We start from the raw sequence: 58383 nt of genomic DNA on the forward strand, positions 1-58383 counted from the left end.
CTTGTTCATCTCCCTTAGCTCTAGACCCTTTAATGCCAGGAGATCTTTCTTTTAATATTTCTTTAGATTTGGCAATTATTGAATCTGTTCAGGCCCAAGATCAATTTCAAACTACAGGTGATGCCCATGGCTCATGCAGAGACTCAGAAAAACACCTTCTCAATACACTCTAGCGAAAGAGCAGATTTTTCCTAAAAGACAGAAAGAAGTATTACTGTTTGCTCAGCAGGAGCCAAGTTTAGTATGATCACAGATCAAAGAGAGCTGTGAACTTCTCGTCTCCATCTTGGCAGGGTGCTGTCCAGAATGTTTAATATTTGTGCCCAAAAATTCAATGGCAGATTTGTTTACAGAGGAGTTTTCCAAGAGGTGTTTGGGTTGCGCTCAGCAGCTGCCCTTATTGCTGCTGCTGGGCATACCTGGTGTGTCTGGGTGATTTATTGATTTCACCTGCTCTCTGCAGCCCTCCTGCTTGAGAGACAGGGGCTGCTCCAGCACGGCAAGGAGCCATGAAACAACAGCTGCAACAGATGGCCACAGCTCCTGCCCTGCTTTGGCACACCCGGCCAAAACTGGGACAGAGGCACACGCTTGTGCGGGGCTGGACAGGTGAGGAACACCACAAGGACGTTTGACGATGGCAAACGAAGAGAAACAAAGTGCTGTAGGGAAATAAAGTTAAATGGGGAGGTGAGGGGAAGGTGAGAAACGGCAGATGTTTTGTTTTAACATCTGTTAATCCTTGAGGGGAAAGAAGTGGTGGCAAGGATGCTAAGGAAGAAGGATTCAGAGGATTACCTTGCAGGTTTCCTGGCTTGAGTGGAGAGGGGAGGTTGGAAGACCACACTGCTGACACTGCAGATGTCTGGGGCAGAAAGGAAGCAGGGGAGATATGTGGTGTGCCAGTCATAACAAGAAAGAGGAAAAGAGGTGGTGGAACAGGGAATGAAATGCATAGAAAATTATGGTAATGCTAAAGTGTCTAGTATTACATTAGATGATGGTTTTATGAGGTATGTATACAGGTAGCATTAGAAAAAGGTCAGCAAATTCATAGACAGGATATGTGCAAAAACAGAATGCAGATTTTGCATGATAAAGACTCTAATCTCACTGTCCTTCAGTCACTGAATGTAAATTCATCTTTTCATTGCATAAAAAAGACATTATGGGTTTTTTTTCCAACAATTTGAAAATCAGAAAATTATTTGTGCATTTTGATCAATGTGTAAAAATGTACCTAGTCTTGGCTGAGAAGGCCTGCATAACAGAGACATGTCATGTCTTTGCTCAGCATGCTTTGGTTTTGGTTTCTGTGCTCCAACAATTTAATAGCTGAACATGTCTGTCAAATCTTTCAAATTAATGTATGTCCATAGAGCTGATAATTAGTCTTTGAATTGTTTTTGAAAAATCTGAGCAGCCCCAATGATGTCAGAAATAGCTATTGTTTAACTGAGGTGTCATAAAGAGCTGTCCTCCTGGTATAAGTCATGTTCTCCATTAAACTTAACCATAAAATTAATGGCAGTTTTAGTATATGCAATTTTTTCAATCCACCAGTGAAATCACTATGAGCTCTCACAAAAGGCTTCACTGAAACAGATGAAGTATTTATTCAATCATCTTCAGAGTTTCTGTGCTATGGAGGAGAAAATTAGTGACCCAACATAAAGAGAAAAGAAGCACTTGAAGTTTACTGTAGTCATGTAGAGGATCTGGGTAAGGGGCAGTGGCAGGTGGCAGGTTGGACATTAATCTGAGCACTTGCATTCAGACTAATCTAGGCTCTCCAGTGAAATTCTTCTCATTGTGCTAAATAGTCTAAGAGGTACACAGTAGCCCTAGAGTGCACTTCTTTCAGCAAAGCTCTAGCAAAGATTGAGTTACCTGTTGATTATGTCTCCAGGGGAAGGATATATTCTGTAATAACAACAGCTGCTCTTTATAAACACAACTTTCTAATATCACTGGGCTTGTTTCAAATCACACATGATGGTCTTCAGCAGGCTAACTTGAGCCACCAGGCTTGCATTAGGGCAATATCAGAAAGGGGGATTACTGCCCTACTCCACAATGTTCAGGCACAATACAAGGCTTAAACAGTTTTTTTGCAAGATTTTAGATCTATCACCAGTTCTATTTGCATTATCCTAGTTTTTATTTGCATGCTGCTTTGGGAAGTGCCTTTGAAGGTACTAGAATATCCTACAATTTTACATCTGAAGGCCTACTTTATGTAGCCTAAGAACAGCTTCTTTGCAATGTGGTAATGAATGCAGACAGGATGATTTTGAGGTGCTGAAGCACTCTATTCAAGACCCTATACCCCTAGCTCAGATGTGAGTCAGATGTGGGGAAAGAGCTAGCACAGCTAGTCTTGGGACATTTTGTTGGGAAATGGGCTCCTGACAGAAAGATTCTTTTACTGGCTGTGGAGGTGTGGAAAACTCTAAGTCCACTGAGGGCTGGGTTTTATCATCTTAGTATATTTTTCAAATCTTGTTTTTGAGCAATGATCTCTCTCATAGTTTCCCCTACAAGTGGAAACCTGAGCCCTTGGGAGCTTTGTTTGATTTTTTTTCAAAGTGCTTGGCACTTGTACCATCTCTCTCCGTCACTGGGACTTGCATTTACTTGCCAGGTTGGATAACATGGATGTGAGTGTCATATCCAAGGTCACACCATGAATTAATGTCAGAACTGGGATTATTATTACTTATTATGGGCAGGCTGGTGATTACACCTATGCTTAAGGCAATCTACAGTTTCTGTTACAAAAATCTGCTTTTGTGTTTGTGCATGCCAAAATAAAACTGCTTAGTCTAAAATTCCTGATCCATACAAGCAGCCTCATACTTGGAGGCAGGCAAAACAGACTGGGCTCCTGATTTCTTCATTTTGCTAGCGGCAGCTCCTGACTCCTGCTGCTGGGGTCACAGCACTGTACTCCTCTGAGATAAGAGTTACCTCAGCAGAAAATTCCTCTCTTCTAAAAGGAGTCCTGAAACAATTTTTTGCATGTGTACTCGTACTCACTGGTGGAGTTAGGTAAAGCGGGTTAAAGGCATTAGTTCAAACAGGCAGGTAAGTGGGCAAACAGGGCACCAAAATTCAGTGTTACTGGGGTTGCTTGTCTCATCTGCTTTGAACTCAGGCAATTACTTAGATCCTTTTGTCACTATAAACCACAAAAGATTTTATTGTTGTTAAGTGAAGCCTGCTTAGCTTTGTAAGGACTTATTTTAGTGGATTATGAGGCTGGATTTAGTTTGGGACTGAAGAAACCTTAGCATGATCCAAAAACAGCAGCTAAAGTATAGTGAACAACTATTTCAGCCAAAATGGGAAAGGGCAGAGATGGGGCCATGAAACAGCTGCTAAGAGCAGTGGCCTTTTGTGAGCTGTGATATTTGCTGGTTAGATAGGTGGAATAGTGAAGAACAAATGATTTCTGCTTTTCCAATTTTGTTTGTACTCTGAAAATATATCCAGATCTCCCTCTGGCTCAAGGGTGGTGAAATTCTCTCCTCACTCAGGGCATTTGTCAGTGCTGTCATCAGGTCTGCAGAGTGAACCCTGAGGCATGGGGCTATTAAGTAGGCACAGAAAGGCAGCCTGGGACTGGATTCATCTCCCTCAGTGTGAGTGGGACACGGGATGGAAAGGGGAGAAATGGAAAAATCTCCTTAGGCTTTCCTTGCAAAGTTTGGTTTTAGAGGTTTTGGAGAGTTCTGACAACCACCAGGCCCAAGGGGTACAAGCTGCAGAGACTGGGCATGGGACAGAACAAACACCTCAAGTGTTTGGGGTGAGAAGCAACAGAAAATTCATGGAAAGAAAAGAAAAAGAAATGCTTCAAGGTCATTAAATATAATTTGCTTCTGTCTCAATGTTCCCAACCCAAAACCTGTGGGAATTTGGACAACTGTTCTGGGATATATATATATTCACAAGCACAAACTTCTGGCTAGAGGAAAGAAAATAGGCTAGGTTAACCTACATCTCGTCCAACAGAGCCATTTTTGTGGCACACTACTCAAAGCAAGGGCATCTTGTGCTGAGTGAGGCACAGTTCACATAAATTCAGTGATCAGAAGTTAGCTGATAACAAAATTTATGTGAAGGAAAGTCTGGTGTGAGCCATCTTCTGTCGCTAGGTAGTCAGCAGGAGGAGATGGGCGCCTCCAGCCCTCATAGAAAGCACACAAATAACCGGCTTACATCAGATGCCAAAACCTGTGAGAGGTGAACGGCTGATGAGAGCATGCATGGAAAACATGCAGGTCACAGGGCTCTGAGTGTTCCAACCTGCTCTCAAGCCTTTGCAGCAATGACATCCTCTTGGAGTTTCAGCACAAGACACAGGGCAGGAGGGGAAATCAGGCAGAGATGAGGCCCTTGGAAATCACCGTGCTTTGCTGCTTCATACAAAAGCACCTACATCTCACCTGTGCTCCGTAGTCTGGGCACAATGGTGTCAGTGAGGACAGCTGCCCACCAGGAGGGAGGTGGGGTTGGGATCCTCCAGGTACTCCCCCAGGTGTGGCGGGGGCTGGGTGCAGAGTTTTATGTGCAGGTGTCTAATTTGGAAGGCACTGGTGTGACCTGTGGCTGTGAAGGGCTGGAAGAAACTGACAGGCTGATGTCTTGCTAACACAGCTGAATCCCCTGTTCATAACAGCGAGTGCTAATCCTGTCTTTTTCACTGTGAAGACCTGAGTGTGAAGCGTTCGCAAAATATTGACTACCAACACAATCCCCACAGGTGCCCTCTTCCCCTCTGGCTGTGCTGCTAAGTTTCTGGCAGTCAATATCATATGTACAGAACCCATGTCTAAATCCCCCAAATTAGATTAAAGGCTCAACAACATCATAACACATTTTTAATCGCTGTGCTGCCTACCATGAACACAAATGACAGAACAGCAAGGGCAGATTCCCATGAATATCTGTTAGTAGAGCTCTTCTTCTTTCTTTTACACTACCAGTGCAAGCTGGTTAGATTTGGGTTTGTTAAACCTATCCTGAACGTTTAAGTTCTCTTTGGATGCCCACACTCTGGCATCTTCTGTGACTTGTAGAGAATGGCAAGGTAAATCCTGATTGTGAGGGATTAGTGGTTAAACCTCTAACCTCACTGCAATGGATGGTTAATGGCACCTTGGTATGGTTTCCAGGGGAGCTGTGCTTTACTACTTGCAGCATTTAATTTCTAAAGCACAATTGGACTCAATGATCTTAAAGATCTTTTCCGGACTAAATGATTCTGTGATTGTAAAGCAGCTCTTCTTGTACATACACATCCTGTTGCCTTGGAGTAGGGAACTGGTTGAAATTCTTGATTTGCTTCCTGCCTGTGCCTCAGTCATGGAAGCAGCAGGGCTATAGCCCCATGGAAATGGCAAGGGGGACTGTGCCAAGCAATGCCAACACTGTTGTGGGATAGAGAGCCTCAGCCTCTGTCCCTTTTCATAAAGCCTAAATTCCAATACCACTGTATAGCTGAGAAACCTGGCGAAGTCTCTGCTTCTGACAATATCCACAGGAATACCTCTCCTCTTCTGCTAGCCTGCCACCTTTCTGTATCTTGGAAGTGCTGGTCCCTAGGTGTGGGGACTTTCTCCTGCCTTTCTCAAGGAAGTGGCTCAGCTGTTACCTGCTGCCAGGAGCACAGGATCAAGGCCTGACATGTTGCTGGTGATTTAGCTTTCTGGCAGCATCCTTTTTCAAGAAGTCCTTTCCCTGGTAAGAGTCCTCGAGAGTAAGAGCAACACCCAAAATGAAACTGGGACAATTGAACTAGCAGGACAATGTGGGGTAACCAGTTTTAGAGAACATTGACTCTCATCAGAGAGAAAAGCAGTAAAGTTTGCATTAGCAGATGTGTAATCCACCTTCTCTCATTTTTAGATTAAGTGTTCTGGAAGGCAACATTTGACCCAAGCTGGTGCCTGGTTGCTGGATGTGTACACCAAATCCAAAAATGTTCTTCAGTTGGGCTGACACCTAGGGATTAAAGATGTCATTAGTGCCCAGAACATCCTGGACTGGGGCAGGGGACAACCATCATTTATCCAGGTTGTTTCTACAACATCAGCCGGACCTTTGAATCATGCAAACAGAAAAATTGGCTAACATAAAAAGGTTGAGGCTTTCCAGAGCTGTCAAAACATATGTCTTAACTACCCCACTTTTGCTGCTTAAACAGCTTTTCATAACTGTTTATTGTTCTGGGAAATGTTCTGGAAAAGGTTGTTTACATGGTGGCTAAAGAAATATGAGGCAAAAGGCCACTAGATCTAGGAAGAGCAATACTTTCTCGAGCAATCTGCAGGATATTTCTCTTATCTCCCTAACCAAAGTCTCTAGGCCATGCTCCTCATCCATGGTGCTTGGAAGCTAGGCATTTCTGCAGGGATAAAAGGAGATGTGTGAAAGTCATTTTCTGCCAGAGGCTTGACTCAGGTTGTCTAATCATTTTGCTTGGCAGAGGCTGGGGACATGCTGTTGCGCGCTTTTTGATGGTAGGATGGATGCCTCAGATGCCAGCTTCTCATTGGTTTGGAGTTAAAACCATAAAACCTGACTGGGTTCCACATCAAGCCATAAATCAATTTGTCATGCCAAAAAGCCTGGCACACAGTTTGTGTTAGTATCCAGCCTCTGCAGTTTGACCTGCACTTGCTGTCCAAACTGCTTAGAAACAAGCTGGGAGGTGACACTCTCTCCTAAGGACTATTGCTCAACTAGAGCTCTAAAGAAGAGAGAGAGAAGGGGGAGATGAAGGGCATGAAGTATTCTTCAGGATCATGGAAGTAATAAAAAAATCAGCAAAGGAGTTTAATCCCTTGTCAAATACTGCTGATTCAGCCAGGGGGAGGAACAACCGGCAACCTCAGTTCAACAAACAGCACAGTACTTCTTCAGAGGAGTATGTTGCTGTGGAGAGTCATTTGCCTGCACACAGAGTCTGCCTGATGTTCACACCCCCTATCTTACAGAGAGGTTTTCCTTTTCCTCCCCTTAAAATAGTTCATCTTTGTACCAAGGACCATGCCTCTGCTGCATCTTTCTCTGCAGAAGTACATCGAAATGCAGAGATGGACCCAATATTGGCAAGGATGTAGGCAGGTTGTAACCCCATCTCTACACTGAGCCTTGTTTGGACAGGTTCTCCTCCCCAGCCAGCAAGACTATTCCTATGGGAGCTACTAGAAGAGCTTTTTTCCACCTCAAACATCTTGGTTTAATTGAATGTACAAGTGTCCCCTTCACCCAGCATCACACTTACCTTGCAGCAGGAATGATACAACAAGTCCTGAGCAGAAAGTTCACCCCTGAGCTACAGTCCCGTTGCCAACACTGACTGTGATCTCGGGCTAATCTCTAAAGCTGCTGTCTTTTGTAGTGAGGTGGCACTACAGCTTCCTGCATGAGGAGGTGCAGGGCAAAAACAAGGCAAGACACAAGACACAAACTATTCTGCAACAGGGCTGCACACCTGGTATGGACAGATGGACAGGTTAAGGAGTGTTGGAGTTTGTTACATCCACAGAGCAGTCAGCACTTCTTAAGGTGTTTCTGTCAATCCCAAAGGCCTGACGAATAATCTGATTGATAAATTGGAGTTGCTCATATCTCAGACAAAATATTGAGCCCTGAAATATTGTCATCTCCTCGGGGTGTGAGGAGATGCAGCACCCCTGAAGGCACTCCCAAATGCAGCAAAGTGATGGGCTGGCACTACTCAAGAGCACAAAACCCTTTCCATCGGGGCCCTCATGCAGCTCTAGCTGTGATACCTTAAAAGGCTGGTTAGCACAGAGATGCTGCAGTCCTTATCTCCTGCCCATGGCTGCTGCTTTGGAGATATTATATTTATAGCTCCCCCGAAGCACAGATGTCCAACTGTCTAATTACGAAACATATAGTTTGGGCAATGCAATAGAGGCAAGTCTGTCCTGTCCTCTCTCATTCACAGACTCATGAGCAGAGGCAGCACTGAGCTGCAGCAAGGTAAGATAGTGTCTTGTTTTAGTTTTCACTGTCTTTTGAGCCCTTTTCTCTTTTCCACCTGCCATTTGCCATCACTTCTCAAGGGGAGTGCTTCTTTCTCAGGGGAAGAGTGCACTTTAAGATGTTTGTTCTTCTCTTGCTACCAGGGCACATACAGAGAGTCTCTCTTTGTATTCCCAGACTGTTGTTGGGAACCAGGTGCTAACTAACAGCTGCTCTTTCATTTCTTCACTAAGAATATACTGTCATGTTTTCATGTTCTCAAGGAACACAACCATATCTAACTATAGACACTTCCTTGAATAACGAACTGAATTACTTAAGGCAGAAAGCTTTTAATTAGTTTTTGAGTTTTTTTCCCCTCTATCAGCATTTTCTTCTTTATGTTGAATGTTTGGAAAATGAATAGATAGTGGGGAAAAAAAAGGTGGACAGACAGAAGGAGTATTTTACTTTTCCCCTCTTTCAGACCATTTTCTAGTGGCCATGAAAGAAAAAAAGGAAAATTATGGGTGATGCTTGCTGATCTCGTGTTTTAAACAATTATTTGTTATGGATTACAGCAGTTGAGGGAAAAAGGAAAAGAAAGCAAAGCACTGAATCATAACTGTGTTTCAAAGCAGGAATTCATCAAAACTAGCCTGTAAAATAGCATTAGCAGTAACTGCCAAATGCCAATTATCAGGATATTGTTACATTAAATTACTTTTAACCTCATCTCATGAGAGCATTAATTTTCAAATAAAACAAATAAAAGAACACCTTGTAGGGAAAATAATATTATTTGTGCATGTGCCTACATTTGTTTGGATGCATTTAGAGACACATTTTTATTATAAATATTCTTATAACCAAAGGCTTTGAAATCCAAGGATCACAAAATATGACACAAAGGTAAGAAATATTTATTTACTTTTAGTCTAAAAGCTAAAGTTATCACACATTGCACTAGAGTTTGTTTACTATTCCATTATTCAAGAACTTAAATGAAAGAAGGGTTTTTTCAGATGGTGAATCCTTCATGGGCTTTGACAGGATCTCAGGTCCCTAGTACCCTGAGGAGCTGGACTCCTTAGACCTGATGCAAAGCCAGTGCTTATAGGATAGGATATAGCCCACTTCAAAGTGCTTAGGATGGAGGCCAGATCCTATGTGATGATTTCAAAGGCAGGAGGCCAGATCATTACTTGGTCTAAAGCTGCTGGAGATGCAGGGACTGGAGATGAGAGGTAGGTGTTTACATCGGTGCACTTGGTGCAGGACTTTGGTCTGGTCCCAGGGCTGTCTCTTGGTTCTGCAATGCATGCCTGGCAGTGCTCCTACAGGAAATGCAGCCCTGGGGCTGTGCCCAGGCTATTACACACTCATGGCCTCTGAAATCAAGTGAACACATCCAAAACCCACCCTAGGGGGATTTGCTCTTAGACCATGCCCAGAGGGGAGAGCCCTACACGTCAGGTCAACAGACCAGCATAAGTGACTGAATCTCAGTGCCTGGAAGCATCCTGCTGTCCTGTCTGATTTATGAGTAAAGACATGGCCTCTGAGGTTGCCCCCAGGTATCCAACCTCATCTGTGACAGGCACTCACTACTGTGGTTGATGACCTCAGGTAATATGTCATGTCTGACTTAGCTTTCCTGGGTTATGCTGGTGTGGGCTGTGACAGTCAGTGTAGATAGTGCTGAGAAAACATGCTTAGGGACAAGTTTGCTCCACCTTTCGTGTCAAGAACAGCACATAAGTGGAAGAATAAAGTAATGTAAAAGACCATATTATCTACACATGCATTTATCTTATCTTGGGGCTTACTGTCCCCACATGGATGCCTTGGAAGGCTTAACATCTCCAGACACTGCAGCCAACACCTCCACACATCTCGCTCCTCTCCAGCCGTAGCTGTCTTGCCACTACACCATGGTCTGCTCAGATCTGCACAGAGCTCCAATCTTCTGCTCCCCAGCACTGGTGAGATGAGTTTCCTGTTACCTGGAGCCCAAAGGTAGCATGTCCTACCAGATAATGCACTGTTTTAGAGGGACACCAGTGGGACATGGTGGCTGCCTTCACCCGTCACAAGGTCTTGCTATTAATCTAAGCTGATATGCCTCCACAGTAAATTGTGCAATAAAGAAATCATGTACAAAACCAGAATTTTTTATAGCCTCACTTCTCACACACTAAGAATTTTCTAATGTCCTCAAATTCTTTGTCTATTTTCCAAGCCTCTGGCTAAAACAATAAAAATGAGAAAATTGTGCTGGTTGGGCACTTAGTGTTAAAATATTGCAGCCACTGGTGTATTGACAGTGTTCCCTTTTAAAAACAAGAAGCAGAAGCAGCATTCCAATCATGTAGAACAAAGCATTAGCTTTTTAAAAAACCTCTGTTGGCCAAAAGTCTTTAGCTGGAACAAAATGCAGGAACATACATAGTAATGCTGTGATTTTTCACGGGATTTGAATTTAAAAGTGAAGTTAAACAAAAAGACCCAAAGCCTGTTTCCAAAGTGAAACCATTCTAAAGGCAATCTCCAACAATAATGCTTTGTTCTTACCTATGATTTAAATATATGATTAATGGATGAATAACTTTTTCCCTTGAAAAAAGCAAGCCATCAGAACAAGGCAGACCTTTGACTGCAGCTGGCAAGAGGCTGTGAAGAGGAAGCCTCATTCAAACACTTCTTTAACACAGAAAATGTAAAAGGTTAATTTACAAGGAAGAAAACCAGAGAAGGAAGTGGATGTGAATACTGACTTGGGGTGAAATCCTGGTCCCACAGATATCAATAGGAGTTCTCTCAGATGCATCCACAGATTATTTTAACAAAACTCAGATCACTTTCTTTTTCCTCTAATTTTAATAGTGCCATACTTGTGTAGATTTGTACCACAAAAGTGCATTTGCATATTTTTTCTTACCTTTTTCCTCCTTTGTGGCTATGTGCTGTCTAACCAAACCACAGACATTCTGACACAGTTGTTTTTCAGTGAGATGAATTATTACTGACTGCAATATTTTATCTTTGGCTTTATATCACTGTGAGTACAGTTCTACACTGATAAATCTCAGGCTGTTTCAACAATATTCATCATCTAATGCTGATCAGTTTTGAGAAGCATAGGTCATATTGCACCGAGTCCTAGTTTTTCTGAAAGCAGCTGGAGCAATTTTGCTTGGTTTTGCTCACTTCCCTCTGACAAACATGGAAGGAGAACTACCATAGACATTGCAAAGGGATTCATCCACTTCATAAAACTCAAAATGTTTCTGCTGCAGGTTGATTTACTGGCTACTGTTAGGACACTCTTACCAAGAATTAGTAAAACTGAAAGGAAACTAGAAGGAAAAATATTTTCCCTCAATTTCACTTCATATTTTCATACTTTCAGTAATATTTTTTATGAAGCCATTTGTACAGGGTGTCTTTTATAATATTCTTTCCTTTTCCTGCATGTCTGTGGAACTCCCATATCACAACAAATTAGAGTAGAGCTCTCCTTTAAAAAGGAAAACAAGCACTTTGTCATGAGAAGAAAAAAGTGGGGACAGAAGCTGTCTCACACACCTTATAAACAAAGCCAGTGGGCTTTCAGATCAGCATATTCCCTGTCAAACTGAACAGATTTTCACCAGTCTTCCTAGAAATTTGCATGCTTTCTGTAGGAGGGAAGCATTGACAGCATTGACTAGTGCTCCTTTTTGGTAGTCTGTGGCTAGGGAAGCAAAGCCCAACATGCCTTGAGATTACCATATGAAAACAGAAATACCTGCAAGGCGCAGATGCCATCACACAGAAGCCCATTATCCTGTTATTTATACCATTTTTCCAATGCTTGGTATTCAAATTCCCTATGCATGGTTTCCATTGCAACACATCTCCCAGCCTCCAGCTCTGGGTGTGGAAGGCAGGAGGACACTCAGGGGCCTAGAATACTAATTATAATACAAAGAGAGAGAGATAGCATGGCACTTTTGGTACAAAACAATAATAGAGAGGAAGTTCTCAGAACAAACTCTGTTGTACTTTTCAACACCACCACATAAGCCCCAGTGAGGAATTTGTGTGAGCACAGGTCAAACATGTTACGTGTTATGTGCTCGCATGACCTGCCTTTCACCATCGAGTATTTCTTCTCTCAACATCCTTTTAGGGGAGAAAAATAGCACGTTTTCCTAATTCAGAAAAAAGAAGTAAGGGTCCTTTAAGGACCAGATCTGAGGCCAGCCATGCCTCCTTCTGCCTTTTTACCCTGTGATTACTAATATAAATATAGGGCGGATCTGCAGCTTACTAAAGGAAATAGCAAAGAGTGCTGGCTCCAGGGCATGCTCATGGAGAAAGCTGGCAGGAGAAGCAGTGTGGGCATGGCTGTGAAAGTGCTAAAGCACTCAGGTAGAGCAGTCTGCCTACCTCACAGGTCTTCCTCTGCTCTCTCCTGCAATGAAGTTCCCATTGCCTACCAGTGCTGTATCTGCTGCCAGACAAGCCAGTCCCTTCCCCACATTTTTTGCTGGATATCCAAGTGTTAGAAACTCTTTCTTGCAAGGGAGGAGTCTGGGTTCATGGAAATCCTTCTGGATATAAGGAAGAGCCAGCATCATTGTGGAGAGGCTTTTCAGGGGCAGACAGATGGGCAGTGCTCAGTCATGTAAGGCATTTACATTGTAGCAACCCAACCAGGACTCACTGGACTTCATGGTAAGACATTAGGGATAAGCAAAAGGACTAGCACTGCTTCATAATGTGAGTTCTGACTCCCCTCTAATGATCCATAAAAACTACTTATCTTCCAGCAAGAGACACTTTATCTTCAAGACAAGCCATTGTTACAAGTCTTTCCTTTGTTTTACTCACAACATTCGAATTTCATTCACATTAAGACCGCAACTCCACTAGACAGCCATGTGAATATAAACTTGGCAGGCACAAACACAACCCATATGCCTATCAGGCTGAGAATGGATGGTATATTTTTTCAGCTCTGTGTGAAGCGGTAGACATGAAATTCACATCAGCAACCAAATGATTACTTTAATCCTATTATTTAAAGGGCCTGAGCACTTATAGGGTTCAAAGTAAGCACAGGCCTAAGAGGATCAACAGCAAGGACTCTACTTCAAAGTGCACATTCTAAGCTCATATACTCAATCATAATATATGTCTGAGCCTACATCTCAGACCCTCTCAGTTTATCTGTAGTATATACAAACAGTAGCTGGGAAGAAAAATAATTGTTGCCATACAGAAGGATCTTTTTTCAAAGCAGGATGTCCCCAGTCATGATCAGACTGGAGAGAGTGACTGTTTCTACTTACATCAAAATATTGTGAGTCTGAAGTAATTTGGGAAGTGATTTGTAACTGTATGCTTCATTTGAATACTAGGCAAGTTGAAGGGTTTGGGGAATGATAGGTCCAACAGATAACCAGTCCTTGAAGTCCTTGATGGTTGGAACAGAAGAGGCTAAATGATCTCTTTTTTTTTGCTTCTGTGTTCATTGTGGGGAGCTTGGAGAGCTTCCTGCAGCAGAATGCTTCCTTATGGGTATCGTCAGAGGATCTATTTCAAGCTGAAGTGTCTGTCAAAGAGGTATGGAGCAAATAAACAAAATGAATAGGAAGAAAATGTTAGAACTAGATGGTGTTCATACAACAGATTTAAAGGGACTGAGGACTAATTAGCTGAAATATTAGTCCATGGCCTCTTATTTAAAACAGACTTAGAACTGAACACCTGAATGTATCCAATACAGCATCAGCTTTTTTAAATGTTTCCAAGAGAAAGCTGGAGAAATAGAGCCTGGTAATATTGAGAAATTTAGTAGAAATCACCACACAGGGTAGAGAAGATGGGTGAATATGATACACTGGGAGAAATTCAATATAGCTTGGTAAGGAGAAATCATGCTCTACAGATCCCTCAAATTCCTCCTGGAGGTACAGGAGATCTTTGGTTGACAGCATCTGCCTATTTGTCCTTTTCCGTGCATTCACTAAGGGCCCTCACCACAAAACCTTAAAAACACAGTGACAGGATAAGAAGGAAGATATTTGCATATATCACATAAAATCAATTGGAAGATAGACAGGTTTTACAGCAAAGAGATTGATAGGAGATTATTAATGGAAATTCTTCTAAGACTGAGAAACCAGATGAGAGAAAAGGATCTTAGGCAACAGGATGAGTGGGCACTACAATAGCCTCTCAAACTGAATGTAGATGTGCATAAAACAGTGAATGTGGGGGAAAAACCTAACTTTAACTATAAAGTAATGGTTTTGACATGTCTAGCTGGATGTGAAATTTAGAGGTTATATAGGTTTACAAAAAAACCCAAAACAACAGAACACAAGCAGCCAAAATGCAAACTGAATGCTAAAGTTTTGGCTATATCACCTGAAAAACTAAACTGCCATATTGAAAAAGTTTGAGGAGGAATGATAAAACACGAGAAGTAGCATTTGTACAGACTGAACAGGTAGACTAAGACTCCCTGGCCTAAGAGAGATGGCTGAGGGGAGATATGATAAAGATTGACAAAGACAGCATAGAATATGTAGCATATGAATAAAGATCACTTTTTCATTATATCTCCAAAGGTAACACCTAGGAGGCCTCAGATGAAACTGGTAGGTAATATGTTCAAAATTAACACAAGGAAGTTGGTTCTTCAGCAACACAGAATAAAGCTACCTGTTACTGGAAACTGTGAATTTCCTTTCAGGCAACCAGGAGGGAACTGCAAGTTCATGAAAGTGATATTCAGTATGGATACTGCCTCCAGGTTGAGAAATCCCCAAGCCAAAAGTTGCTGGAGGCTGGGAGAGTATTATGAAGAGATATCATTACATTCTCTTCTCCCTTTCTTCCCAAGACATTTCCCAAGAGCAGCATAACAAATTGGAGGAACCAGTTTTCAGTGACCCTCTTATTGCTATGGTGCGATCCGAATAACTAACTACAAATGACAAGTTCTGCCTGACATTTCATCCTTTACAGGCATGAATGTTAGACTGAAAACAAACTAACTTCCTTCCTCCCTTCCTCCCTCCCTTCCTCCCTTCCTGTCCTAATCTTAACCCTTAAAGGCAAGTTAGACAGAGATCTGCCAGGAATGACTTTGACATTGCCACTTCTGCCTTGGAAACTAGTTAAGTTCTTAACGTGTCTGCCAGCTGCTCAGTTTTTCAAGCCTGTCTTTGCTCAGAAGTTCCTGAGGCCTCTGGATGTCTGATAAAGTGAAATGGTAGTTTCAGATGTTGTTTTTTATTTCCAGAGGGTGATAACAGCTATCAGGACTGCAGGCAGAAAAAGTGCTGAGGGGAGCAGAAGCAAGTAATACACACAGGAGTAAGGTTTTGGAGAAGAAGCCATGAACAGTGGGTCAGTGGGAGGGGGAAAGACTATGGAAAGGGGATTTTGCCTAAAAATGCTGAAGTGTGCTGCTGGGAACGCCACAGGGAATGGGAGCTATTTTTTACAGAATAGCAAGTCTCTGGTGCTGTTGGAAACACAGAGTGATTAGTTTCTTGGAACAATCACAGTGTGTTTGTTTCATGCATCTGGAACAGGGAATGATAAATCATGATTATACTAAAATTAATGAATCCTAAATTAAGGGGTAGTATTTACCAGCTCAGAAGACCAGCAATTACTGCAACCTCTGTTGTAATTTGACATCCCAGATTCCATCTGCAGGGGTAGGAAGCCCAAAAGGTTCTTCCCATCTGTCATATTCAGGCCCCACATGGCAGTCAAGTTGAACCCAGAGGAAAGAAGCAAGAGCTCCTCTGCATAGGTCCTTGCACTATTATCATTCAGTCATATGAAGACCCCCCACATGTTGTTGGGGGTTGTCTTTCTATCCCAAAGCTCTTCCAAAAACATGTCACCAAGATCTCTGCCCTTGGTTACAGATGAGCAAACTATAGAGCTGAGGGGTTTAGCAAACACTTAGAAGCCAAAGAAATGTAAATATGGCAAAGACCAAAATGTTTCACTCTAGTTTCCTTAAAATTAAAGGCACCACCTCTTCCTTAATGAGGGGAAAGAATGAGAAATAATGCTAGGGAAAGTAGATGAAAATACTGTATTCCATAAGAATTGTTGTCTTCCACTCTCTTTGTTGTAAATCTTCATTATTTCTTCACGCAGCTCACAGCCTGGTGAGGGCTGTTCAGGATGGCTGCCCCATGTGGTACAGGCAGCTAACTGCTTGGGGAGTTGTTTGATGGGCTGCCTCTATCCTGCAATGGCCTCTATAGCTTTTTTTTTAATCCATGAGGTCCTGGGATAGATTTTCTGACAATACTGTTTGTCCAGTGAAGGACTTGTCAGTCCTGTAACACAGTGCCTCATCTTTCCAGACTTTTGGAAACTCATCTGTCAACAAGAGGGATTTTCCTTGGCAGATACCATTCCTTTAAGCCCTGGGTTGATGCATGAAGCTTCCTCTGGTGTTCTATCTTCTTCTTCGTCAAGCACCACTACACCTCTCCTCTGTGATCAAATTTTGTTCCTCTGCACATCAGTGATAAAAGCTGTTTATCTACTCAGCTGGGAGAGAGGAAAGCAGCAGAAAAAGGGACACAGTTGTTCTTCTGCCTGGGTCATCCACTGCAAGCCCTCTCTTACATCTCAATTGTCCACAGAAGGAGGGGTATGGGAGCAATTACACAGAAAGTGACAGACCACATCCTGACAGGTGTCTCACTGCCATATCCACTTTGGGACATCTCTTTCAGGAGACAGATTTCTCTGAATGAAACTGGGACTAAATGGATCAAAAATCCTAACTTAAAAATATTAATGAAATCTTTGTCCAAACTGGCCATAATATTCTACAATGCTTTCATCTCTATCCCAGACCATGCTATCATAGAGACACACATGTATTTGAGTCTCAATTATCTCTGTTATCACATAGCATCATGTTATCCTTCTAAAGATAACTTTTCCTATGGATAACTGAATTTCTTTGATGCTACTGAACCATGACATCTTTCTCTAAATTCCTGAAGAAATTGTTTAGCACTGCATGTGAAAACTATTTAAACATATTAAGAAAGTAAACATGGAAGTATTTTTTTTTTTACGGATTAGATTGGAGTTTCTAAATGACTAATGTTTCCACATTGATTTAGGCTAAACATCAATAATAGAAGTCTTGCATGATCCCAAAGCAGACAGACTTTCTCTATCTGTCTTGGCTGGTGTGGTTTCAATGGATTGTCCAAAGATGTCTGTAATTCCCTCATCAGAATCTGCAAAACTGATATTTCTTACCTGATGTGTCTTTCTACTTGAGGTTCAAGTCTCCTAGGGGAAGAAGGGAAGATCAGAATATTGCAAAAAGCCTTGTGACTTGGAAACTGAATTGGGAAAGAAAATACATGCTGAAAATATCTTTTTATCCTTTGTAAATTCCTCATAATCTTGGGGAAAATACTTATCTGAGCATTTTATAAGAATGAAATTTCAGGGAGATTTCATATTGCCTAGCTGTTATTTTAGGTTTAATGAACTAAAATGCAACATCTGCACTAGTCTACACTCCTTCCTAAGTAGTAGTGCCAAAAATAGCAGCTCTCCTAAATGCACCCTCTCATATTCAATTGAAGCTTGTGTTACACAGACTCAAGCATCAAAAAGGGAATTAGTTGAATTCTGATAAAGTAACTTAACAGTTTCCATGATAAATTGGTGGAGTAAGGAATCAGCCAGTAGCTTAGCCATTTTCAAACCTAAAAGTGTATTATTTCCCCCTCCCCTGCTCTCAGAGACATTCTATTTCTCTTTGTCTCAAACTGGGGGAAATAAAAATATTCCACTTCCAGCAGTCTCTTTCCACTACTTTTCTTTGTTCATTCTTTTCAGACAGAAAAGGAGGTAAGTGCTGAAATTACAATTATGCCACCATCAGTCCAGTAGCTGAAGTGAGACTTATGAGGGCTTAGTAAAATCATTGAGAAGTCCTGCTATGAAAATGGTACTATTCCCATCTCTTTTCCTCATATGGGAGGTACAGCATTCTACACATAAAATTAACCTGTTAAACACACAGACCCCTGAAGAACAAGCAATGTATGCTGTGTAAATGCCATATACATGAGGAAAAGATAAATATAAACCATAGGATGTTTATAAATCACTGTATGGTACTTGCATTTCCACTCTTGATTTAGGCCCCCTATTGAAAGCATTGCCCCCGTTTTCATCGCATTCACTCCTCTGAAGCCTTGAAGACGCCTGATCTCTACTGGGTTCTTTAGAGAACCAATGAAGTAAAAATGAAATATAAAATACATATACTGAGAAAGAAGAACTGGGTTACATAATAAATTTGTTACTGAAAGGTCCTCTGCCCTTTCCTCCCCATCCCTCTGAAAATTAATGGCATTTGTGGCTCTCCCACCCACCCACACCTGTTGGATTTGATTCTGGTGGGAAAGGGGCTGGGAAGGGCTGCCAGTCACTGATGAATATTTACTTGCCAGGTAAATGTGGGGTGAGTGGTCCTGAAGGAGGGTAAGAGGTCTGGCACTCCCTATACCTTCCCTAGAAGTGTTTGGTGGAATGCATACACCTCATTATGGGATGAGGGAAGGTGTGCCTGGTAACCTTCCACATCCCTTTCACAGCTCCAAATAGCCTTGAGGTGGCTGCTGGGTGTCAAGTCCCATAGTGAGCTCACAAATCAGTGGGTTTTAAATTGGCAGAGGTTTCTCTGCTTCCAAGGAGTCAGAGGTGATATATTGAATTAGGCAAAAATTACCTTATCTTCCTTAGTCAACCCAGACCTGCAACGGATAAACTAAATCATTTCAGCTGGAGTCAGTATATATTTAAACATATAATTGTGGAAAACACTTGCCTTGTATGACAAGGATCATCAAAAAATCTCTGTCAGACTTTCTGCAGTAGCTGTCAATGGACAGATGGGGAAATAAAAATATCAGGAATATTGAAAAACATATTGATGTTTTTCTGACACATTCAGAATAGTTTGTTTAGAAAAGTTTGGAATCAAATAGCCCAATTCTAATCAACTTCAAGGCCTTTCTCCTTTTCAGTGTACACTACTAAATTAGAGCTGAGGTAAGAACAGTAACTAAGATAAAAATAAATAATTATTGTTGCCACTGTGCAATAGTTTAACCTAAAAGAGAGAAACTATTCCTCCTAATACATTCATACTCTAGCTAGTCCTTGGTAAATTTCCTAGCAACTTACACGTGAGTTTGGCTGTCCTGAGCTTTATATTTACAGACAGTGAAGCTAATGAACAGAAAGATGAAATGTTCTGTCCAAGGGCATCCAGGAAGTCACTGATGGGACTGGAGACCCAGCCAGTATAGCTCTCCCAAGATAAAGGTACAGATCCAAGGTAGTTCATGGGTTCAATGAAATTTTTTCACACTCTGGTTTAATTCATTTTACAGTGCCACTGCAAATTCAAGGGAAGAATCAGGGACTCCCCACGTGGCTGGGGAGTGCAGCAGCTTTGATTTTAATAAGATTTAATTGCCATGGCATTCTTAATCCTGTATGTCCATTGTCAGTCCTCCAGGGCATGATGCCTGTGTTTTGAGAACTCAACAGCAAAGGCTGGATCAACTGACAAACAGATCATTGCTGGTCACCAAAATAACTTACATCTGTAAATGAAAGTTGGTTTCTTATAAAAGAACCAGGGATGGTCCCTCCCCACCATTTTATTCTGTGCTTTTCTAGATTTGGAGTAGCACTGAGACCAACCAACACATTTTACCCCCATTTCAAATCTGGCTGTATTTGGGTGGATAAGATGACAGAAAGTACAGGGCAGGGTTCTGGCATAAGTTCATTTTGCAGTAAAAACCCTTATCTAGCCCATGTGCACATTTACACCACCGCTGAGGCACACGCCAGAACCCAGTATCCAAAAGATGACTACCTGGCATCTTCTGGATGCAAAACAACAGCAAGACTCTCTTGGGATAATGGGCTTTACATATTTATCCTTCTGGTATCCCTTGAGGTTGGAAGCGTTCATATTAAAGCACCTCCCTTTGGCAAGCACCGGTCATTACTGAAGAATTACCCTGAATTGCCTTCCCAGCCTAGCCCTCAAGCTGCAGAGAGCAGACATCTCCCATGTGCTTCTCATCCGAATTCTCCCTCTGGGAGGTTTCCCAGGACCCTCACTGTTTTGATTAGCAGAATGTGTTTCTGCTAGAATGGTTGATAAATGAAATTGGATTTTGTAGCAGGAAAAGTAGTTCCTGATTATAGCAGGATTAATAGTTCCCTCTCTTCTTACCATGTGCACACTGGCAAGGCTCTCGACTGGGTACTGAGCATGTGCTGAGACAAGCTGTTCCTTTGGCTTTCTCTTACAAAGAGATGCTTGGGTTTGGTTTCATTGATTTCCCCTGCTTTTGTTCGTTTTCGTCCTGATTATGGGGAAGCTTGGTAAGAAAGAAGGATGGAGAGAAACTTGACTGGGATCTGAATGCTCATAAAGAAATGCCTGTACACTTGGTCCTTGTAAAAATGTGCACCTCTCCACAAAGGAGAAGAGAGACAGGTTGTTTCACTCTTCTTTGGCAAGACACTCAGCAGGCAAAATGACCAAAGCAAATAAAGCCTCATACCAATTTTAACCAAGGACTTTATTCTCTCAGCCAGGTGAAGAGCCTTACAAATGTTCGGTCTTGAGCTGCTGTAAAACCTCTCCTTCTGTAAAGAGCGAGCTCTCAGATTTAGCAAAGCCGTGTTATTAATGAGCATCATGGCTTTAGAGAAACAAAGACTGGAGGAGGGGAGAGGGAGCCTTATTTTAGGAAGGGGGCCAAGAAAGACAAGATGTTTAGGAGGGGGAAGTATCGACACCCTTGCAATAGAGAAAGTGTCGAATGCCAGCTGCAGAGCTCCTCAAAGAACGAGAGTCTCCGATGCTTTTGTGTCCTTATATGGTAAAATGATAGCGAGGGGTTTCACTGGGCTGGGGAAGGCAGCAGCCTCTTTCCACACAGCGCTGACTGCAGAGCTGCGATCGGCAGAGCCGCTCTGTGCAGGCAGCAGAGAGCCCGGCGGGCAGTACAGCTCTGCGCTGCAGGCAGCCCAGCGTGCTCCTTGCACATCTGTCAGTGGATGTGACCCCCTGTCCCCGCTCCAGGAGGTGGCATTAACTGCCCGCTGCTGCTCTGTAAGTAAATACCCCTTTTTCCCCTTCCCTCCCACTGCCCACAGAACATATCTTTGGAGGTGTCGCTTTAAACAAAGGGTGCGGAGAGGAGGAGAGGGCTGTTTAATATCCCAGTGGGTTTTGGGGGAAGGATGCAGAGGAGAGAGATTGCCGGTCCCCCTTTCTCCTGAGTGCGCGGGGAGGGGTGTGAAGAGGACAAAAAGACAAATTTCTTATCACAGCAATTACTGCTGCATGTCAGTAAAGTGACACATCAGCGAGCTGATGAGGAGCTGAGTCTTTTCATGTGTAACTATTTTTAATGACTGTATTGTGCTGAGTGTGTAATCCCCTGGGGAGGTGATAAAAAGTACAGGATGGGGTCTTAGATTCCTTACACCTCCGTGCAGTCCTGCTACCGAGCTCAACAAAGGAGCATTTTTGTACTGTAGCAAGAGCAGATACACATGAAACAAGGGTAGCCTCTCCTTTTTGCTGGCAGTGTGGACAGATTGTGTATGGGAAAAACGGGGAGCCATCAGCATCTGTTTCTTCCTTTTCTGTGGAGAGAATAAATTAGAATACAAATCCCAATTAATAGCGCTGCATTCCTTCTTTTTGTGCTTCTCTCTGTGTGCATGTGTGTGCAGCTACAATAACCCAGTCCTTACTGTATGCTAACATGGATTTCCCTGTGTACATAATAAAGGAAATACTTTCATTGTCTGCATTGACGGCTGTTCCAAACTTTGTACTCCCCCCAAGGGATGTGGCTTTTATTTAGTTGACCAAATACCTGCATATTCCAGCTTTGCTGTGTAGAGACACACACAGCTTAGCTGAGTACACGAGACAATAAATGTTATAGAAATATATGTACCAGCAAGTCAGTCAGTCTGTGATTGCCACTCCCCTGACTCCAATCTAGAGGTACATTAACTAAGATTGCTAATTGACATTGAGATTACCAGGGTCAGTAACAGTAACATTTATTGATGGTTATGCGTATTTATACATTGTCTTGAATAGGAATTGTTCTAAAAGGGACCAATATAAGGCTGTGTTATTAGATACACAAATGAACACAAATGTGAAAGAACACTACAATTAAGGTTGTCTCTGTGTTTCTGCTGTGAACCCTATTTTTATCAGTTTATAAATTTATGGGACTCCCAGCTTTCTGGCCAAAATCTTCTTTGCCTTTTATCAGCCAGATGGTAAACTTTGAACATGATTGTTTCAGGCATTTGGATATGGAAGGCAAAAAGAAATGGTTGGTATTTGTTTCTTTTACAAAAATTTATGTCTGTTTTGTGCACCTGTAGACGTAACTGGGAAAGGATGGATTCTAAAGGTTGATTTTTCAATAGAACCTGACCAATTCTTGGTCACATAGGGAGAAATTTTTTTTAAAAGGATACGCTGTATTGAAAACTCAGCTCCTGACATACCATAGTATTAATATCTAAATCTGACCTGAGTACCAATAAAACTGTCTTCTACCATAGCCATAGGCTAAAATGATCTCTGGCTTGTGAACCAACGTGGTTGGGGTGAGTGGGGCAGCTGAAAAGAAATAAAATGCTGTTGTTGAGGATTTAACTTTGTAAAAGTTACCTGGGGTTCCCACCTGGCATCTCCATCTAACTAGCACACCTGACACTAGGGGGTGGACCAGTTATGGTGGTCTTCTGAAAAAGCCCAAGATGGCTAAAGTGCTGGGATAAAATATAATTATTTTTGGTTCTCACCATTTTGTCAAATGTGTTCCCACAGAAATCAGCAGCGGTTGACAAATCAGAAAGCACCAAATAGACACTTCCAGGTGGTTTGGATTTACAGGATAATATTACTAATTTTTTGTGAAATCACTTCCATGTCACAAGAGTGGCTATATTGTGTCAGATATTGTTTGTCTATGTGGAGCTTGTACTATGTAGAGCATGTAATGGTGATTCCCAACTGAAGAACTCAGGTACAAAAAATGATCTATTTCCCACTTCTTAGAGAAGTCTAGGGATAGTACTTCCCTGAAATCACATCTTTCCTGTCCACGCAGACATCAGCTCTCCCAGATGGCACACCTTGCATTAGAAAAGAGATCAGACAATTCCTTTGATCACACGCAACACAGTCTGTCAGGATTCCATCATGCTTTAAAAGTCAGAAGCCAAAAAAAACCCACAACCCCAGAACACTGGTGACAAAATAAAATTTCTATAATTGTAAGGGTTAATGACAGTTTCTGCTACACTGCAAGTTAAAATGTTCATCCCAAAAGAAAGGGATGAGGAGGGCTGCAAAGACCTATATTCAGGAGAGACCTCTGGCTCAGTTCTCCAGAGCATTGAGCTCTGATCCTCAGAGCCAAGCAATGTGTTACCTGCTGATCTCCTCACCTCCCTGCCTTGCCTCATCCCACAGGGGCTAGGATAATCAGAGTTAAGGGAAGGTCAGATGAGTGTTAACACCTTTGGCCACAAGCAATGCCTGTTGCTGCTGGCCAGCATGCTCACAGTCTTTCAAGGTCCCCACGGACCAGGAACATTCAGGTCTAAGTCTCATTCATGTTTCTCTGATGGGTAAATCTGTCCTGAGCATCCCTGGACACTCTGAATGGTGTAGTATTGTAGGCAATCATCTTTCCTCACCTGTATACTGCTTCAGAGAGTGGGGGAATCTCATGATTTGCATTTTTAGACTGATTAATTCTAATGGGGTAGTTTTAATATTTAATTTACATATGCAGTTATTTGTGATGCAGATTCACCCCAAGTGAGAGTGTGAAATGGCAGGGTAATGACAGGTTTCATGAAAATAATCTTGGATACATTGACAGCCACTGAAGCATTAACATTTCAACAATATTAATTAGCTATATATAGACAGAGTTTGATTATAAACCACTAGAGCCTTCTCCTAAGGATGAACATCAAAATACTCATGCCAGGTGAAAAAGTTAGTTTTGTTCCTTTTCACATACCCTTCTATATTATATTAGATTATATCAACTGGGATGCTGAATGGTTACTGTACATATAATAATATGCCATAAGAGGAATGCAGGTGAGCATAACACTGACATAAGCATATTCACTTCTCCCTTCTACAGGAAATTTTTGAATTAAAATTTCAGATATATCAACCATTGCAGAGAAAGTTCTAAGGTATCACTCTGATGGTGTTAGTTCTAGACCCTCAGCAAGCATGAGGGCTCAAAACCCACCACTGTTTCTTCACTTCATCTTGCATAATAAAAGCAGTAAATTGTATAAAGTAATGACATACCTGTAAGCATTTACATAGATATATTTTGTCATTGCTCTGAAGCACCTTGAGATTTAGAGCAGAAATGTCTCCAGAGACCAGGATATTGCCTTTGATGAATTCCACCTCTCCATACTATGCCATGCTGCTCTCCATGGTGGATTCAACATCTTCCTTCTTCAGCTGGGAATAATCTTGCCCACAAAAAGATTGCCTGTGTCTATGTCACCAAGCTTTCTATGTCTTTGTACTTTCTTCTGTACCTCTCATGCACCATAGGTACTTTGGCTTAAACTCAGCAGATGTCCTCTCTGCTCTCTTGTGCCAGTCTCCAGCCACAAACCTCCCCAAAACTGGGTCTAACTGGTTTCACCCAGGTGCAATCCATCTGGTTTGCTAAGATGTATCCAGCTGAACAGGTGCCCCCAAGGTTTACACAGCCTCCTTTGCCAAGTTTTGGAAGGCCAGGGCATGGCAGCTGAGCAGGGAAGTTTGGATACCTCACAGCCCAGAGGCATCCCCTGCCACAGCAGTTTTATACAGCAGCTGTGAGACGTGCATTAACTGATCCCCCAAACCAGGTCAATTATCTTAGACACAAGGGGGCTTTGTGGTCTTACCTCACTAAGCAGAACCAGAGCTGTGCTGCTAGAGGCCAGAACAAATAACAAAGCATTCTTCTTCCACAGAATCATCCCAACTTTGCTTCTATCCTTTCTTTAAAGAAAGAAACACAGGCTATTTGGGACACTGTTCTGTGCCCTGGGTAGTAGTATGAAGGATTTCAAAAATACAGAAAAATTTGGAAACATGACTGCATGGTAGCACATGGCATTTCTGTGTATTTTTATCTTAAAGACTAATTTCTCTGAGATTAGCAGTGTTCCTGTCAATAAGAGAAAGCAATCCTTTTCTGGGAAAAGAAACCTTTGTTGGAGTTTAGTGTCTGCAGACATTTAGCTTAAACACTACTTTTGCAGGATAGTGCCAGAAATAATAACAAGGTTTATTAGTCTTATACTATTTTTCTCTCCTATCACTTTTTGTTATCTGCTTAAATGCTCTTATTAGAAATATGAACTTTCATGCTTATGCAGGATCAAGTACTTGACCTTTCATTTGAGCAAGCTTTTTGCTTATTTTGCAAGAGAAAGAAGGAGGACAGCAATTTCAAAATGTTTTAAAATAGAAAATAAAAGCAAGCCTTTCCACTTGAACTGTGCTCCTCTTTGCTGTGGCAGATTTAAGTCATGGTTCATGTTTTTTAAATACCCTTCTTTTGCAACTGAAATATGTGCAGGAATATGGGTAAGACCATAGACCCTCCAGTAATTTCAGTATCAGCTGGAGAAAACCATAGAGGAAACCCTGTGGGGTACACTTTCAAAGTGTCATTGCTCAGTTTTTCTGTGGCATTTGCAGATATTACCACTGGTTCTTGCTCTACCACTGCTGGAGTGGCTCTAGATTGGAGCAGAACTTTATTGACTGCCAAACACAATAAACCACACAGAAACCACAAGTGGAGTGTTCCTTCTCCACTGCTGTAACTGGGATTACTTTGGCCAGATGCATGAGGAACCTTGCCACACAAGAAACATTTTCTATTCCATTTTTTTATTATTTATGTTCTGCTAAGGAGTACAGTCTTAACGAGCAAGCTATCCACTTTCCAGGTCATGATAGGCTGACTGTGCAATCCAGACAGAAACCAGGTATGCTTTGGTTATCTGCATATGTTAATGCAGTCTGTCGGGTCAGAAAATTGCTCTAAAGAGATTTTAAAAAAAACTGTAAAAAAGAGATCAGAATGTTATACCATATGCAAAATAAGTCTGCCATTTCCAAGGAAGGTGAGTCCTTGGAAAAATCCAAATGTAATTTTGAAGAATATTATAATGCAATTTTATTGACAATAAAATACTTTTTCTTAGCTTTTAAAATTTACCATCTAAAGGCATGACTGGGATATTTAACTTGGGGTTGATTTTTTATTGGGTTTTTGTTTATTATTACTATTATTTTCAAATATTAAACCAAATTTTCCTGGCATTTGATGAAGAGCTTTTCTGACATCTGTAAATATCTACTCTGATCTTAAGAAACAGCAATTAACACCTTTGTAACTAAGTACTTTTAATATCCCAACCTTGATGTGGACACTGGTAAAGCACTGGGTTTGTTAACAGGGCAGTTCTGGGAGAGAGATGATATATCATAAGGGTCTTGTTATCTTGAAGACAGGGTGCCAAATTCTTTTTGTTGTGCTTACTCCAGGATTGCAGGATAAAAAGTCTTCCGCTTTCTTCTCAGCTTAAAAATTTAAAAGACAAGGAGTGCAGCCACATCTGCCTAAACATCCCTGTCTCATTTACAAGCTAAGAATAAACCCCAGACCACTTGTCCCTCGTAGCCTGGTTAGCCTTTTCATTGGCCATCTTTAGTGTAAAGCAGCAAATGTCCTTCTGTGGCCCATGGAGGGAGACCTGCCTTTTGTGCATCAGCTGGCTTGGCTCCCCGTGGCCAGGAGCTGCTGCTGAAGGGTCACAGCTCTGAGCAACTCAAAGCATCAACACTCGTCCTATGGCCAGCGGCACCTCCAAGCACTCAGGTTTCTTTTGCTCCATTGTGACAATGTTTGTGGCACTCAGTGAAGAGGGTAAGATACATCTGGAAAGCCAAACAAAGAGGGGTACCAGCCCTTAATGTGTTTTCATAAATCCAAACACACAGGAGTGCTTTGGGTATCCGTGGTTTACATCTACCACCAGCTAACTTTCTCACAATGGGGTTCAGGTGAATTCTGACCATACATAACTTTCCCCCACCCCCCCTACCTCTCATCAGTATTACAAGAAAATAGTTATTTCTTATTTTTTTAGGGTAAATTTAAAAGAAATTAAATTAGGTTTCCCTCTTTTCCCCTTGCATGACCTTATGGTCTGGTTTGGAAAGATGCTTGGGTCTTCCAAGAATGTTTTCCTGTTGCTGCAACAAGATGATAGATAATGAATGTGGTAAGAGCAGCTAAGTTACAGGAAAAAAAATCACCTTTTGCCAGCAAGGCCAGCATAGTTTAAACTGTCAGTTCATGGTTGTAAATAAATCTTTTCATTTTAGCCATTGCAGCATTAACATAAATTGTTTCCAAATGCTCTAGACAGGCATGGCTCATGTCACTGGAGTTGCCAGACACAAATCTTCCTTCCTCAGGGGAAGAGAAATGAACAGATAGAAAATTCTCCATGTGTACTCTCCTTCTGGAAAAACAGTCAGGTGGGAGAAGTGTCTGTACATCTTGAAGGAAGAGTTTTTGTTTCCTGTGCAGGTGGACAACACAACACACCAGCCCAGGGGCACAGGTAGAGAGAGCCCTGGCACTACCGACCTAATTCAGTCAACAGCAAGTTCCCCTTTGGTGTCTACAGGGGCTTAATTCTGTGTCTCCAGAAGCTGTTACAACAGGAGATCAGAACTTCACTGAATAAACTAAACAACTCCTACATGTTTTAGATAGTTTCCCTTGACTTCTTTCTTGTGCGTGTGCATCTGCACCTCTCAGTGCTCAACACCCCCTAAGAAGAGTTGAAGAGATGGACACAACAGCATTAACTAGGTTTACAGACATAGCTGAAGAAGCAGGCAAAGTCTGCTTTTTCAGTAGTCAATAGTGTCATGGGATGGGTGAACACTGGATAATTTCTTAATGACATGATGAGCCCTAATACTTATGCAGTAATATGACAAATTTAGGAATTTCTTCCAGTAAAATGAGACTGAGCCAATGGGGAAAGAAGAGGAAAGAAGCATAGATTTTGAGTCAGTCTACTAACTTTTTGGTAATTTTTCTGCCAATTCTTACTTCCTGTGAGACACAGTGTGGGTAGTACCAACATTTGGCATAAGCTGTAGATTCTCTGTTGAGCATGTGACAGAAAGCTCTTTTCCTTTTGGAGATGTACTTGTTATGTCTGATGCTGTAGGAGGGAGACTGAATGGCAGAAAAAAATCAGTTTCTCTGTCATGATTATGTTAAGAGCAATCTGAAAAAGCATAAGTATAGAATGACTAAAGTGATAAAATCTAAAGCACCTTTACCAAAAAGAGCTATAATAATTATGAGCCTCTGCCATGCAATGCTTCACAGTCAACAAGTATCAAACACAAGAGAAAGAAATAGATCAATGGCAAGGAGGTTGAATTGCAATTTGTGTCCATCCACAGCTGTGCAAATCTCCTGTTTTGTCTTTTTTCCCTTAAAGTCCAAAACAGTGCATAAAGCCTACGCTAAGCTAAACATGAGCGAATTTTATATAACAGGAATTAATGGACTGGCAATGTAGAAGACCATGTGTTCCAAGTGACAGGCAAAAATATTGCTCAGGTATTGAAATATAACTGTGAAATGAATTGTTTGAAATTCCTTCTAGTATTTAGTAGATAGGACCCATTATTACCTCACATTTAAATCTCTCTGGAGCAGAAAAAGCCCTGTACAATATGCTCAAAATACCACATAGTAGATCATGAGATTCAGTCCAAGGTCTGGATTTAAACAGCCTGGACATTTTGTGATGTTTCACCCTTACTTCCAGCTTACCAAATGAAACCACATGAACCTGAATTCCTGACTTTAAGAGATATCCAAAATTGGTCCCAGATCTGATAAAAGATTCGCATAACTAAAACCAAAATGCAGATTTTTTTCTTAAGGTTTCCCAGATCTCTAAAGCTGTTCCTCAAATCTCATCTAGAGCTGCCCCTGCAGTGTCTTCATAGAGCAGAGTTCATCCCTAAATCTGTTTGGGATATAGGAATGAGGACTGCCTCTCTGCTCAGGGTGAGGGGAACAACCCCCTGCGGCAATCTTAGAGCACATTTAACAAAACAAGATCCCTTTCAGGATAGGAGGGCAGTGCCCAGGTATTTTTTGAAGTAGTGGCAGAAACAATTAAATAATTGCTGAATTATTTTGAATTGTTATATTATTGCATTATTATATAAATTAATAAATACATATATTACATAATATAGAGGCAACACAGCTTGCCTCTGCTGCTGTGAAATGCACCCAGAAGACAATACAGCACTCAAGAGGGAAAGTCCTGTGACCAAGAGACAGGAATGTCAACCTCTAAGGGAGCAGTCCTTCTTCCAGTCCCAATGCATTTCTGTATTTTACATTTAGCAGCTTTGGATGAAATGGTATAAACCTGTAGAGGAATCACACTCTATAGTTTTTGCTTTTACACATCATGACTGCAGAGAAATTTTTCACTCTTCAGTATCACACATCTACGTTTAAATCAGGGCTAGAAGTAGTTCTGAAGAAGGGTGACAAATGCAAGTTCATAAGTGGTTTCTGTTCATATTTTAACTTAGCAATAATGTACATTAAATGGACAACAAAATCCAATAATTTAGAAAAAAATGCCTAATATAGTTGGTAAAAAGTACAGATTTCTGTCCTAAATACAGACTACTTGCACAAAAGCTACCACTCCACTCAGACTTAGTCACGTGTCTACACATATAACTCAGTGTACATTGGTCTGACTCCATTCATTTTGCTGAGATTACTCCAGGAGGAAACTAAGTCCTGACTAGTCCTTTGCCAGGAAAGTCCAAATCTATTATGTAGGGGTGCAAACAGGCTCAAAACAGAGAGGATAATCCATGATAATTTTTTAAATGTTCTGGTAAAGACTGCAGGTGTACTTCAAGAGAAGACTAACTTGCTGGAAGAAATTGTTAAGGAAATCTCCCTTTGTAGTGTCCCTGTTCTCCTGCCTTATGCTCCCTTTGCTGTTGGAAATGGTCTGGAGAGGAGCTCTGGGTAGTTATTGCACTGCTCTCTCCAGCACAGCCTCTTACTTTCCGTCTTCTTATCAGTCCTATGACACTTTCTATCCCTTAAGGACAAAGAGCGCCCTACATACTCCCAGTTCTCCTCTGGGATAAGAAAGATAATTAGTTCCTAGACCATCTTTAAGGCCACATTAGTTGCACTGCTAGTCCTGGGTTGTCATAAGCTGCCAGGATTTGTGCTTCCTCCAAGCACATTTTGGGGTTTGCTAATTTGTCTCTTCTTAGTAATTACTTGGAATTCATAAGTCTTTCCAGCAGCTGAGACATCACTTACCTACTTCACACATGTAAAAGCACTCACCCCTCAGTCTGTGCTACAAAATTCAGCAGTGGATTGACCATTAATTTAAAAAAAAAAAAAGCTTTTGAGTTATCAAAATAAAGTGTGTCCATTCAGACAGCCCTAAAACCTTAATCACATTCCAGCTAGACAGAATGAAAGATAATAATAAAAACTGAAAGCCTGGAGGAGAACTCAGGATCTCAGAACACCCTGTGGGTGGCTCCCACTGCCAGAGGGAGAGGACAAACTCCAGAAATCAGCAACCTGTGCCAAGAACAGTAAGCAAGTAACATTTTGTTTAAAACTGAGAGCTGAAGTTTGCAAAAGGACGGCAGCTGTTGTAAATGTCACTTGTGCATGAAAGACAGAGGTAGCCACTTAAGCTATCAGTACTCAAAACATTTGAGGATTTATAGATCAGATGTGGCTGAAAGAGGAGATGTAGCCTGGTAGGCAGTGAAAATCATGCAGTCCAGGTGGCACATACTTTCTGCTTGGGAAATTCCCTTTCCTAAGCAGGCAGCTATGCCCTACTCCAGCTGTAACCTCCAAACAGATTTCAGATGCAATACATTCTGCAAGCCTCAGGTTAAGAAAGAGGGTGATGACTGTAATGAAACCTAAAATAAATTGTCCCAGGCAATAATAAATATTCATCAAAGGCATTTGTGTCATCTTTGCTTGTGTGTGTATCCAGAAAATGATAGAGATATAACAAAACCCGAGGAGCAAACATCAATTGTCCCTAATTCAGACAAGCTCAAACATCTCATACAGTTTCTTCTGCTTACTTTTTCCCTTCCATAATCATTGTTTGACATTTGTCTGAGCCAGGAAACCTGAAAGTCAGCCCCCATTTGTGTCCCAAAATACTACAGATGTTGGATAATTCCTTCAGTTGCACCAAAGGAGAATTAGATAGACAGTCACTGACCCAACACCTCCCATGCCCATAGTCCCATACATGAGCAGAGATGTGGGGTTGGTGTCTGCCTGTGGAGGAATGACTGCCAGACAATGGCTTACTGAGAATGCAGAGAAAGGAGGTGTATAACTGTGGTGCCTGATAGGATATGCTTGACTAAAATCTACTAGCAACATCAACTTTTCTTTTGCCTTATGCAGGAGATGTTGCTTTTGAAGATCAGCTGGATCATCCTCTTAATGGGCTTTACTCCCTCCATCCCCATGAGAAACACCTTCTTGTTGCAGACCTATAGGTCAAATTCCATTTACAAATCCCAAGACAATTCTTCAGACTCAGGGTTTACTCCTCCCTCTCATCTCTAACACTAGGTCTGGTCAGAGATGGATCACCAGATGGCTAATTTAGATGGGCTTCACTGCAAGATTTATAGCCCAGTTTCTTCCTATTTTGCTCCTTTATTTGACTGAAAGTTGGATTAAAACTGAGGTACAATGTGATAAACATTGAGAATTGACAAGCCTTTCCTGGGGGATCGGGTCAGGCGTAGCTCAGTCTGACGTGTGCCTGTTCCTGTCTTTGTGGCAGGACAGCTGGACTCCAGACACCAACATGACTGAGCGCTTTGATTGCCACTACTGCAAAGAGTCTCTGTTTGGTAAGAAGTACATCCTGAAGGAGGACAGCCCCTACTGTGTGAAATGTTATGAAAATCTTTATTCCAACACCTGTGAGGAATGCAAAAAACCTATTGGCGCTGACTGCAAGGTAAGTCAGATTTGTGTCTTCTTACAGAAATCTCGAGAGAGCAGCCTGGATACAGAGCTCTGAGATCTGGAAGGATCCAGCCCAAGAGCTACACAGGGGTTTCTTTTGGTGGGAAAACATATTCTCTGGACTGCTGTATCTGTTTTGTATTGTTTCACTCGTCAAACCCTTCTTTACCTGGTATGGTAATAGAAATGCTCTCCTGTAAAGCACTGAGTGATCTGATGCTCTGATATAAAAAATTCTCTTTAATTCATTGGCAGAGCCTTTGCTCAGGGCCAGATGGGATCTGAAAGGGTGACAGAAGCTGGTTGTGCCTAACTTTTGGGTCAGAGGGAGCTAAGCCACCGCTGGCTTTGCAGTGACCACACTTCTGTGGTCATCAAGAGACAAGAGACACTCAAGCCAAGGTGCTAACTTGGAGGTCACAGAAATCTAGCTAGTGCTGACCTGAGTAATAATTCAAATGGAGTTAGAAAAACTAGAATTTTGATTACAGAATGATAATAGTGGAGTCTAATTAAAGAATGGGATGGACAGAACAGAGGCCTTGCTTGCTTGAGTTATGCACTGCTGCAACACATAGAAACACCTGCCTGGTACAGATTAGCTGTGACCACCTGTGTTTCTTTTAAATTAATTAAAACCATTGGAGCACATGCCAGTTTCAACCTGCCTGAATGGGGACAGAGGAGCCATCCAGTGAAGTTTCTGTTATACAGCTACTAACAGATTTCATCCTCTTGCGTAAAATTGACCTGTTCAAAGCTGGGCAAGATTTTCACTGACAGAGTGAGGTTGCAGTAGAACTGCAATTTGCATTGCATGGTCACAAGATTCTTCACTGACTCAAGGATATCTGATTTTTGATTTCCCACTGCTGATCTGTACCTCTAGAAATACAAACTAATTCCCATTAGTGATACTATCACTCAATCACTACTTCAGAGATATAAAAATATATGCTTACTCAGATTGAAAAAAATAAATGTCTCATACCTTCCAAAATGATCTACAGCACCCTGTTGGCAAATCAGTAGGAAAGTCCCTTTCAGAAGCCTTAAAAAGGTAAATATGTTTCCCAACCAAGACAGGGAACTGGCAATAATCTGTAAGAAGGTATAAAATTACCAGCTTTCCTACAGCTCATAAATATTCAGGTTAGAGATGAGATACAGCTGGCCTGGCCTGACCTGAAAAAAGCAAAATATTCCTGCCTCATTCCAGAATTTGCTTTTGTTTTAAGGTCTCTTTCTAATCCCCTGAGAAGATATTTCCATGTGCTGATAGTCAAGAATTTAAAAACTTGGACCAGCTTCAACAAATCTCAGTCAAAGTATTCAGGAATTAATCGGGCTGAACTTTTCAACCCAGTTTTATGTATTTAGGGAGTGCGTGGGTGTTATCCGATATACTGCTTTTCTTTACTTTTAAGTGAAACACACTCTAATATCAGATAGGGAAAAAAAGGAAAAAGCCCCAACTCTCTGCAATCTAAGAATATTTTATCTATGTAAAGAACCAAAACTATATGTGGAAAACACAACTAAGAGGCAGTAAATAAAGATTTCTTAAAGAGAAATTGTGAAATTATAAATTGTGCCAAAACTAAATGTGTCCTTTTTTGTTTCTGTGCTGTTTGTGCCTGTCCATGCTTCATGCTGTAGCTTTGGAAGCTGTTGAACAATTTGAAGCAAATTCTGACAGATGGATAAAAGTTGAAAGTTAAATTCCTGTAAGTTTACTGGAAAATTCCCATGTTTGAGTAGAAAAAGAGATCCTATGAATGTTCTCACTGAGAAGAAAAGTAGAGTAGTTTTTCAGTGACTGTAACAGACACTATAGAACACATTTGAGAGAGCCCTTACAAGTGCCTCAGCCACAAGGTAAGTTTCAGATGAAGTGTGTGCACTGTATGACTGAGAATAATTCAGCCATGAAACAGTCACCAAAAAAAACAGGCTTCTCCTCATCAAAGTGTATGAATACATAGGTATATAAACACATAAGAAATACATGCACACACACATATATGTATGCATTTTTACATAAATCTTTTTACACATTGCATTTACTTTTTCACCTGAACAAAGAAAAGAAATTGTACTATGTTTGGGAATGAAACCAGTGTGTTTACTGCATGCACAAAGTGGACTCAAATGTGTTTGTTTGCTCAACATAACCTAAAAATGTAAAATTTGGAATAAAAAACCTAATGGAGTGACAGTGTCATGAGAAAAGGTCATACCAGGCCTTTGCATCTGGCAGTGGCATCCACACTTACATCCACATTACAACCTGGAAAGTCCCTTCTTGGCCACCATTATCTACACAGAGAAAAGCTGCACTCAGAACCAGATGCTCTTAATTTCCTTCTTTCCCACCCTCCAATTACAATCAAACCTCCTGTAGCTGACAGGGTGACAGCAAAGTGAAACCACAGGTGCTGAGGGCACCTGTAACACTCGAATTCTGACAGCACTGGATTCTGAGAGGGTGACACTGATGCTGGATTTTCACATTGTGTTTTAGCTATAGCACAGAGAGCCTGCAAGACAGCAATGCTGTAGAGAAACTTACCTTGAATTCAAGTCAGGGGAGAATTTTCTTCACTACTTTTCTAGTTTTTAAGGTAGTTTGTGGGTAACTGTGAACATAACTGAGTAATAACTAATTTGTTCTTTATTTTGAAAGAACAAGTCTTTCCCCACCAAAAAAATCCCTGAATGACACCTTTGGGCAAAGGCCATTTCATTAACTGTCTACAGTTCTAGCTGATGCTTACAAAACTTTCACAGACAAAAGCTTCATATACTGAGTCATGGGAGGCACCAGCAGGCAGTATGAAAACATGATGCCATTTCTCTCACATCTATTACACATTATCAATATACCAACAAGATATAGGAGAAAATTACTGTTTCTAGAAAAAATTGGCATTTTATTGGCTAAGTCCCTGGTGAATGCTCACCATACCTACAGTTTCATACTTATTTCTAGAAATCCTTACATCTTGTACCCATTTGTTTAACCACTGAAGGGTTACTTTTAATCCTGTGTTTAATGCAGTCCACAAGTTTGCCTTGGCAGGCAGAAGGCAGTGAAAACTGTCTCTGTGAAATGTGAAAATTAAATTACAAGTGGATTGTGAGATACAGCTACTGTGTCAGCACGCAGGCCAAAAAATGGCTCAAAAGGGTCATTCTAACACATAAACTAAACAAAAAAAAATAAAAATAAAACCTTCAGTAATGAGGATCAGGAAAGGAAAAATATAATGATTTTTATATATAATAATTTTTAATATTTAAATCCTGCCCCAACACGCAACACTTTTTTGGCTCATTACTCCATCTCAGGCTAGTTGTTGTAAAGTGAAAAGGTAAAAGAAGTGGATACCTTAATGTCTTCTCATACATGTAAGGGGCTGAGTACAGCACAATATCACTTGTTTCTACTTTTTCTCAACATACTTTTATAGGTATGTGCCAGCCTAACATACTTCAGTGTTTTGCTACAGGGTATGTGCAGCTAAAATCTGCATGGCATCTAGTTGGAGTAGCCCATTTCCTACATTCAACCTTCTGAAAAGACCATCCTGGCAGACAAAAAAGCCATGAACAACATATACAGTTACTGTTCTGGTAATAAGCTCTCTAATCTTCTTCCTACTGGGTGCCTGTTGAAACCCCATTGAAGAGACATGGTAGTGCATAATGGCTTCAGTTTGCTTAGACTTCAAAAGCTTGAGGAGAAGACAATACAAATGCAGGGTATGAGGAGCCCAGGTTTAACCCAGGTAACTGGTAATCCCAGTCTAAGGGGTCTTCTGGGTTTTTTTAAAGACACACGCTTTTCTAAGTCACAAGCAGTCCTGCCCTAGAGGCCAAATAAAATTGCTGGAGCAAAACAATACAGAGCTATGGAGAAGCTGTAAAACTTGTTCTCGCCAATGTTAACAGTTATCTTGTTGAAGATTCCTTTGTGGGTGTCATAATGAAAATAAGTGAAAATACAACAGGAATTAGTTGTATACCACTTGTACCTTCTGCTGGGACGGATTTATTTGGGTCACAATCAGCTAGCATAAACTAGAACTCACATACCTGATGTTCTTTCAGCTTTACAGAGGAGCAGCCTGACATTAAGAAAGATTTAACTCAGTTTTTGCACATGCTTTTCCAGTGTAGAATTTGCTCCAGATCAATATACCTGCAGCTTATGGACAAGCCAAAGTTTCCAGTAATACTTACAACATGCTGAAATAGACCAAACCTCCTTTTTAGTGACATAAGAGGCATAAATGGCTTTGTCAGTACCTTGGACTTCCTTGCTTTCTGATGTGACAGATTCAGAGAGAGAAAGCAATATCCATTTCATCAGTCTAGTATTCTACTGACAAACATCTTGGACTCTCTCTACATTCAATGACAATAGTTATAGTAATCCAGAGTAGCTAAAGATTATTCAATCTACTTTTTATCTTGTGTACTTTTTGTTGTAGCTTTGCTTTCATGATGAAATACCTGCTGTTGTCACCTACCCAGCTAATGCCTATAAAACCTTGCCATCATCACTGATTCAGGGATCAAATCTTTCATCATTGATACCTAGTCTTTGTCTTCATTACTCCTCTTCTAAAAGACATGCACTTTCTTCAGGGTATAATTTCATTGATAAAATAAGAATACGTCAGCACATGAATTTTGAATATTAGAAAATAGCTTGCTGAAAATTGCAAAACTAGGAAATGACAGCTAGTGAGGAAAAATAATTGAATACATCATGTTACAAGAGAAAGAAAATCAGATCTGTTGTTCTACTTCCTAAAAGGCAAATTTCAGTTCTTTTTGAAAGCAGTGTATATTGTGTTTTTTCTGTTGAAAATATAATATGAGACCGGATTTAGGCTATTTGACCTCACCTAAAGAGAGGTCTTCTTAAAGGGAAGAAAAAAACCATAAGTAACTTTCAAAGAAGATTGGTTTGAATATGAAATCTCAGAGATGACACATTGGGTATCAATTGTTACTCACAATGATTCAAAAAATTTAGGTGAGTACCAGAGATGTCCAAACAGAAATGCTTAATTGCATGGTCAAATTCTGACAGAATTTGAAAGAAGTTTAACAAGCTACCACATATCAGCTGAGCTGAATGAAACAATTTCAGTGTTTCCTGCTAGCTGTTTATGAGATCAAGGCTCCCAAAGACACAATATTGTTTTAGGTTAAGCTAAATCTGTGGTATCTTTTGTTTGTTCCGGGCTGAGATTGCACATTTGAAGTTACCTGTGACTGCTCTGACTGACATCGTACAGTTTATGCCAGATCAGGTACAAACCCTTTGTGATGCTTCACACAAGTGAAAAATTGGAATTCATTATTCTACCACTCACTCTTTTCCTTCAGTTAACCAAATTTCTTTAGTGCCTGCAATAAATACACAGTAGATCTTGAGCTAGAACCTGAGAACTTATTTTGGCTGAATTTTTACACTCCTTATTCATGAGAATTGTAGCCTTTCACACTCCCAACCTAAACCAGAGCCTCTGTATTTTGGGGTAGACATTGTTTCTTGTAATCATCCAAGCTCTAGTTTGAAGTCCAAAGACATAGTTCAAGTGTTACACGAACAGGCCACTTTAATTTAAATGGTAAAAAGCACAATCCACCCTTTTAGGTTCCAATTTTGAGAAGGACTGTTTCTTTTAAATAATAAAAGGAACCAGTGTGGGGAGTATTTTAAATACTAACACACCCACACTAATCCCTTGGCCTGAACTCTGGATCACTTGGTGCAGGTACAATGTGATCTTGTACCTTTCAGTACAATCCACATCTGAAATATAGGTAAAGCAAAACACAAGAGTCAGTAAAAATTTATTGTAGTGAAAAAAACCCAAAGAGATCAGCCTCATTCCACCCTTGGTGTAAATCTGTCAAAAAAATACCAGAATGCAATTGTGAAAAAGTATTTCTGTTCAGGAGTAAATATGAAATGAACTAGAAATCAGCAATAGTTAAGGCAAATAGGGGAATTCTATCATTCCTATCAGGCTAACAAGTTTTAATCCAACTCAAAAGCGGGGCTTTATTCTCAAAGAAAATACCTAAGTGAAATTAGCTGTTCCTCTGTCACATACAAAAAGGGTTACCTTGAACTGAAAAAGGGCTGATAGTTGTCATGAGCTGCTCTTGGTTATCACAACAAAATAAGTTCACCTTCACCAGAACATTTTGTTTTCTTCAAATTAGCCCCAGCTCCTGGCTGGAGTTCAGATTTGGATGTGTTTGCATTCTCTGAGCTTCCAGTTGTGCAAACTATTCATTCTACTTACTCTCTCGTTTTGGATTTCCACAGGATCTGTCTTACAAGGACCGCCACTGGCATGAAACCTGCTTCCAGTGCTTCCAGTGCAAGAATTCATTGGTGGACAAACCTTTTGCTGCAAAAGAGGAACATCTACTTTGCACTGACTGCTACTCCAATGAATACTCTTCCAAATGTAATGAGTGCAAGAAGACTATTATGCCAGGTTAGGATGCTCATTTCTTTGGACTAAATATCAGCCCCAAACTCAGCAACATTTGTGAGAAATGTTTCTCCTTGACTATTTCTACTAAGTCATGCTGAACTGTGTAAAAAATTGGTGAGGTGAGGGTGCATTCTAGGCCACTTCCACGACCAGAACATGTCATGTTCATAATGACTCATGGAAGAACTTTCATTCACATGAAACTTTTTGTCTAATTACTCTAAATTTAGTTTCTCTCAAACAGATGAAATACTGGTCAAAGTGCCTCTGAGGTCTTTCTTGAGAACAAAGATAAGAAACAGGAAAGAGCTATTTTCTTTCTCAACATGAAACATGAGGTTACAGTAAGAGATGGATAAAACCTGGTCTTCTCACATCAATACTATAGTATTCTGTGATGATTTGAGGGCTTTAAAGTTGAAGTGCTATCACTGCAGAAATAAAATGTTAAATGGCAGTTTGAAGAATCATCATACACACTCTGTAATGATTAGTAGTTACTTTGTCAGCTCGTTCTGACATTAGTCATCTCAGATAAAAGCCGAAAACCACAATATTTTGCTCCTGGGGTGCAAAAATGAAGGCTTGATGATGAAAAAAGACAACAATATTTAAAAGCAGATGATCCTGTCTATCTATGACTGGGTTTAGGCATCTCCTATTATTTCATAAGCACCCATTTTGCTGACACAGCAATAAAAACTGACATGCCTGGGAATAGCCAGTGCTAGTTTTAAAGCTGGAACTACATGACACAGAAAGTCCAGTTGTATCCTGGACTGCATCCAAAGCAGTGTGGGAAGCAGGTCAAAGGAGGTGGTTCTGCCCCATAACTTTGCTCTTGAGAGATCCCACCTGGAGTGCTGCATTCAGCTCTGGGGACCCCAGCACAAGAAAAACATGGAACTGTTGGAGGAGGGTCACAAAGAGGGCTGGAGCACTTCACTTATAAAGACAAGTCAAGAGAGTTAGGATTGTTCAGCCAGAAGAAGAGAAGGCTCTGGGGAAACCCAATTGCAGCCTTTCAGTACTGAAAGGGGACCTTTAACAAAGATGGGGACAAACTTTTCAGCAGGGCCTGTTGCAATAGAACAAAGTGTAGCAGTTTTAAAGTAAAAGAGGGTTGACTTATATTAGATATAAGGAATAAGTTTTCTATGATGAGGGGGTAAGGTAGAACACTGGAACAGGTTTCCCAGAGAGGTGGTGGATTCCCCATGCCTGGAAAAATTCAAGGTCAGTTTGGATAGGCTTCTGAGCAACCTCATCAAGTGGAAGATGCCCCTGTTTACTGTGAGGGCCTGGACTAGACGATCTTTAAAGGTTCTTTTCAACCAAAACTATTCTACAAGTCTATGATTCTATAATTTTATGTGCATATATATTCTTAGAACTGTTCATTGGATTCATTGCCATTGCCAGTGATTTACTGAAAGGATCTCTTGCCTATGGCAGCTATACATTGATCTGTAGTAACGGAGGCTGGATTCAGTGACACAGAATCCCTTCTTCCCTTATAACCCAAAAGAGAAGAAATTAATTTTTGTAAGCTTTACAACTACCCACTGGTCTCTAGCTGCTTACCCAAGATGGCAGAGATGCCAGCACATTGGAAGAGCAGTACACTCAGCATGGTTTTCCAACTCAGCACACCGTGGTAGTACAGGAGCTACAGCAGAGGAGTATGGTCACCAGTGGAAGCATAATTCATTTTGAAAGAACCAGCAAGTGGTTGGATACCCTTTATGGAGACTGTTAATGCTAAACTTGACCTTTGCTTTGAGCCACTAAATGTAAAACGTTGATTTAATGAAGCTTTATCATGATGTGCCCATATAGGTGATTACAAGCTTGGTCTTTCAGTCCTTCTGCAAACTCAACTCATGCTGGCTTCAGTCTAGTAGCTAACAAAACAGGGCTCTCCCTGCTTTGACAGTGACAACAGCATCCCAAAGAGCAGAGTGGAAAATGTGAAAATAAAATTCTAGACTATTAAAAAAATTATCCACATCTCATTTTTCTAGAATATTATTATTTCAAGGACTGATTTGTTTTCTCCTTGGCATGATGTAGGAAGTTACCAGCACAGAGAAGGCAAAATTTGTAGAATGGAGCAGATTCAAGTATTCAAGAATGTAAGCACCAGAAAGAAAGATAATTAATATTTCACTTACTAATGATTCAAGTCAATTAAAAAAAAAAATAAACCACCAAATAAATTCTGAAGTATGCCTCTCAGCAGAATTTAATGAGATCATAAAAGAAGAAAAACATGCAACTAGTAAACAAAGATGAACTGCTTGAGAAGGGGAAGAATGATGAAATTTCACCCTGCAGTAATAGGGTGGGCAGAATTGGCATCGAAGGCATTAGTGTGGTTCTTCATCATTAGCCAACTCGATCAGCTTGTCAGTCTTACAAGTCTTTGACTTCATGTTTGCTGTTACAGGCTCCAAGAGTGATGCAGAACTGTAGGAACGACATTTGTTTGTTTACCCTTCTGGCCAGTATCAAATATTCTGACTCAAACTGGTACATAGTATGGTAGATAGGAAACCATACCTTGTGCAAAGAAATTTATCCATATAACAGTTCATCTCCAATTTCCTGGAATGGCTCGGAGTCCACCTGCCATACAGTGGACTGAATCTGCACAGAACACTCTCTGAACCCTAGAACTTTGTTCTAGAGGAGTGCATTTATTTCCTAACTACCATACCACGTTTCTGATTTTCAATAAAGGATTGTTTAAATTCCACATTTCAACCATATTTTCAGTTCAACTGAAAACAGAGGAAAAAGCTTCTTTCTTACTGAAAGGTTGAAAATCATTTAGGATAGGTGTTGCTGAGCTGGAAACCATTGCAATGCAATGTTCTCAATGAGAACAAGAGAAAAAGCCCCTGAGCAGATAGGAAATAATCCATTGTCTCAAGATAGTGACTATATTTTATTGGAAAAGGAGGCAAGATGTTTGCCAAGAATGGCATGCCCCATCTCTGTCAGTGTTCAAAGCCAGGTTGATCAGGCTCTGAGAATCTGGTCTCATGAAAAGTGTCCCTGTCTATGGAAGGGACTTTAAAACTAGATGATCTTTAAGGTGTCTTCCAGCCCAATTTATTCCTTGAGTCTGTACTTAACCAGGTACCTTGCTGCTATTTGAAAAAGAAACAAAACAGTTGGGGAATGAATGAGGTTAATCTTTAATGAGGAATGGCCTTACCTCCACTCAGCACTAACAGCAGCTTACACTGGGTTTCTGTTCCATTCACTTGAATCTTCCTGTGCATTGAAATTCATTATTTGCCTAATAATGCCACAAAAAGCTTTTCTAGGCTATAGCTATTTGCAATAAACATTTCTCTTCTTTGCAGGAGAAGAACCACTTGCTCTCCAAAAACCTAAAATGGTACCAAATATCATGCAAAGCTGGTAGGAACATGAAATAACCTCTAGCTCATAGCTGCAATTCTTCTTGACTGGCAGTCAGCTGCCCAGCAATCAAGAGTTACGAACTGAATCTTTCTCACCCAGAAGTTCAGCTGATGCTTCTCATTACAGGTACTCGGAAGATGGAATACAAGGGCAACAGCTGGCACGAGACCTGCTTTATCTGCTACCGCTGCCAGCAGCCTATTGGGACAAAGAGCTTCATCCCTAAGGACAATCAAAACTTTTGTGTACCCTGCTATGAAAAGCAGTTTGCCATGCAATGCGTCCACTGCAAGAAGGTAGAGCTCTTATTTTGCTTACAGGAAACCTAAGGGATTGAAGTCCATCCCATTTTATATCCAAGTAGGCAGAATATCTCATTTTGGTATGCCTAAAAAGATTAAGTCTTAACTGGTTTTAAGAGATGATATAATTTCAGTTCCACTTGTAAGAGAAAACTCACTGACATAGTCTGGAGAAGCAGAAAGTAAATACTTCATCTGAAATACGAAATAAACTAGTGTTTCCCAAAGAAAGTAACAGGGAAGTTGAAGCACATCAGGTAATTCCTTCAGCATGAAGAAAGGAACAGGTGAAGGAACAGCAATGAGACAAACTCTAGTATGTGCAAACAAAAAGCAACATACAAAGAGTAGCTTGAAAAACAGAGTACAATTGAGACTGAGATTTTACAATATGTGCAGAATAAAGTACTTTTAGCATGGGGCTTCTTTTTATAAATAAGGAAATCACAGTAAATCACTTACATTATTTTCTCAAAGTCAACTCCAAGCAAAATTATAATCTTTCTGTTGCTAAGCCTTCTTCTCCTCCTCCCACCCACTGAAATCTCATCACCCTTCCTCTTTACCAAATCATAATACAAACCTGCCTCTCTTAAGAAAACACTTTTTTGTCTTTTTTTTTTCCTGAAACAGGCTATCACCACAGGAGGTGTGACCTACAGGGAGCAGCCATGGCATAAGGAGTGCTTTGTGTGTACTGCATGCAAGAAGCAGTTGTCTGGACAGCGCTTTACCTCCAGGGATGAGTTTGCATACTGCTTGAGCTGCTTCTGCAACCTCTACGCCAAAAAGTGTGCTGGATGCACAAACCCAATCAGTGGTAGGTCTCTCATGGCTGGTACCTTTGCATTTTGTGGAAGTTTTATGTATTGAGTTGCTACTAAAGGCAAAACTAAACAAAAAGTCTGGCCTATTACAAGAGATGCCCAACTAAACTTTTTCATGGAACTCCAGCTACTCCAGCTACTCCAGCTCCTCATTTTTGAGATTAAGCAAAAGACAACTACTACTAAGAGGCATTTCTCCCTTTTTTATCTTCTTTCATTTGTACAGCTTCAATATACCTGATGATGACTGCCATAGCCTCAAACTCTGGAATGCTTTTTTACTAAACTGCTTCTTTTCCTGAGGAATTCTTCCTTCAGAGCTCTGAATCAAGTCATGACACATGACAGACTTCTTTTTTAATTATCTAAATGCACCTCTACAAAACATAAATTATGCTCAGGCACCATAAAACATTCTGTAAAAAACTACCAGAATTCTGTTCAGAGGAAGGTGCTTTGCTTTTCTTCTGCTGCATGTTGCAGGGCCATCCCTTGGAAGTTCATTTCTGCCATTATCACCAGAGATAAGAGCCTTGCTCATTAACTTCGCTGAAAGCAACAGAAGTATTTGAGGATGAAAATCTTAGTCACTACAGAATAAGGGTGGCAAAATTAGCACAGCAACAAACAGATTTGTCACAATGGCATTTTGTCACTGCTGTATGTCAGATGTCCATGTCAGTCTGCATGACCTGATGGCTGACCTGCTATTCTTTTCTTGTAACAGAATGATTTTGCTTTTCAAACAGGACTTGGAGGAACCAAGTACATCTCTTTTGAAGAACGGCAGTGGCATAATGATTGCTTTAACTGTAAGAAGTGCTCCCTTTCACTGGTGGGTCGTGGCTTCCTCACAGAAAGGGATGACATCCTTTGCCCTGAATGTGGAAAGGATATTTAAAGCTCAGACTAAGAGGTGAGGAAGAAGGGAGGAAAGCCGTGCTCGAAATATATAGTCTGAAACACATGGATGTTCAGTTAGTTTTGCCACTCTGTATCTCACTGTATATTAACATTTCTTAACATTTTTCTTTATACTCTCCAAATCTGGAGGGAAAACAACTTGAAAATTTCTAATAGCAGTGTCGGTGTTTAAGATTTCTACCAACAGCAAAAACTAATGCAAAATTCATTATGTGAAACTATTTGGCTGTTTTTGACATAACATACTATTTTTAAGGTTTTTGGTTTTATTTTTCCTAACAAATATTCCCATTACAAGCAAGTGATACAGTTCAAGGATTACAATGGCCACACACAATACATTCATAGGTGGATATTTAGGGTGAAGCCTTCAGCCCACTGAAATCAATGGAAAAGGCCATTCAAAAGGCCTTTCATAAGGCTGGTGTAACCCCAGTGTTCTTGAGCTATGTGACTAGTGTGTGCTGTCAAGTCTGTAGAAAGACTGCAAAAGTAGAGTGTGTTTCAATGTACATGGATTTGTGACATGCCACAAAGAGATAATGATGAAACAGTGGGAGTGCTTCATGACAGATACACATTTTATTGCATGTCTAGCTGATCATTGTGTGAAGTACAAGTTCTGATTGACAGTGTCAGTATCACAGTTAGTTGACATTACACTGCACATTGTATTTTTCAAAATAAAATTATTTAAAACAAAACTTCAATTGTGGCTTAATTGTATTTACATAATATTTACAAAAATGTTTTCAATTTCTGAAGAAACACAATGCAAACAAACACAACCCTTTTTGCACCCAATTTTGTGGGGTGTGAAGTTCAGACAATTTTCAGTAGGGCCCTGCTGTACAACATAGTCTTTTACTATGAAAGTCAGTGGGAAAACTATCAGCAAAAATGAACAAGTGTGTGAAAAAACACACTGAACTGACTGCAGCTGATAAAAATGTGTTCATAGGCTCTAAACTCAAGCCCAAAATATTTTTCTTCTCAGCAAGCAAGGAGGTCAAGACAATTCAAAAGGCTGCTATCTATCTTCCCGAAAGTCAGAAGTTCAATTTCTAGTAGGGCATGCTTTAATTTTGTTCTCTATTGGGATACATAATACCTTTTGTTGTAGCATAATTTCTGCTACATGTTTGCCACAGCAGCAACTGTCAGCAACAGCATGCTGGCAGGACAGTAACATCAAAAGGAAACAATACAAAGGAAGAGAAACCTTTTCCCAACTGCAAGAAATACTGCCATCTTATGCAATGTACAATCCCAGTACACCTTCCAGACGGAATTCATTTGTGTTCAGAAGAAGGAGGAAAGAAATATGTCACGCCTCCAACAGGAATCTTCAGATGTGAAATTAAGATTTAGGAATATACTTACTCTGTGTGCTACTGGGCAGGGAAAGTTTGCTCCTAGCTTCTGCCACCACTCTTGAATTTGTCTCTTTGTACCAAGTGCAAAGCACTCACAGGTCATTCCCCTTTCATTAATTCAACAATTGAAATAGATGTATCTGATCAGATTTAGTTTATTGCACACCATGAAGAACTTGGCTGGGTGACATTTTTGAAGTGCACACTGTGCTAATCAGAATTCAGTGAATGACTAAATTCCATCCCTTGGTGATTTCATTCTATGATGAAAGCTGTAACAAACAGCCACAAAAATCCTTCTTTATCCACACCTCCAAAAGGAGGGCAAAGCCCCCTCTCCTCAGGGGTCTGCCAATCCCCCAGCACATTGCTGCTCTGCTCTAGTATTTTGCTGAGAGAAGAAAGATTCCTTTGAGCTAAAGGGGTAGTGCCCCTGTACTTGGCACTGATGAGAAGCCACATATTGAGTCATGTGCTCAGTTTGAGGTGCCTTACTAAAATCAGGACAGAGGTGCTGGAGAGCATCCAGAGAATAGCAATGGAGCTGGTGAAGCAGCTGAAGCTGGGAGTTGCTTAGCCTGGAGAAAAGAAGGCTGAGGTGTACAACTGCCTAAAAGGAGATCATAGCAATGTGGGGCTTGGCCTCTTTCTCTCAGGCAGCTTGTGATAAGACAAGGGGAAACAGCCTCAGATTTTGATAAGGGAAGGTCAGGCCAGGTACTAGGAAAATTTTCTTGATTGGATGTGGTAAAACAGGCTCCCAGGGAATGGTGGAGTCACCCACCATCTTTGGAAGTATTCAAAAAACACGCAGACCCGGCGCTTTGTGATACAACTTAATGTGCATGTGGAATTCAGCTGAAGGTTGGACTTGATGATCTTGGAAGTATTTACCAACCCTGATGATTCTAAGGCAGTAGGAGCAGCACAGCTTGTACCTTGCCTCCCAAGTAGTACAGCAGATGGCAAAATGGCCCCAGCTTTGGGGGAAGGTCGGTGAAACATGACAAGGCTGGAAAGCATCCCAGCCTTTCCTCCTGGAAACAGGACTGCTACCACGCAAGAGCAGCATCATGCTATTATTCCAGTGCAATTCTGCATATCCCTCCTTAACATATACCAACACACACATGCTCCCATCAACTGGAAGAACACAAAATACATCCCTGACTCTAGACCACTGACAAGAATCCAGCCAAAACCAAAATTACCATCAAACTGTTGCACAAGTGCAAAAAACAGCATTTCACATGATACTAACTGCTGCTACAGCTGCAAAGCAGCTACTGACCATTTTACCCTCTGAGTGCTGATCACTTCAAGTCCACTGAAATATAACTGTATAAAATGAACAGCTTAATTACCTCTCAAAAACAAGGCAGCACTGTTTTGTTTGCTTTTAATTTATTTAAATAGGATAAGGCTACTTAAAAGACAAGTCTTTACATACAAAATGTACATTACATTAAAGTTTGCTGTACTCAAGTACAAAAACTGCACAAGTGTTTAGTAAAAGGGAAGGAGCACACCATTTCAAAACACACATTTTTACCATTTTACAGCATTCAAGAAGTGCCTTTTATATCATAACAGTGAATGGAGAACTTCTGTAAAGAACTAAGCTAGTTTTTGGTTTCAATATAAACCAGTGTTAAAAATGTAAACGAGTTTTCAGATCACTACCAAGCTTCTTTTACTGGGTTAACTAAATGGATTAAGAAGCTGATTCTTTTTTTGTTTTACCAAGTCTTGGAGCATTGTTATTATTCTTATTTACCATCCATATCTAAAACTGATCTAAACTGGCTTCACTCTGAGCCAATGAGTTTTAATAAAAATGTTTACACCAACTTAATTGGATTTTTGCCCTGTGAGGCACTACCAATATACCAGAGAAAACACCAAATTTCACAGAAAATCAAAATCCATCTTAAATTATCAAAGGGAAAACAGGTTTGTGGGTTTTTTTTTCTGGAGTGCAATTACATGTGTTAATCTCTCAAGGTACTTCTGTCTTCCTATTTATGTCCCTCTCCAACTGTCTGTAAGCTGACAAAACACTGGTCTGCAGTCCACTGGTTTCCCCCATATTTTATAATCATGATTGTAACCAGGAAAACAATCAAATTTGCTACATTGGCAGATTTTTACACTTATGCATGTATAAAATATGCCTGTGTACTTAAGAGAACATGGCACTAATCCATTCACTACTTCCTCTCGAAGTTTCATGTCAAACAGTCTAATCACAAATTTCCATCTGTGCATTCCTTGTTTCATATATCAAGAGAAACTTCAATTTGAAGTAATGCTGTTAAAATAGTTCATCTCTTATTACCAACCTAACTTGCACTGCAAATTCTACACTCCTGTGCAACAAAGAGGAAAAAAAAATTATCAGCAGAATGGCCAGTTTTCTCACCTAAATTAATTACCTTTTTAAAGAAGGCTCTAGAGATCACTCTAAATTTCAATAGCTATTTTAACTATTTAACCAGATGTGGAATAAAACTGAATCTTAGTGAAACAACGTGTGAATCACAGTGACATGGAGGAGATGAACTATAATAATCTTGAAAACTAAGAGTGGGGGGGTTTAGCATAGTGTAATATCATTACCTTTTAAAGAAGTAATTAACTGCTTTCAAGAGTGGATACTTTTAAGGTGACTGGTGATAGTGATTCCAGCTTTGCAACAGGAAACTGTTGCAAACTTATTAAAGTTAAACTTATTAAAGTTAAACTTATTAAAACTTCACAGCAATCTGAATCTCTGTAAGTTTGTAAATCTTAAAACCATTTTATTTAAACTGTTTTAATATGACCTATCTGAAAATATGGAAGCAATATTTATGTTTCAAGCACCATTAGCTACTTCATGGCCATGTAACATGTTGGATTTTCTTCTTTGCTTCTGAAGGCTTTAGGTCATTCTGGAACACAAGAAAATATAAAATTATTCTCAGAGATATTGTGCAAATAGGAATCTACATATTTCAATCTGGTACTATTACAGTATTCAGCTACAGGCTACTACAACAGCTTTCTATTGCCATCTTGTGGAGAAAGCTAAATATCACAGAACTTCTTTGGTGAAAATAGAGCCTATGAATTTAACTACCTGCAAATCATACATGTGTTATGGTTTTCAGCAACCTACAATTAAATATTCTTAAACATTAAAAAAATTCTTTCAGTTATGCAGCTTAGAAACGGGTCCATATTGGAGTTTCAAAATATACTTCTGAAGTTATTTCAGGTTGTCTTCTTAAAATACTTGTTGAAGTATATGTTGAAATGGAACTGTGTAAGGAAAAATCCTCAAATACACAACTAGGAAACCAATTTGCTATTGTCAAATAGTAAAAACATTAAAAAAAAAAAGAAAAAGAAAATTTGGTCTTCCTTTGTAATGACCTGGATAAAAAGAAGAGAAATAATTGCCAAAGCCTCAGATTAGTTAATCTTTCAAGTCCCTCTCCCCAAAGAAACCTGCAAAAATCAAGAAATCTCAAAGCAAAGCATGGCAGATGAAGTGGTGAAATAATTCCCTTTCACCATCTAAAATAATAATTAAAAAATCTGAGAAATTAGAGCTTTAATAGTTCACATAAACAGAGTAAAGACAGGTTTTCAAGGACATACTGCAACACACTACTTTGAGGAGCACAATCTAGAGGTCTCTCTTCTCTTTTAAAAGACTTTCAGTGTTCGTTTACTTACAGGAATCCTGTGGACTACAACCACTGAAAGATTTAAGGGAATTAGACCCAAAGATAACAGGGATAGTTCTGTGCTATTCATTACAGTTTTCTTTAAAGTCAAGGAACAATGACTTGCTTGGAGCCACAACTGTCTTTACTGTCACTACACTAAAAATAGATCAGGTTTACAGCATCTGCCAAGTACACTGATTCTTCCTGACAGCATCACTTACTATTCAATAGCACATTCTTTAACTTCAGATGGTAGACTAACATCCATAGAACACACCTGCCTAACTTCACGTTTGACCAGCATCAACCAAGGGATGACTGAACTCACAGGTATTAACTGGAACAACCTAAACCGTTGCTAATGTAGAAAGTCAAATGTCAAAGGCCATAGTTTCTGAGTGTCAGTCATACAGTGGTGCTTAAAAATGCCATCATTGTGCCTACAAAACATTTAAATTAAATACAAAGAAGTTGTGAGGTATATACTAAACAAGTTTCAAAAGCTCTGTAGGTTCAGATCTGACCAATAATACTTGGAAGAGTTTTAAACACTGAAAGAAGTTAGTAATACTGGTAGTAGGAAGCACACCTCTCAAGCATAAATTCCATTCAGAGCCTCAGCCATGATTCTTTTAAAAGCTGCTAAAGCTATCTTTCACAACAGTCATGTATTTTGGTACTTGTGTTTAACAGAAGTCTGATGGAATGTACCAATCCACACAGCAGAATATTATCTGCATTCTTTCCTTAAAGGAAATAATACATTATTATTTTATTTATTAATATTAATAATTTTATTAATTAATATTAATGTTCTATTGCATCTCATGAGGCAATATTGAGAAAACAAAGTTCAGTGTCATGTCTTGCGAAAATTCTAGTCAATGTAACTGCACACTGTATATCTAAAGCTCCCCCTGCAGTTCAACTGAGAACAGATATTTCTATTTCTTCCTTTGAAGCCCACATTTATTCCAAATATTCCCGTATTCCAGTGGAAATGTGAGAACATCTTCATTTGTATCATGAAGGAATACAACACAAGTGTTAAGACCTATCCCTATATTGTGGCATGTTTTTAAGAGATGGCCCATTGCTCCTTGCTCACTGACAAGCCCTGTAATCACACCATTGTCAAAACTAACCACTATTCTTTGACCCCATCTGGCAGCTACACTCAGTGCCACTACCTACACAGAAGCCTCTTATTGACAAGAATAAATTTCTTTCATTCTGATATTTCCCAAACTAGCTACATTTTTATCTGTTTCTAATCACTCAATTATTACTCCAAAATAAAATCATCCTGAAAACGCTTGCAAAGCTCTAACTTTGGCTCCTGTAAATCTCATTCAGAAACAAAAAAAAAAAAGCTGCAAAACAAGATACTGCACAAACATACCGGCAAATCAGATTCCTCTTTTGGAACAGACCTCTTTAACTTCACAACAGTAGTTCCTGCTACTGGAGACAAAGGGTAAACCTTCAGACCAGTCAACACACCACTGTCAGTCTTTGAAATATTGTTCTGGTGAGCCTCATTATTCCTTATGCCCTGTTTAGCATCCTCTGACAAACTGGAAGCTGAAATGTATGTTGAGGCATTTGAAGGAACTGATAATCTTCTAACTGTGTTGGTGGTGCTTCCAGCTGGAGGAGGCTTCAGGCGATCGGCAGCTCCGTTCTCCGTCTTCTTCACCTTTATGCTTGTACTTGTTGAATTGCCATCAAATACAATTAATGGCCGTTTCCTTAAACCTTCCACTGTTGTAACACTGAAAACACAAATCATAACATTCTCAGAAACATAGGTTAGGTGATCAAAAAATAGTGTATCCATGACATGAGTAGCAAAAATTAATTTTATCCTACTTAAAGTAAATATATATCCCAAAATATTAATATTAAACTCTGAGATGCTGCAAACTTAAATAAAAATAAATATATTTATATACACTTACATATACATAAATAAAAATAAAAAGCAGTAAAAGTCACTTCCAAAATATAAAGGCACAGGGGGCTGTGTGAGGAGCAGTGTTTCTCAGCGAGAAGAGTTGTGTGAGGAACTATCTAAGCAGACAATTACAGTTGTACAACCACAGGCACTAAGCTTCTATCACTGTAGCTGTTCTGGAGATAACTACAGAGATAATAAGTGTTAAGTATTTCAAGTTATGAGCATTTAAGAAAGGGTGTCCTGCCTTACCTCTAGGAATAGCATCTCATATTCTGATAAGTCTAAATTTTGCTATTTCCACTCTTAGTCAAAATCGTAATGTTAAGGTAAGTCCAAAAAATTGTTAGCCAAGGAATGAAAAACATTACACAAAAATCCCACACCTTTTTAAAATAAGATTTCTTTGAGCAGGAACCCTAAGTAGATTTAGTGACATTTTTTTAATAGTTTGTGTCTTCAAGCCTATGTGTAGTCAGAGCAGGCCAGTTTAGTCACCAATACTGAATGAAAAGGAATACTAACAAGCTAATATCAAAACAGTATTATCAGAAAACATCTTGACTGAGAAGAAATAAAGTACAAAGTTAATATAATTCACACTATATGAATTCAGAGTTTTAAAAATGCAATGCTCAATAATGACAAAGTTCACATTTAACAAATATAAAACCCAAACCACCATTAAGAGATATAATATTCCTGTTAAAAAACTTCAGTTTGCATTTTTGATAAAAAGCTCTTTTGCACCTATTTCAGCACACTAACAGTTTCCTACCCAAACACTAACCTCACAGTTCGATCCTCAAGTCTACAGATGTAAACAAACTGAGGTACTATAACCTCTTATGCACATGGAAAATAAACCTGACAAAACACAGTTCAGTGTTTTAGCCACAGCTACAGTTAAAAAAAAAAAACTAAAAAAACACCTAAAAATACCCCAAATCACTTGAAGGAATTTGGTTAGCTCTTCACAGTTAGAAACCTCAGTAAAGCTAAAAAAGACTCAAGACATCAACAAGCTGTAATACTGAAAAACTACAGGAATTTCCATCCACCTTTCCTTAGGATTTACTGTTGAATGTATCAGAACACCACTCATGCATATCACATGTCAAGGTCTTGGACAGGGGGATGGTTGACTGAAGAGATTCAATAAAACAAACTTTTGAAGATGATTTTGCTTTCTGGGCAAATACAAACAAAGATTTTTAAAACAAGATGGAATACTTCTTTCAGAAAACAAATGTTAGTTTTGAAACAGACACACAAAATTGCTGCAGCATGCACCTCTCACTCTAGATAGACTAGCCGACCCCTACCCCTGTCCAGGAGCAAGAATAGTTAAATATGCTTTTAGTACTTTCCTTGCATACTGCAAACATTATTATTAATTAGTAATTATACAGTGAAACAAAAAATATTTCCGTTCTCCTCATTATAAAGTACTTTGAAATGTATCAATAACTCATTATCAACACACGCTGGGGGATTAAGGAACAATACCAACTCCCGGGATCAATACAGACTTGGGGTGAAGGGATTGGGAGTAGCCCTGCTGAGAAGGACTTGGGGATGCTGGTGTATGAGAGGCTGGACATGAGCCAGCAATGTGTGCCTGCAGCCCAGAAAGCCAAACATCTCCAAAGCACAGTGGCTAGCAGGTCAAGGGAAGTGATTCTGCAACCCCTACTCTGCTCTGGTAAGACCACAGCTGGAGTGCTGCATCCAGATCTGGAGCCTCTGGAGGAAGGACATGGAGCAGTTCCAGAGGAGGGTCATAAAAACGATCATAAGGAAAGGCTTGAGATAGTTGAGGCTGCTCATCCTGGAGAAGACAAGGCTCCAGGAAGACCTTATTAAGCCTTTCAGTACTTAAAGGGGATGTGTAAAAAAGACAGTTCTGTGAAAAGAAGCACTGTAAGTTAGATAGCATTGATAACATTTAAATGACAAAAAGAAAAAAAATTATCTTCCCCTTTTTCTATTTTTGCAGTAGTTGAATCTAACGCTTCTGACACTGGCAAACTAACATGGCATTCTCTGTAAACTGTAACAATATCCAAAAACTCTACAAGCTTCATTCACCAGGCAAAGATTTAACTAAATGCATTGCCCTAAATTGTCCAAGTCTGGCCCAATAAAGCTAAATTACCTTTTATTCTCACTTTTCAAGTCATTTTGCTGTCTTTTCTTTTCCATCATTTTCCCCCATCTACTTTTTGGCAAGTCACGCTGAGGCAGGGGAATGGCATGTTGAATGTAGAGATCAGTGAGCCCATCTTTGTCCATCTTTACATCATTTTCGACTAATATATTTTTCTGTGGGAAAAAGACTTGTTATTTTTATGACAAAATATATGTTCAACCATCTGAGTGGCATTATTTCTTATCTCAAAATCCATGGTAAACTATTGCACTAGGCCAGGGTTCCAGCAGTAAAAGGGTGGCTGGGGTGATCAGTTTGGGAAGGCCATGAATTGCTCAGTGCCAACAACAGCCTGGTCTCCTACCTTCCTACTGTCAACTTCCTTCATATTCTGTGTGGATTACACTCAGCCTGTCCCTTCAGTGAGGCAATGGGAAACACTGGATGATTTGGTCAGTGCATAGTGGTTTGTTTTTCCACCACCTGCAAGTGCACTTCTTCACAGGTTTCCTCATGTGCCTCTTCCTGTGTGTCCTTTGGAGTCTCCTGCCTCAAAGTGTCTGCTGCTCTCTTAAGTACATTTGAACACAGGTGCCATGAGCAACTCTGCTTCAGGTTCTGGGATGTGATCATCTGCTTTCTTCAACAGTGTGAGAGACATATAGATCCAGCTGTGACCAGCACTGGGCAGTTATTCACCTTTGCACACACAGGTCAACCCTGCAGCCCCTCTCTACCCAAAACACTGCACATTTTCCCATGGGAAACAGCAGCCAAAAAAGGGAAAAGTTATGATAGACATAATGGTAATGACTGATGTTTTCATGCAGTCTTAAACACGCTTCCCTGAATCCAACTACAATACCAGAGCTCTTTTTCACACTTCTAAAAAACAGACAACTAGAATGTAATGCAAGTAAAACCTTGAGATGTAGAGCTGTGCTTTCTTCCACAGTTCCCAGAGAATAATGGAGGTAAGTTTCATGCCAACATGAGGAAGAACTTCCTTAGGTTAAGGATGGCAGAACAATGGAACAAGCTGCCCAGGGAGGTAATGGAGTCTCCCTCTCTGGAGACATTCAAAACCCACGTGGATGTGTTCCTGCTCTTGTTGACTGCTCTTGGCAGGGGAGTTGGACAAGATAATCTCCAGAGGTCCCTTTCAACCCTAACTATTCTGTGATCCCAGGAACCATCAGTTAGAATACCAGTTTTCTTTCTAATCGTGTATCACGCTGCAAATATTTCTTGGTACCTCATGCCAAATTTATGGAATGAGAAAAAAACTCCACTAACATCCTATAAATCAAGGTCACCAACAGCAGGTCAAGCCTCTGCCACTACCAATTCTGGCAACATTTCATGACTTCTGATGTTGGCCTGAAACCTGTACATATGAAAAGCATAGTACACAAAGGCATATGAAAATTCTTTGATCTTATACGCAACCCTGAAACTTTGATTTCTATTGTTTCATGCACCTGGAATTTTCAGCCAAGGCAGTAACTAGCATTCCAAACAACATCAACTGAAGTTTTGTATGGTCCTAAAATGTTTATAACTCACAGTCAAACTCGACTATTTTTCAATTATCAACTATCAGTGCTTACACATTAAAGCATTAGCTTGACTGATTACATAGCCTGCATTTCTTTAACTCCCAGAATCACACAATTATTAGTGTTGGAAGGGACCTCTGGAGATTAACAAGTCCAACCGACCTACCAAGGCAGGGATACACTGCGTATGGACATGGCAACTTTAACAGTGCAAAGCTCATCCTTCCTTCCATGGCCAGTTTTACTGTATGCAGACGCTGCCCCGATTTGGGCAAACTGCTGTTTAACAGCCTCGGTGTTCAAACACAGCCCCTTTGCGAACACGGAGACATCTCCCGCGTCAGAGCCTCCTCTCTGCGAGTTGGTGGTGTCCAGAGCACCGGCTTGGTGCCTGCTCTTCCCTGAGCGCCGTGACTCTCCTCGCCCCGCCTGAGGGGCCGCCGCTCCGCCCGGCCCGGCTCCCCGGACGCACCTGCCCCAGGGTGAGCCGCAGGAATTCCTCCGAGAGCAGCTCCGGGTGCAGCAGCAGCAACTCCGACTCCGAGCGTCCAGATCCCCGCTCCTCCTCCCCACAGTCGCCGCTGCCCGATCGCGCTTTCCCCTGCGCCGCCATCTTCTTCCCCCGGCGGCCCCTTCCCGGACTCCCAGAATCCAGCGCGCGGAGGGAAACGCGTTCCCAGGGGAGCCGCGCGCCGCGGTGGCGTCACAGGCTGGAGCGGGACAGCCGGGACAGCGGGGACAGCCGGGACAGCGGGGCCGGGACAGCAGGGACAGCGGGGCCGGGACAGCGGGGACAGCGGGGCCGGGACAGCGGGGCCAGCCGGGACAGCCGGGACAGCCGGGCCGGGACAACGGGGACAGCAGGGACAGCCGGGCCAGCCGGGCCGGGCCAGCGGGGACAGCGGGGCCGGGACAGCGGGGCCAGCGGGGCCGGGACAGCCGGGACAGCGAGGCCGGGACAGCCGGGACAGCGGGGCTGGGACAGTAAGGCCGGGACAGCGGGGATGCGCCCTGCCGGGGCGGCACCGCTCCGCGGAGCAGGCGGGTCAGGGAAAACGCACAGAATGCCACCGAATCACAGAATATTCTGAATCAGCAAGGATTATCGAAGTCCAGCTCCTGACCCTACACAGGACTGTCCCAAGTATTACACCCCACGTCTGAGAGCGTTTTCCAAATGCTTCTTGAACTCAGTGCTGTGACCACTTTGCTGGGCAGCTTGTTCCAGTGCCCAGCCACCCTCTGGGTGAAGAACCTTTGTTTTCCTTATCCAACTTAAACCTCCCCTGACTTCAGGCCATTCCTATGGTTTCTGATCACCAGAAAGATCAGTGTCTGCCCCTCATGAGGAACCTGTAGATTGTGATAAGGTGAGAGACTTAAAAAGCTCAGTCTTCTCCAGGCTGAACAGAAAAAATAACTTCAGCTACTACTCATACAGCTTCTACTCAAGGCCCTTCACCTTCATGGCCCTACTTTGGATGCTTTCCAATAGTTTTATGTCTTTTTTGTATTGTGACACCAAGAACTCAAGGTGAGGCTGTCCCAGCTCAGAGCAGAGTAGGACAATCCCCTCCCTTGCCCACTGGCCATGCTGTGCCTGATGCCCCCAGGACAGGGTTGTCCCTCCTGGCTGCCAGGGCACTGCTGGCTCATGTTCAATTTGCCATTGACCCCCGGGTCCCTTTCCATGGCACTGCTGTCCAGCCTCTTGTTCCCCAGTCTCCATACATCCAGGGTTGTCCCATGCCAGGTGCAGAATCCAGCACTCACCCCTGTTAAACTTCATACAGCTGGTGATTGCACAGCTCTCTAACTTGTCTGGGTTTCTCTGTAAGGCTTCTCTGCCCTTGAGCGAGTTAGGTTTTGCTGGTAAGGTGAAGTCATGGCCCACCTGATAGCATGGGACCTGGAGAATATCTATTTTACTGTCTTCTGTCAGCATACAAGAGGACGAACGCTTTGTGCTGCTGCATGCCAGAACTTTGCTTCAGAATTAAACACGATCTCCGTCCCGCCCATAGTTGTGACACGCACAGCTTGATAGGCAACAACAAAAGTTGCTTTGTAATTCCAAAGTACCATAGCTGCCTGCCCATTGAAGTTTGTTACCCACTTACATATTTAAAAGCAGAACAGGGAATTACAAGTGGTTACAAGAGTAAATAACCATGTACTTGTTACAACATAAAATTACAAGGTAATTTGAAGTACTTGATGCATTTTACAGAATAGCCAGGCACAGGCAACAATGTAACACAATAAAAGTACATCCACGTGGAAGGAGTTGCAGATACATGATTATGTATGTCACATTATAGCTGCACATATGCAGCACTTCAAAAGGCATAAATTCAAGTTTTCAATATTTAAAAATCATTTAAGTGTACAAGTAAGTAGTAACATTATATCACAAGGCTTCCTCAGAAGTATCTTCTGGCAGTATATACAATTTGTTTCTTTGTGCTTTTCTCTCTTCACTGGACCTGCATCCAGGGGAAGCAAGGGCTGGGTGCCAGGGCTGCCCAAAGCACCAACTTTATAGTTCTGTGCCCAGCAGGCACACAGCTATAGACTAGTTCTATTTTAATTTTCTCATCCATTTCTCACTTCAGCCAATTATGTCATAAAATCAACTGAACTCAAGTAATCTTGTAAATGAATATAGCTTCTAGGGTGAATGTTCAGCCTGTATTTTGGTGCTTATTTCAATTAATGAAATTACTTTATTGTAAATTACACAGATCATCTCCCTCTTCCTAAAGTACCTTGTAAGTTCTGCCTGACAGAAATATATCCTTGCTAACCAAATTATTTGTGCACTGTGATTTTCTTATGTTACTATTTACTTTGTAGGCATTTGTACCCAAAACTATAGTTCCTCTTTGATTAACCAAAGCATGTCTTCTCACAGTAAAGTTCTGAAAGGGATGAAATGTAAACAGTCTGATAAAAATGTAATGTTTCTTTTCCAACTGCTGCAAAAATAATAGAATTTTAGTGAGTTATATTGCTTCCATAGATTTGTTGAATGATTCTATTGCATTTTGTACTAGAGATATTTTAGAGATATTGTTAATGCAATAGCATGATTTTAAATAAATGATAACCAGGTACCATTTTCCATAATTTTTCTTTTTAAGATTTTACAGTTAGAAAAAGAATGCTTTGCATCAGTTCTGATACATTCCTCTTTACTTTGTTCATTAGCTGTATATGTTGTCCCAAAATAGCTTCTTTCACCCAGTGTGCAAGAGGCAAATCCACACAGAGAATTGACATATTTGAATTAT

The 58383-nt window shown here is 40.7% G+C and overlaps 2 protein-coding genes across 5 annotated transcripts; one reads left to right on the forward strand and one right to left on the reverse strand.

Annotated features, from left to right (window-relative positions):
- The first annotated feature begins 7914 nt into the window (after window positions 1–7914).
- On the forward strand, window positions 7915–45034 carry FHL2 (four and a half LIM domains 2). 4 transcript variants are annotated; one of them, XM_019008096.2, is made up of 6 exons: window positions 7915–8019; window positions 32125–32304; window positions 38668–38842; window positions 42404–42573; window positions 43213–43399; window positions 44156–45034. In XM_019008096.2, the coding sequence occupies exons 2-6, from the start codon at window positions 32149–32151 to the stop codon at window positions 44305–44307; spliced, it is 840 nt and encodes a 279-aa protein (XP_018863641.1). In that variant the 5' UTR covers window positions 7915–8019; window positions 32125–32148; the 3' UTR covers window positions 44308–45034. The 4 variants fall into 4 exon arrangements, with proteins under 4 accessions (XP_018863641.1, XP_015497643.1, XP_015497649.1 ...); XM_015642157.3 differs by having other exon boundaries at window positions 7916–8019; window positions 32130–32304; XM_015642163.3 differs by lacking the exon at window positions 7915–8019 and adding an exon at window positions 21029–21214.
- Window positions 45035–47091: 2057 nt separating this feature from the next.
- On the reverse strand, window positions 47092–55738 carry C1H2orf49 (chromosome 1 C2orf49 homolog). Its single transcript, XM_015642175.2, has 4 exons — window positions 55563–55738; window positions 53538–53704; window positions 50825–51197; window positions 47092–48639 (listed from the first exon to the last, which is right to left on the reverse strand). Exons 1-4 carry the CDS (start codon window positions 55701–55703, stop codon window positions 48583–48585), a joined length of 738 nt encoding a protein of 245 aa, XP_015497661.1. The 5' UTR covers window positions 55704–55738; the 3' UTR covers window positions 47092–48582.
- Window positions 55739–58383: the final 2645 nt, after the last annotated feature.

The sequence above is a fragment of the Parus major genome, chromosome 1, assembly GCF_001522545.3.
Source record: "Parus major isolate Abel chromosome 1, Parus_major1.1, whole genome shotgun sequence".
Lineage (NCBI taxonomy): Eukaryota > Metazoa > Chordata > Aves > Passeriformes > Paridae > Parus > Parus major.

What these genes read in the sequence shown, in the direction of transcription:
- C1H2orf49 (XM_015642175.2), bottom strand. Translation starts at nt 55,703, where the DNA reads ATGGCGGCGCAGGGGAAAGCGCGATCGGGCAGCGGCGACTGTGGGGAG. An exon ending in TTGAAAAGTGAGAATAAAAG is followed by an intron (nt 51,198 to 53,537) that starts GTAATTTAGCTT and finishes TTGTGTTTTCAG; the next exon opens with TGTTACAACAGTGGAAGGTT. An exon ending in AAGAGGAATCTGATTTGCCG is followed by an intron (nt 48,640 to 50,824) that starts GTATGTTTGTGC and finishes CTTGTGTTCCAG; the next exon opens with AATGACCTAAAGCCTTCAGA.
- FHL2 (XM_019008096.2), top strand. Translation starts at nt 32,149, where the DNA reads ATGACTGAGCGCTTTGATTGCCACTACTGCAAAGAGTCTCTGTTTGGT. An exon ending in CTATTGGCGCTGACTGCAAG is followed by an intron (nt 32,305 to 38,667) that starts GTAAGTCAGATT and finishes GGATTTCCACAG; the next exon opens with GATCTGTCTTACAAGGACCG. An exon ending in CAAGAAGACTATTATGCCAG is followed by an intron (nt 38,843 to 42,403) that starts GTTAGGATGCTC and finishes TTCTCATTACAG; the next exon opens with GTACTCGGAAGATGGAATAC.